Source organism: Sturnus vulgaris, chromosome 8 (genome assembly GCF_052056855.1).
Source record: "Sturnus vulgaris isolate bStuVul1 chromosome 8, bStuVul1.hap1, whole genome shotgun sequence".
Classification (NCBI taxonomy): Eukaryota; Metazoa; Chordata; class Aves; order Passeriformes; family Sturnidae; genus Sturnus; species Sturnus vulgaris.
In genome coordinates this window covers 28,159,406-28,220,353 of record NC_142250.1, presented here as the reverse complement: position 1 = coordinate 28,220,353, position 60,948 = coordinate 28,159,406, and the positions used below count along the sequence as shown (strand labels likewise).

Genomic DNA, 60,948 nt, shown 5'->3' with positions numbered 1-60,948 from the left:
CATCCCCACTTGGAGAGCTGGAAAGGCACATGACAAACATTTGAAATGTTTTGGACTGATCCTTCTCTTTTCCCTGGGCTGGTGCACAGCTCCGGCAGGTGCAGCTTTCCACAACCCTCTATTAAGAGCCACAGCCAAATTCAAAATCTAACCCCAAATTATTATTATTACTGTTATTGTGAGTCAGAGTAGGCTGAAAGAACCATTTCACAACCCTGATTGGATTCAGCTGCAGAGTTCACCATTGGCAAATGATCTCCGTGATCATCGTGCCAATGTTGCAGTGCTTTTAAAATGTCCTGACACGTGCTTTAGTATGAGTATTGCTGGATTCTGGCTGGTTTCCAAGAAATGAATCTTCTCAGCAAATATTCTGCAGGGTGAGCATAATGTGGTCTGTAATACAAATGCAAAACATGGCTGTAGTTTACCCTGAGGGGGACATTGATGTGTGATGAACTAAATGGGCCTTTTTGGCCCAGACTGCCAGGATTGCAGGAGTCCCTTGTGGGCAAGGCTGGAAGATAAGGTGAGAATAACCGGGAAACAGCAATTAGCTTCACCCAAGGAGGTTAATGAGAAAAGAAATTTTTCTGTTATAACAGTCCTGGTCACCAGCCTCTCCCTCCCCTCTCTCCTGTCCCTCCTCAGGGACAGTCTGCAATCCCAGCCCCAACCCATGACCCTTCCCAATGCTAGGATGCTGGTTGTAGGACAGACCTTTTACTCTCTTATGTCAGATTACAATTTTTGCTGTGCTATGTTGTACTCTACACTATATTCCAGGGATCTGCAGTGTGCAAACACCACAGTTGCTGGCCAGGCCTGACTGCAGGGGAGCTGGAATTGCTGAGCCTGGAGAATGGTCTGAGAGAAAAAGGAGCCAGACCCTTTCCAGATGTGCACAGCAGAAGGTCACAGGGCAAGCCGCAATGAGGGAAATCCGCTTAAACCTTTTGCTCCAAGGTGGTCAGCACAAGCAGGAGCCAGGTGGCTGTGCTTCTCCTTTCTTGGAGAAAGGACAAAATACAGGACAGTCCCTACACAACCTGCTCTAGCTTTGAAGCTGGCCTTGTTTTAGCAGAGGGAGACCTCCAAAAACCCACTGCTGCAGGCAAACCCCTCTTGCCTGGACACAGTCACAAAGCAGTTTTTTCTTTTGTTGTAGTCTTTCTTGGCGGTGATCTTCTCATGTCTGCATTTCTGTAACAGCCTCCTGTTTCTGCCCACCTATGAAAAACTGCCAGGGCAGAGCAGGGTCATGGAAGGTACCTCCCTTAGGAAGCATGCATGGCAAATGCCCAGATTTTCATAGAATCATTGAATAGTTTGGGTTGGAAGGGACCTTAAAGAACATCTAGTGTCAACCACGGGTACTGGACCAGATTGCTCAAAATCCCATCCAGCCTGGCCTTGGGTATTTCCAGGGTTGGAGCACTCACAACTTCTCAGGGCAACCTGTTCCAGTGCCTCTCACCACCCTGCAGCACGGAATTCCTTCATAATACGTAACTTCAGTAATTTCAACCTGTGCACCGGTGTGGTGCTGGGGGAGCAGGTGTGAGCCCGCAGCCGCTCCTGTCCTGCCCCGGCTCCTTCTCCGCCCGCCGCGCAGACACCGCGGAGCCGGGCGCGCCCGCGGAGCGGCCTCAATCGCTCCTCCACGCTGGATTTTGTGGCGTTCAAGAGCGGATCGCGGAGGAGAGCGCAGACCGAGGTGTGGGGCAGGCGCTTCGCTCCGCTCCGCTCGGTCCCTCCCCGCCGGCTGCAGCGCACGCCGGTGCCCCGGGCTCCACACCGGGACACGGAACCGGGGGGACAGCGCCGGACGCCGAGCGGGATGGGACGGGATGGGACGGGCCGGGCGGTCCCCGCAGGGCTCAGCCGTGCGGCCACGTCGGGCAACGCGGCGGTAGCCGTGGCGGTCCCGGTGGCTGTGACGGTCCCGGTCCCGGTCCCGGTGGCCGTGTCGGTGCCGGTGCCGCCCTGGCGGCCCCGTGACATCAGCAGTGACGTCATGGGGGCGGCCCTGGCGGCCCACGTGGGCGCTGACGTCGCGGCGGCGGGCGGGCTGGCGGCAGGTGAGGCGCGGCGAGCGGGGCAGCCCTGGGTGGGTGCCCGGAGCTGATGGCAGAGAGCGGGACCTGTGCCCGGGGCCCGACCTGGCCTGGTCTGGACCTGGCTTTCCCTTCCAGCCGGTCCCCGGCGGGTCTCCAGGCCCAGCCCGGGCGCCCAGGCCCTGCAGGGGATCCAGCACTGACAGCCGGGCCCGGCCGGGGTGGCCAGGCCCAGGCGGCTCCGTCAGTCCTGTGGAGGGCTGGGGGAGGCTTTTAGCTCAGGTGGACAGAAACATCTCACTTACGAGGGGATCAGGCGGGAGCTGGGCCTGTTCAGTGTGGAGGAGAGAAGATTGAGAGGGGATTTCATCAATGCATATAAATGGTTTAAAGGCGGGTGCAGGAGCATGGTGCCAGGCCCCTAGAAGTGGTGCCCAGCGACAGCATGAGGGACAATGGCCGCAAACTAAAACACAAGAAGTTCCACCTCAACGTGAGGAAGAGCTTCTTTACACTGAGGGTAGCAGAGCACTGAACAGGCTGCCCAGGGATGCCTTGGTGTCTCCTTCCCTGGAGACATCAAAGCCCACCTGGATGTGTTCCTGTGTCACCTGCTTCAGGTGACCCTGCCTTGGCAAGGGGATTGGACTGGACCAGAGGTCCTTTTCAACCCTAAGAGTTCTGCCTTCTGTCTGGTGAGGTAGAAGTGCTGCGGGTACTGTGAAGAGAGGACAAGCAGTGGGGCTTGTGCCTCAGTGTGTGAGTGCTTGGGCTGCCCTGTGTGCAGCCGGTCCTGGCTTTGAGGTGGTGCCGCTGGCTCCCGACTGTGTGAGCCAATGTGCTTATTTTGAACAAGACTATTTGTAAAAGAGAAGGCGGAGAGGAAATTATCACAAGGACGAGCATATCTGAAGAAAACATGATATAAACACTCAGGGTGGTCTAACACAGCAGCCACAGCTGCAGCCAGACCTCCTGGCCTCGCCTCCCTTCCCCACCGTGGCACTGGCACACACCCTGACACAGTGGCCTGGTGGCCCTGGCCATTGCTGGTGTCGGGGCTTGCAGCAGCCCATCACTCTGCGTGCATGTGGGAGGCGGGAGGATGTGTCTGGTTCCTCTGGCAGCATTTTCGTGGTTGCTCTTTGCTCCATGTGTCTGATGGAGATGCAGTCCAGGCAGGATCTGGTCTGGGCTCTTGGAGAAGTGCCTCCTGCAGTCTGAGTGAGGTGTAGATAATATACGTCTAGACAGTGACAGATTTTGGGATCCAGCTCTGACTCTTTGTCATGCTACAGGGTTACTTTGCATTTTACTCCTGCTCTGCCTTAATTTCCCCATCTGTAATATGGGGAGTGGCCCCTGACAGGGTGACTGAGAAAACAAATTGCCATAAACCAGCACACACTTGCAAGATTTAATCATAAATCTTGACAAGCAAATGCTTGACCCTTGATGTTCCCTGTTCCTTCATGGTTCACCCTCATTGCATCTCTAATATTATCACCAAGAATGTAGTGTTAATGCATTTTCAGCTCATTGCTGGGGATTGAGATGTTTTATGGGAGGGCAAAGTTTGTTACCACTTCAATTTTGCCCTTTGCTTTCTCAGGCACAGTGGAGCTTATGAAGGCTGAGCAAAGAGCTGGATGGTGTTTTGTGTGAGCAGAGACAAGTGGAATCCAGACGTGGGGAACTGCAGAGGCAGGTAACAAGGGAGCCTGATACCTTTCAAAAAGTTAGGACAGGAAATGGGACTAGTTCTTCACTGCTACAGCCACTGCCTTAATTTCTGCTGTGTTTCATTTTAATCACTGAACTGATTAAATAATGATAGAGATAATGATAGAGAAGCTGTTTTAACTTTGTAGAGGCTTGTAATTATGGCCGAGGGAGGAAAGTCACCTGTTAAGGTTTATAGGAATAACCAGAGTAAATAGCTAGGAACTATCTCTGAGAAAACATAGCATCTATTTCTCTGGAAACTGAGGACAATTTTTGTTGTAAAATTTGTGGAGGATATTTTGCAAGCCACTTCTTATAATATGGGGGTTATCCAAAATATAAGTCCTCATTAATATGGGTTTTGTTGCTAATCTACTTTAGTTGTGTTTTTAATATCACAAGCAAATCTTTCAACAGTGAGACGACATTTTAAATGATTTTTTTTTTTTTTGTCCTTGAGAGAATCTCATCTTGCTAAGAAAACCATGGCTTGTCAGCAAGGAACTTTATTAAAAGGCAAAGCCTTGTCATGCCTTACCTATTTATATGAGACTTCCAGACTCCTGGAGACAAACCACGGGCCAAGAAAAGAAACTGTGTCCTTATGAGTTTGTAGAAAGAGATTCTTTTCTGCTGGCTTGTCGCTACGTTATTGCTCTCTCCTCTGTGTTTCATTCTATCTGAACATAAATCAGCGGCAATGTTATAGAATGTTACAGCAGCTTGCTGTGGAGGACAAACAGAAACAATCACAGTATTATAAAATTCAGTGTAGCTTGCAAACATTGTATGAAACAATGAAATTTGTCCTGGTAATAAATCTGAGGTGTAATCCCCAGCAAAGGGATGAGATACGAGTTTGAGGATATGGTGTATGGTGCCTTTTGAGCTTGATTTGCTTATTGTGGTCTGGGTTTTAAAAGACAGTGTACCTGTGGGCAGAGTCAGTCTCACCCAAGTCTGGTGTGCTCTAAACTTTCTATGATGAGACATGTGAATGGTGGTCTTGGGTTTTCTTTACACCTGAATGCATCAGATCCTGGTTCAATTTGTGATTTGGTCACAGTGCTGCTGTGTGACCTTGGTCAAATCAAACTTTGTGAAAGGAAGGCAGCTTTTCTGCCTTCCTGTTTAGGTGGCAGACATCACAGGGCAGGGACTGCGCTTTATTGTGTTTTGCCATAAGACTGTAATGTCATCTGGGACTCCTGGTAGCTATTGAGGTGTAAAAAGAATAAGTGCCTGGATAAGCAAAAAATATTTGGGACTTGCATGCTGTTTGCTTCTCCTGTCTATGACCTGTTTGTAGACATGGCTGTGAAATGAGCTGTGAAATTAACTGGTCAGAATAAAATACTTTATAGCATGGCCATCAAGCAGCACATAACCCACTTTGCCCTGGAAAGTGACAACATTAAAGTTACAAAAGTTCTTAAAAATGTTAAAGGAGTGGGGAGAAAACCAGAAAGGGGATTATCCCGCTTCAGGTACACTTTGGAGATATGAGTAAAGAAAAAGGAGGAGAACTTCTGCAAAGTTTCAGGCTACTTGATTTTCGTAGTTTTTCTGGCCAGTCATCCTCTGCAGCCAGCGTGTGCCTCCCACTGCAGCCATCTCTTGTGCCAGCAGAGCAGCAGGGCCTGACGCAGCGCTGTGCCGGGTGCTCACAGCGGGCACTGGCAACTGAGGGTTTTGGGGGTGCACATTGAGAGGCTGGTGTTCACTGCAGTGCCAAAAATGCAAACATCCATTGCAAAAACACAGCCAGGGAGGGTGACTGGCCTGTGCCCTTGTTTACCCATCTGATCTGCTGTGTGCCATCCAGGCTGTGCCCCACCCCTGCCTGACACCAGCTGAGATCTGCAGAACATTTGCCAAAGGTCTTTAGAGAACATTCCCATAACTGTCCTTCGTTGTCCCCTGGCAATCACTTGTGAGAGCTCAGTGGGCTATTCCCCTCCTGTTACACTTGTGTTCTTGCTAGTTGAACTAGTATGCAGCCCTGAGGTCAATGTGGCTGGTGAATGCATCCCTCTGAATGTCCTTGGGAGCAGATTTCTTTTGTCTGGGTTAATTCAATCACCAGTTCACCATGAAACTCTAGGCTACAGTAAAACTTCTAAAAGTTATATTTATAATCGGTCCATTTCTGAGTTCCTGATGTGCATGTCTTCCTCTCCCAGCAGCCTGTGCTCCTGTGGTGTTTAAGCCACAGCATCCCCGGCCCTAGAGTGAAAAGACTGAAAGTTTCTCTCAGAGCACTTCATAGGTGGAGCTGGTTCTGATCTGTGAGTACTTGGCTCCCATGCCTTGGCTGTCATGGGGAATGTCTGAGTTGCTTTGTTCTTGGTGCTGTCCAGATGCAAGAAGGGGTTGACCAGTGCATTAAGTTTACGTGTATCACCGCAGGGCATGCCATCCTGGTGAGAAAGATCCTTTCCAGGACAGGCCACCTTTGACTCTCTGGCCTTAACTTGATTTCTTGTTCTCAAGGAGCATGAATTAAGGGACAAGACAGGTGAAATTCTGGTCTGAGAGGGATGATGATGGCACAGTTGTCCTCAAGGGGAGTTTCCAGTGGAGACAGCTTCCTCCAGCCTGTGCATGTAGGTGACCTGGGATGGCTGGAGAAACACTGAAGTTTCATGCTTTGTTTAGTTACAGGTAGGAAGATGAGTCCGAAAATTACAACAGAGCTGCTGAAGCAACTGCGGCAGGTGATGAAGAATCCCAGATATGTACAGGAGCCTGTCCAAGCCTACATAGTGCCCTCTGGAGATGCCCACCAGGTATGGATGGATGCATTATGGGAATGGTCATACTTCCCTTACCTGCAAAAAATAAAAGTCAGGTACAACTAAAATCATCCTTCGTTCACTAACTTGAATGGTTCTGGCATGAAAGTCTGGGAAACTGGAGAAATATCATGTTGGAAAAAGTTTCTGGGGTCTTTTCAGGAGACCGAGGTTTTTATGTTCTTGTAAGAAATCAAAGTGGATGTTCCACGAACAGTTTTTCATCAGATTGTCTTCAGGGAGCTCGCACTGAAGAAAAGGAGCTTGCCAGGGCACTTGCTGTGCCCATCCTGGCTGTTGGGAAGAATGGGTTTACTGGGGGAGGAACAGGCCTAATCTGGGCTTTACTTTCCCCAGTAGTACCTCCCAATCAATACATACTCTAAAGCAAGGTAGCAAAGATTTAGTTGCAGAATTTTCTCTTTGCTAGATCCAGTTCTTGGTGGAATTTGTTGCCTTATGCTTGAATCCTTCAGATCCACAGGGAGGGGCCTTAGGAGAGGAAGGAACAGGCCACAGTGATGCTTCCTTTTCCGTGCTGCTCTGCATCATGTTCTGTGCACTAAAGACAGAAGGCAAGTCTGGGCCCAGAGTGGTAACCCGTGGCAGTAACTGTTGTATGCTGCTTCCACTGTTAAGAATTTTGTAATCTGTGACATAAATTTTAAATTGCTGAACTGTCTTTTACCTCCCCTGCTTGCTTATGTTCGCTTTGTTAGGAGACCCAAGAACTGCTGAGGGTTTTTTCCCTCCTCATCCATTTTCAGGAAACAAAAGACCTGAAGCTTTACTGGCTCACACCCAAAGCTCCCTTTTACCCCAGGGTGCACAAGAGCAAAATGCAACTGAATCAGAACCTTTGCCCTTGACTTGGCACTGAGGTGAGCCGGGTCCAGACTTGCCTGTGCCCTGGGACCATATGTGCAGCATCGTGTTTCCTCATAGGGAGATCCAAACTTGGGCAGGTAGGGGGAAGGCGTTTTCTGCAGCTGCTATTGTCTGCTGCATTCCTGCCTCAAGCTGCCTCTGTCCATATATAACTCTGGTTTCATTTCACTAGACATTAAATGCTGTCATGTGAGTTGAAGAATGTGACCCTCAGGACTTCTGGGTTTTTCTGTTGCTTTCTTTTCCTTGACAGAGTGCAGTTAAGCAGAGCACCCCATGTTGCTATTTCCTGCCAGGCTAGTTGGTCAGGTTTCTCTGCAGAGGGAATCTATCTGAATAGAAACGATTACTAAAAACTGCTGATTCTGGTGCCTCCTGAATAGCTGGTGCAGGATTTTTTTTCTTTAAGGGTTGGAAATTGATGCAGTTTTTGCCAATGACAGAAACCTGTTGATCCCAGAACAGCCTTACTGATTCCAAGTAAATTGTGATGACCTGTGATTTGAAACTGTTCCAAGCAAGGGTTTGTTTCCTATGTGCAAACAAGAACTTTACAGCCTTGCAGTTCAGATTTTGCTCTTAGGCAGCTCCCTCCATCACTCAGAGTACTGTGGTTTAATGATATCCAAGTGCTTGGTGGCCTAAGCCATTTCCTCCCTACAGCCCAAACAAGTTATGTATTGCTGTCCTTGCTTCTCTCAGCTATTCCTGAGGCTGTCCTGGCATCCACATCACAAAACTTGTCAACGAATAGGGCTTTGCCTCCTGTGGTGCTGCCACAGGGTTTAGATTGGGGGAAACTTTATTCCCTTCTGGGTTACAAAGGAACCCCTGGATTGGATTGATGCTGATACACCCTGATTTTGCAACTTGCTGACGAATTTGTCTTTGTAACACAGGGAATGTTGATGAGCTCTGATTTCTGTGATGCTTTTAATATTGGTTTTCCTGCAAGGTTAGGCAGCTTAGATTATCATACTGCCAGGAGTCTAGAGTTGTATCCTCTGCTTTCCATGTTTAGTTGTGTAAGGTACTGAAAGACTTGCAGAGCTTCTCAAACACAGCTCTCTCTGACTCAGACTTAACCAAGGCTGCCTTGGATTTGTGGCTCTTGCACTCAGTCCTGGATGTTGGCTGGCTACTTTAATTTTTGAAAACTTTGATGCTGGTGATAAGAAGTCAGAGAAAAATACTCTTTCCTTGGGGACCTGGGTGGTCCAGAAGCTGATGAGAAAGGATGACAGTCCCAGCCAAAAGCGGAATGGGGCCCAAAGAATCCTACTTCTTTTCATGCATGTTCAATAGCTACAGGTGCCCAAGGACATCATGAAGGGATGAAAAGCCGTATTTTTAGGAATGAGGCACCTAAACCCTTTGTGGTTTGGTTAAAAATGTCAGAGCTTTTGGGATGTTGCAGTGGTAAAAGCAGGATCCATTTTTATGTTGATTGTGTGTTTACACTGAATCTGGAGTTTGCCCATATGGGACTATTCAGAGATTGGCAGAGCTGCTTCTTAGTGGGAGGGAATGATGTTTGGATTAGGGCTTGGGTTTGGAGCCAGTCACAGCTTAGCCATGTCTGGCTTCACCCTCCAGGCCTTGACTCAAAACAAATTTGGTCAGATTTGGCTGGTTGTCCACATGAAGGAAGCACCTGCCCAGCTTAGGGCCCTATGTTTGGGTTGGCAGAGGTGCTGTCTTCTGCTCAGGGCTGGCTCCTCTGACACATTGAGCTGAGGAATCAGCTGAGTTATAAAGCAAGAGATGGCTTGTGCACAGGTTTCTCTGATGTGTTCCAGATCTTACCAATGCAGTTGGGTTTTTGGCACTGAATACCTGCCTCCCTCCAGGTACCCTGCAGTGTTTGTTCTTTAATGACACCAGTGTTGTGGTTCTAAGGATAGTCAGATGCACTTTGCATTGCTGATCTTGGTTGATTAGGCTAGAATGAGCTTCAGCATATTTACAGCACATCCATGCAGGCTCTGGGGATAAGCAGCAGTGATTTTTTGGGGGTTCTTCCTGGCTTAAATGAGGGGTTTTTGTGATGTAGCCCCCAGTTTTGTCTGTGTGACTGACAGGTGTGGTGAGAAGCAGATGTGGAAGGACTGAGGGGGGCCAGGTTGAAGGCCATCAGAGCTGCAAGACAAGCCCCAGGGAAATACCTTGCTCTCACTGTGCTGTGGTCTGTGCTTTGTGTGGCACACACAGGTGTTCCCCATGTAATTTTAGCTTGTGTAAAACATGGGCTCATCTTTGCACAGTGGGGGTTGCTGCATGGAATAGAACAGGTGGGTGTGCAAGAATTCAGGCTGACAGATGAATGAACTGTCTTTCCCTCCAGATCCCTGATACTCCCTTTAAAGCCCTTCTGCTTCTGCCTCATTGTAAACTCAAAACACTTCCTGGATTTATCTGTGAATGGGACAGCATGAGGTATGTCCATGCAGTCAAGGTCTTTGCTTATTTGGGTCAGCTTTTACCAGATCTAAAACTCATACATTTATTTTCCTTTTGTATTCTTTTAAAATTGTTTTCATCCATTTCATTGTTCTGTGGTGTTAACCCCTGCTAAGAATGTGAAGTTGCTTGTCTTCACAAGCAAACTAGCCTCCAGTCTCTATGTTGGTCAAGAGAAATGGAAAAGACATCATTGCTCTCATTTGTATTTAAGTATATAATTTGGGATGTACTTAAGTGATATGACCCATGATGGAAAATATCCACTACCTCCTGTTGGCATTGGACCCTGGGAGATGATGTCCCACCTTTGAGCTGGGAAGTGTAGGAGAGGGGAGTCACAGCAGTCAACAGGCTGAATAGTCCCTGGGGAGTGTTGAAATGAGGAATCCTCAGGTTTAGCATCACTCTGCCTTCATATTCTGTCCTGCTGCTCTGAGCAGGCAGTGAGGAAACAGACACTTGATTCTGTTCCTTCAACAACTTCGTCCACTCTGTCTGCTGATGCCTTTGCCATTATTTTAAAGGGGCTCAGTGGTGATTATGTGCTGTGTGGGGCTGAGGGATCCACCCCATCAGCTGGAGCTGTGCTGAGGGCTGTCATCCTTTCCCAAGCTGGATATCCTGACCTCCCTTTTCCCCACATCTGCTGAACATGTTACAGCCCTGTAGGGCTGGACAAGAAAAAGCACAGGAAAGTAACTGGGTCAGAGAGGAGGGCATGGCATGGTCTCCATACCCCCCTCCTTTCTGCCAACTTTCGCTAGTGTTTGGATAAAAGGGAGGATTTCTTTGGAATCTGGATATACCAGGGATCTTTCCTGGCAATTGGGAGCAAAAGCCACTCAACAAGATCCTCTTTTGGGCCATGAGATTTGCTGTCCCAAGGTTCAGTTTCAAAATATTGGTTGGCTTCTCCCAGGAGGGGAGAGACATGGCTGTTGTGGAAGGGGTTTGATCATGGTGTGATTTGGAGCAGAAATAAAGAGTTGGTCCTAGGTGCTGTAATTTGTGCTGCTTGCTCGCTCACTCTTGTGCTTTGAACCCTATGTCTTCTTTAGAACAGTGAAGAGTAACAGATTTGAAGGGAGTGTTTTTTAACAATCAGATGATTCTGTCACAGTAGGGACTAAAACCACCTGAGAATTGGGCTGTGATTTCTTAGCTCAGTTCCTAAGATTTTTCTTTTGCTCCAGCACAGCTGGGGGCAGAGAAACAGGCTTGGATTTCAGACCATTTGTAAGGTACAAATCCAGGGGTTTTGCAGCTAAAACGTCAGTGCTGTCAGCCTGGATTAAGCTGATTTGCTGATTTGCACTAGTTCATTAACAGGCCTACTCAGCAGTTCTGACCTACAAACTTGCCAAAATGGAATCCCATAAAAAAGTCATGTGGGCCATGTGAAGGTTCAGTTGTTCTTTTAATTTTGGCAGTTCCTGTTAATATCAGGTGTCTGTGCATTCTCAGGCTCTTCTACAACATTCTGAAAAGATGTTTCCAGAAACACAGGTTATGACAGATTTAGGATGAGGATAGACTAATAGTCTTTGATTCCCTCTCATCCTTCAAACCATGGTCTGGTGGTTTTTGCTGTAGTCTCATTTTGGATAGGCAAGGAAGAAGTGAAAGGATCAGTATCTATTTATGAAAGGACCCAAGGGTTAAATTTTTTACAGTCTTGCCACCTTGATAATTTTCTTTCAATGTCACTATCGCAGGGAAAGAAAGTCTTAAAGGAATTCTTAAAAGTGCCAGTGAGGAAATTTCAGTGGAGATAGTGAATTTTACAGAATTTATATGCTGATTACCCCAAGATCAAGGGGTGCTTCTGGTTTCCCTTCCCTTCACGTTGCAGCTTCAAAGGCATGATTTGTTTGTTGCCCAAAGGGGAGGCTGAGTGTGAAATAAACGTCTGCAAACTCTGAAGCACTTCAGTGTTTACAGATGTTTGTGGGAGAAAAGTGCTGCAGCTTAAAAAACCCACCAGTTGAACATAAATACCATATAATCACAGTGGAGGAAGCCCAGGAATTTTTAACTCATTTTGTTCTCTCCATGGTGTCCTTTAGGAGAAAAAGCTTATCAAAATATTTGTCATCAGCTGATTGTTTTTTTTCCCCTGCTGCTATAAATAATTGCTGCCTCTTGTTTTCTAGAGCGAGTACATTGCACCCTGTGATTGCAGAAGGGCATTCATCTCTGGATTTGATGGCTCTGCAGGTACCTCACCAGAACTTGGGTTCTTGCATAATTCTCCTCTAAAGAAATAGTTCATTTCATGGCATAGAGGCAGGATGGAAAAGAAAATCTATCCAGCTTGTTTGGACTGTTTTATTCCCATTTCAGCATCTGCAGAATTACGTCTTGGCTACCTACTGGAATTATGTAATATCAGCGAAATAACAAGTTTTCAGAAAATGTTTGACCCCTAAATGAACCTCTCATAAAATAAAATCCTGTTAACTCTTTAATGTGGTGCCTGTAACCTGCGGTCATTTCTTTTGATGTGCAGCCAGTATGAATAGATTTTTACATTGCCCGTTTGGGCTGGGTGAATAGTGGATGGACTTTAGCTGGCCTTTCTGTTTAAACAGAGCCAGGGCCAGAAACTCTGCATTTGGAAACCGAGCACTGTGGAAAAGTTTGCTTATCTTGCCGAGACAGGATGTTTTCTTGGCTGTAGGATAGGTCTGTGTTTCAAGAGACCTAGTTTTTACCCTAGCTGTACCCTAAGCTGTGCAAATTACTCTACTCTGTGGTTGTTGGAAAGTCACTTTAGTCTGCTGAAGGTTTTTTCCCCTCTAATTATATATTAGTTAAATAAATACTGGTACCTATGTTTGGAGGTCTCTTCATCAGTTCCTATGAGCTCTGGGACTTCATTTGGAAGGTGATAAATCCAGGGCTGTGGGCTGCTGTTAATGGCTTACATGAATCCTGTATTAATTTTGCCCCTTCTGCGTGACCTCTCCATAACCTTCCTCTCTAATTTGTGCCCTTGTTATGTACTTGAAAGGTTTGTTCTCAGCCTAATGTGCAGCAAATCAGTGAGGTTTCACACAGGGGCTTACCTTATGTTTCTTGCTTCATCTTTTCAGGCTGAAGCAACTTAAAATGGGGTTTATGTTGGGGGAATTTGATAGAAGACAATGAGTTAATAATTGGAAACTCTGCTCTGCTAATCTGAGCATCAGTTTTTTGTGACAGAGAGTATGGTCAAGATGCAGACTCCAAAGACTTGGATTCAGTTTCAGTTTGTGCCATGGTTTGTTTTGTTTTATACTGTCAAGGGCAAGGCAGCTTGAGTGCCTTGCTGGGATGTCAGCGTCCCTCAGCTGTCTGCTTGCATCCCTCCATCTGGAGTCAGTGGAATGGGACAGACAGTGAAACCAACAGAAGTTTATGTTCATGTTTCCTGTTCAGCCATCTCTGCTAGAGCCGTAACATTTGGGAAAGGGGTGCAGCTGACCATACCCATGTCTGCAGGCCTGGTATCAGCTGTGTTTTGTGGATAGCCAGAGCCCAGGCTTCCTCCCCAAAAGAGGATGGGGTGGAGTTCAGGGATGTACAGTCTATGTTACTGTGACAACAGCCAAGTGTAGACCACAGTCTCTGTTACAGGAGGTTTGGAAAGCCCTACTTACCCAGTTCCACTGGCTGGCTGAGATTTGCTTGAGTTCATCTGAGCCTATTCATTAAGGTGCATCCTTGTGGATACTGTCTCCAATAGGATTTGGAAGGTCACAGTGCAGGGGAAACAGTGAATATCTCCACTGAAACAGGAATAACTTTAGAACAGTGATCAGAGGTGCCTTTTAGAGAATTAGGATGAATTTCAAACACTGTCCCTGCTGTCTATGTCTGCATGGTGGCTGCCTACCCTGAATCACCTTTCTGCCTCCCTGCCTAGGTACTGCCATAATCACGGAGCAGCACGCAGCCATGTGGACTGATGGACGCTACTTCCTGCAAGCTGCACAGCAAATGGATAGCAACTGGACACTCATGAAAATGGGTATGCAGGAGCCTGGGGCACTGCTCCACTGATAATGGAGAACAGTCACTTCACACACTTACAGCCTGAGCTGTAGGGATATCCCATCATGCAGGGAGTTAGGGACATACTGGATACACAGCTTCTGCTTTAGTATCCTGTGACAACTCTTGCCTGTTGGTCTAGACATTCATTAGTAGACATATTTGATGCATTAGCTTGGACTTTTTGCATAGTGCGGGAGTGTTTCAATGTTACTGCTTCTTTGAACTTTTTTCTTTTTTGTAATCCTTGAAGGTCTGAAGGATACACCTACTCAGGAGGATTGGCTAGTGAGTGTCCTCCCAGAAGGCTCAAAGGTGGGAGTGGACCCTTTCATTATTCCAGCAGGTTGGTTTTACTTTATAACTCTGGGTTGGGCAACTGGATTTTGCTTTCTTGCTTCTCTGGGTGAGCTGTTGTGTGATGGGGTGCAGCTAACCATGTTCCAGATGTAGTGATGGTTAAACTGTTACACAAAACAGGTTGGATTTTGGTTTAGCCGTGTATCACAAGAGTTACACAGCAGTGCATTGACTCCAAAGCACAAGGGATGAGAACTGCTTTTTAGGCTTGCAGTGACTTTACCTGAAAAGCAGAATCCTGATCATCTCTTTTTGTCTGTGTTTTGTCTTGTCGTGGGCACTTGAGTACAAAGGTGCTGAATGCCTTGGTCAGCATGTAAGCAAGAGCACCCAGGCACAATTCATGCTGCTACTCCTGCTTGGTGGTTTTGGGATCTCTGCAGCTTTCCCTGTAGGAAGTACAGGGAGAGATATCATATCAGAGTATCCATCTATTCATGCTTCAAAACACGAGGCACAATGCGAAGGCCACTGGAGGCAAGGGGAGATATTTGCTTGTGCAGATGGATTAAGAACCTATCTTATTGGCTGTGTGGAAGAGATCTCATCTTGTCTAGCTTAGCTCTAGCATGGTTCTGCACTGAGGGAGAGGACACCCTTAGGGCAGCTTCTGCTATGGCTTCTTCCAAAGACTTCTGTGTCCCAGCTGGAGCAGTTCTTCTTCAGCTCAAGCACGGGGCTTCAGGACTGTGAGGTTCCGTACCTGCCACTGGATACTGTGGTGTGTTTGTGGAACTGTAACCACAGTAGATTTTGCTGTCTTTCTTAAGGGAATAGGAAGAAGGGGAGGTTGGAGGGAAAGGAGAAGACTCTGATTCTTGAGTTTGACCTTTGTGAACAGAGCTGTTGGTGAACTTATGTGTGTTCTTTAAAGCCACCACTCCTGACTTTCTTCCCTTTGGTAGACCAGTGGAAGAGAATGTCCAAAGCCTTGAGAAGTGCTGGCCATGACCTTGTGCCTGTCAAAGAAAACCTGATTGGTACAATCTGGACAGATTGTCCTCAACGTCCCTGCAAGCCTCTCATCACGCTTGACTTGAGTTACACAGGTGAGAAGCTTAACTCCCAATAGACATGGATTTTTCCTATTGCTCTATATCCTCTTTTTGCTTTTCTCTTACAAAAGAGAGAGAAAAACAGTACTGCAGCACAGTGTGGTCACTGTGAATAGGTCAAGAAAGTGATCAGACCTTAGCTAATGACCCCTCTGTCCTCAAAACTTCAAATAACCATTCTCTGGAAGTTGAGTGGCTTCAAAACAAATCCACGGGCATCTAGAGGGCAGCTCATTTGAGATCGTTCATATCAGTTATTAGAAAGGAGTGAGGAGAACAAGCAGAATACATTGGTCTGTGTTTACATCATCATCCCCAGCAAAGTTTGGGACTGTAGCTGTTCCTATTGTGTTTTGCAGGGGTCAGCTGGAGAGACAAAATTGTAGCCCTCCGTTCAAAGATGGCTGAGAGGAAAGTCATGTGGTTTGTGGTAACGGCCTTGGACGAAGTAGCATGTAAGTCTTTGCATCTCCTTTCTCAGTTCTTTCTACAAAATAAATATTCTTCCTGCCTTGGAAAAGAAGAACCATGCCAGAGTGAGAGACCCATATTACAACATGTTCGTTAGACATCAATTAACTTCTTATCAAGTGCAGTGGTGGTAATGGGTCACAAACAGCAAGCCTGTATTTCTGCACAGTGCCTCATTACAGCAGTGCAGCTCCTGAGTACATTTTTGGCCTAGGAAATGCAGCAAATTACCACTTTTGAAAAACAGCCCAGGCAAAGGGAGAGGAAGGTCACACGTAAAGCCTTGAGGCAGCATGATGGAAAAAAAGAAGACCTGTGAAATTTTCTGGCTGTAAAATATCCTGATGCTGCCTCACCCATTGGAAAGACGGAGACTGTTTTCTGTTGTGGAGTCTGGGTTATAAACAAAGCAGTGCAACATGTGGCTTTGTATACATAAAGCAAGGGTGGGGTACACCGCATTCACAGTAATCTTCCTAATTGTCACAACTCTTAAGTCAGTCTCTACCTCTCCAGTGTTCAGCCAATGCTTTGGTTAAAACAAGTATGTCAGGGCTCAACTTGTTTTTCCAGATCATTTCAACCCAGGGTCTCACTTGAGTCCCCTCTGTGTTTGGGGCCCCAGGATGGCTGGGTCTCCACACCCTGGCTCCCAGCCCAGTGTGTAGGAAGGGAGAATGGCCAGAAACAGCAGTGGTTTCCCCAGGACTGCTGTTCCTTGTACTGTGTGTCCTTTTTGCAGAAATCACCAGTGCACACACTGGTGTAGGGGGAATGTAACACTGGCAGGGTGTGAGTGCTGCTCATCCTGTGGCCCATGTCTGATCTGGAAAGGTAGAAATGGAGGTGGTGTTTTCCTCACTCCAGTACTGCCAGCACAATATTCCTGGCACTGGATGAAGCCAACTTGATGAGGTCCGTGGGCTGTTCTGGATCTGGGACACTGAGCAAAGAGCTTTTTTGTGAAAGAAGTACTTCTGAGAGTGGTGAATATGACTCCTCCCTGGGGAGGCCTGCATGAGCAGAGATTGTGTGTCTCACCTTTTCAGGCGCATCTCCAATTAAATTAATGATAATTTGGTGCTCTGAGGTGGTTTCAGATTAAATGTCTCCAGCAAAGTGAAGCTTGGTTATGAATCAAGTGTTAAGATGAACCAGAGAAGGTCATGAGAGAAGCTCATTTTCAGGTGCCTGGTTGATTACTTACCCTAAAGGGGGAAGGGGAGAAGTTGTTTTAATTTTATCTAATTTAATTCACTGTATTAAACTCCAGACAAGTTTCTGGGGACAGAAAAAGAAAGCCACAAAGGTGATTGTTGCCTTCTTTTACTGCATTGGGAGTTGGCTGAGCGAGGAAGTTTGTACCCATGCAGTAAAAAGTTCTTTGTGGCTCTTTCCTGCATTCAAGTGACCTACTGCTTCCCTGGGGAGAATTAAGCTCTATTTTTACTTTCATGGCAGAATTTGCACAGTTCGATGAATACAGTGCTGGGTTGTAATTTAGGACATCTTGGTTCTTTTCCCAGCTGTCCTGCTGGCTGGCCTTATTGGCTTGAGTAACTCATTTCAGCTAATTGGATACCCTGGAGTTTTTATTTGACCCTAAAATCAGGATTTTAGAGATGCTGAAGATCTCCTTCCCCTCTTGACTTTGTCTGGAATTGTTTGGGATAAAATCTTTGTGAAAAATAGCAAAGGCTGTACAGTCTGAATCTGAGATATTGGAGGGGCCCAAATGAGAGGCCTTTTTTGGGGTATTGTAGTCTTGCCTGCTGGTCTTCCTCTTACCTCAAATGTCAAAAGGATTGGAATGAAATGATAGTTTGTAACGTGGAAGTTTTCTGGCTGTTAAGAAGTGAGCTTTTATTGCATTGCACGGACCAGAAAGGGCAGACCCTACTTTTTGTACACGTGTCCTTGTCTTTCCTTGCCTGTACCTGCTTTTTTCCAAGCCAGTCCTCCTTTAGAACTTAAACACCAGTTAAAATACCCGGGAGTGTTCATACTGTGGTTCTGGTGCCATCTCCTGGCATAAATTTAGGATTGCCAGGAGTGCACCCGTGATGTCTCATTGCTTGCCTGTGTTTTTGTGAGATTATTTTTGGCTTGCTCTAGTGTTACAGAAGATGAACCAGGACTGTGATTCTTGGTGTTCTTATTTTTCAGGGCTTTTCAACCTTCGAGGCTCTGATGTTGAGTACAATCCTGTGTTTTTTGCCTACGCCGTCATAGGAATGAACACAATCAGGTGCTTGTAATCCCTTCCTCTGTTCCTCAAGATGCTGGGGGAGAGCTGTTCTAGCAAAGTATTTGTCTTTTCAAAAATGCCTATGCTTGGATACTTTAGTGTTCTTTCTGAGCTCTTTTGTCTCCAGCATTAGTCATTCTCCTCCCCTGATCAGAGCTAGTGAGGCAGCCAAGAGCTCTGCTGTACTCCTCAGCACCTTGGCTGGCTTGCTGGGTGACCTTGGGCACGATGGCTGAGTCCTCTGTCACCCTGAGATAATGTGTAGGGCCCTTGGAGCTCTGGCTAAAATGTGGGTAAAAGCCAAGGCTGGCCTGGACATTACAAACTTAAGGGGAAAGTCTAATTGCTGAGTCACTTCAAAACTACAGGGACTGTGCAGGAAAGTGTCAGGGCTGGCTTATAACAGAAGGCTTCTTTCCTGTGACTGCTCCATATATTGAGCCTCAGCAAGCACAGTTCTTTTAGAGGCATCTGTAAGCTGCTACCTAGATCCATCTAAGGTAAAACCTGGCTGGGTGAGTGAGTACAAGTTATGTGTGAAGGTTGAGCTGAACTTTTCAACTCAGTGAAAGCGAGAGCAGTGTGATACTTAGAACTACAGTAGCTTTTCTCTTTCCAGATGTTGTCCTTAAAAGTTAGAGTTGTTATTTGCCTCTGTTACTTTCCTGTTTCAAGCACAGTGATGGGATGTAGCCATTTTGACTGTCATAAAAATCGAAATGCTATCAGCTCTTTCCTCTCAGTGGGGTGGCACATCTTAATTTCAAGTTGGAATTTAAACTGTGTGAAAGCTGGTGGTTAAAATGACAAAGGACAAAGTCGAGTGCATAATTCATGATCTCCTTTCTCCCTGAAAGGTTGTCAGAATGGTTTCCTTCCCTCCTTTACTCCAGCCACTGTGAGATGTGTTCTCACCTAATTGATCTCTCTCATTTGTTTCTCAGGCTCTTCATTGATGGTGACCGGATGATGGACCCAGCTGTGAGGGAGCACTTACAACTTGACTCCACTCTGGAACCTGAGTTCAAAATCCAGCTGATGCCCTACGGATCTATCCTGTCAGAGCTGCAGGCTGTTGGTGCAGGCCTCTCACCCAAAGAGAAAGTGTGGCTTAGTGACAAAGCCAGCTATGCTCTGACTGAGGCCATTCCCAAGGTCAGTGGCCCTAGCAAGGGAAAATGCTTTTCTCTACTCTGCTCATCGTGGTTAGGAAAGGTATTTATGAGGGCAGCTGGCCTCAGTTTCCCCTCTGCAAAGCCCAGTGCAGGCTGGAGCTTGTGCAGAAGGGGTCCAGCCATGCTGAGGTATCGAGGGGTTGTTAATCCTGGGGTTGCTCCTGCTGGAGCTGCCCTTCCAACTCGCTAAGCAGATTTATCCAAAGAATTGTCAGCTTAAGATAAAACAAGTACAGTGAGAGAGGGGAGGGAAGTGGCAGCAGGGTGAACTCAGGTCATTCTGCCCACGGGTGGAGCATCAGCCTCATGTGGACGAGCAGCAAGAACTGGAAACTTGCAGAAATTGAAGCAAGAAAGTTAAGCAGGACTTCTGGGAGGGTGCTTTTGGCTTTATCTGAATGTCTGAGGATGGTTGTCCTTAGTTCAGTGGCTTGAGGATATCAGGCAATATGTGATGTCTTTTACTGAAGACAGGAAAGAGGGAAAAGATGACAGAGCTGTTGTAGGAGGGAACCTTGTGAGGACACAGATCACCTGCAGGCACTAGTTGTCCATGCATCTGCTGAGGGACAGTTGTAGCATCAGAATAATTTCTGTGCAGCCATATATGCTATGTCTTGCTATCCTTTTGAACTTGACTGTCTGGGACTCCCACTGTCCACCTAATATTCTAATAGCCATGAAAGATACCTGGGGAAGGACACAGCAACTGCGGACAATAAGCTAGTTTCCATGCCTCTTGTGTACATCTCTTGTTTGCTAGAGATCACAATCTCTGGAATACCATCTAGTTTACAGTGATGTCTAGTAACTAACAGATGCTGTGAGTAAATATACAGGTTGTTGTCCCGTCCAGGGTTAAATCTTCAGGCATCATCAATCTATTTCTAGGCCTCCTAATACAGAATACTGACAGCTGATAGCTGTGTCTATGGAGCATTCAGGATAAATTGTTCTTTTGACTTCAGAGTAGAAAGCCCCTTGCTGTAGCTGTAGTCAGTGGCCTATCCCCAGTTTGATTAAGCTGTTGTAGTTGATTTATGTAGAGTATCTATATGGAGAAGTACAGAAGGTCTGATCTAGGGAAAGGAATATAATGAGTTGGAGTGACATTATTTACCCCGTGAACACTGGAAGTTTTGACTGATACTGAGGCATTGCAGTGCTGCATGCCCTCTGTGTGCAATGGGGAGAGTCCCTGCCTCGAGGAGCTCTGTGCAATAGAAAACAGGCAAGGAGGACTGAAATGTCTTGATTAAAAGCCACTTAGAGAGTCACTGCAAGAGCCAGAGTTTTTCTAGTTCCTCCCTGGCTCTCCACCACTTCAAAGCACTCCAGGCCAGTTGCTCAGCTGGCGTGAAGAGCACCAGTGCTGGAAGTCCATCTACTGTCTGTGTCCATCAGAGCCAAATATTGACACTGGCAAAAATCCATTCCTTTATTAAACCCAGATCTGCAAACCCTTTATAGATTTGTTTACAGCTGCATGTAAATATACTTTTCACAGAAGATTAATAGTACTTACCAGTGTCTATAAAGAGCAAGCTAACCTAAGAATCTGACTATTTATCCTGACTGATAAAAGGACTTTTCTGACTTTCTTGTGTCTTCTTCTGTAATTTAGATTCTGCTTTATGTAGTATAATTGTTTTGCTGTTTTTAAGAATTTTGAAATTGTAAGCCTGTAGTATTTATGTGAATTTAGTCTTTGCAGAGGATCTCCTGGGCCTTTCCTTGAATTTGAGTGATATTTATTTGTATACTGATGCATTTAAAGTAGGAAACAATGTGTTACTTGGGCTGTGCTTCTGTAGGTGCTCGTCCTACCTCCTGATATATAATAGGTAGAGCAGAGAACTGGGCAAAAGACTTGGTTCTTCTTCCTTCTTCTGATGCCAAGTGTGATGAGATTTTGGGCAAGTCAAGCTGGTGAATTTCTGAACATGTGCTGAAACCAGCCAAGCATTCCTGCTAATCTAAGGACAGCTGGTGTTTGAGGAAGTGTGCAGTAGTAAGGGATCAGTTACTAGTTCTTAATGCAGGGTCACCCCATCCAAGCACAGGAAAGCTTTGTCTCAAACCACTGCTGTAAGCTCCTTTCAGAACTGGCAACATGTAAAGCTGAGCTTTACAAAGGCCTTTCATGTTTCCTTGGGCCTTGATGTGTTTTTCAGAGCTGCTGACCATGGTGGTGCTCAGTGCTTGATACCTGTGCTGGGTGCCCTTTGCTCCCTGCTACTTGAGGGTGACTGTCAGGTGACAAGTCAAGGTGGCTTTTAGTTCTACCATCGCTTCAGGGATTAGTGTTTCTCCTTGGCTTCTTCAGTGTCCATCGGCAACAGGAATCTATGGCTCAGACATTGATACAGATATACGGTATTTAGGATATCCAGGTCTTCTCCCTGCTTCATGACAAGCTGTTGTTTAGTTCTTTGGATTTCCCTATGGCTGTTCTTCCTTTGGTCAGGGACTGTTTCTCCTCTCTATTTCCCAGTACACTTAGCTGACCGTTGGCAAGCAGCATCTCACAGTGCTGAAGGTTGAGAGAGGCTGCCAAAGTACAAATTGTGGCCAGGCTGAGTTATTAAATCTGTAGGATTATGTAGTCTGACTAATCCACAAGTAATCCCTGTCCTTCTGCTGCAGGCTTACCGATACCTCACCCCATATACCCCCATCTGCATTGCGAAAGCTGTGAAGAACGCAGCGGAAACAGAAGGCATGAGAAGAGCACATGTAAGTGAAGCCTTGAGTGTCTCCTTGCACATGGCAACAAATTTACTTTACCTTTAGGGAAACAAATAACATTTTCTTTTCAGTTTTAATGTTTTGGATAAAAAGCAAATAAGAATTTGGACGGCAGGATAAAAAAGGTCTTCTGTCAGACATCTACTGCTGTTGAAGCAGGTTTTTTGCTTGTTTTGCATTCCCTTGAAGAGCAACATTTGCAATAGTGTGAGGAAACAGCCTTGCTCTGTGGGAAGACTGTGCAGAACTTGAGAAGTGTTGTTTGCAGTGTGGGCCCTTAAAGGGATGTTCTTTCCCCTTTGCTTGTTCTGTTGTCTTTGTCAGTGGAGTCTTCAAACTGTTATCACTTGAATAAACACAGCCTAAAGGACACAGAGAAATTCTTCAACACATGGTGCAAAACGCAGGCCAAGATGTTCAGAAGCAGCCAGTGTCCTCAAAGCACTCTCTTAGTCTCATCATCATGACACTGGAAATGAATCTGATTTCCTAGGAATCTTCATATTTTCAAGCAAAGAATCTGTCTGTGAAACAGGTTCATGGTGGGGCTGAACTTTTCTCTTGTTTACCTCCTCTTAGTTTTCAAGCAGCAGTTTTCACAATAAGAGAAATGTGCTGGTTGAAGCAGTGCTGGCAGTTTTGGGCTGGTCTCATATTTTCTGCAGCTTCTTGGGAACCAGTACTTCCTATTTCAATGCTTTTCTCTCCTTATTAGTTAAAGGGAAGTAAAAATAGTTGTACTTAGAAGAGGCACTTTGTCACCTGCCACCTGAGGACAAAACTGTGCCTTATTCTTGTACACATCTCCTACTTCTTGCCCTTACATGCTGCAAGCATGTAGAAAAAAAAAAAAGAATAAAACTGGTCGTCATAAGATGAGAGAGCCAGAAGCTGTGTGACAGAGACTGTGTGGTGGCCATGTGCCCAAAGGACACGTTCCCCTGTCACATCACCAGATGTGTTGTGTGGTTGCCTTCTGCGATCTGAGATGCAAGATCTTGGCTGTTAAAGCAAAACAGTCTGGAAAGTGATGTGTGGGGTAAAGCTAGACTTCCCACAGTAAGATACATCCCAGCAGTAATTTTTAACATTCATTTAACTCTTCATTTCCAGTGTTTTATTAATTAAATTAAATTAATTAATTAAATAGGGTGCAAAACCTGAAAATACCTCTTGGATCGTCTCTTAGCTTGTGTTTCTGAAACTTACAGGTTGAATTCTTTTGCATCAAAACCTGTTTATATTGAGGCTTGATAAATCTTTATCCTTCTCAATTTCCTTTTCTTGTGCCTATTTTAACACAGATTAAAGATGCTGTTGCCCTATGTGAGCTCTTTAACTGGCTGGAAAAGGAGGTATTGTATAAAATTTTTAAATTGGAGGTTCTATTCCTGTGTAAAATTCTTCATTGGCATAAACTTTTTGTTTGTCTTTCTAGTGCCAATAGTAAAAGTGGGGAAACAGTTGGGAGTTATCTGGTGGTTTGGGTTGTTTTGTGAGGATTTCAAACATGCTTTTATCCAAGGCTGAATTAATTTTTTTGAAAACATTTTCCCATTCATTTTACACAGACCAAAGCTTAAACAAGTGAGAAATGTCCTGAGCAGACTTAGTGTAGTGTTAATGCTGTCTTGTGCTAGTTTGGTAGTAAAAATCATGAAATAATATTCAACTTTGTACAATACTGTGGAATTATTAATCAGCGATGCCACTATGAACAAATTTGGCATTTATGACTGGGAGGTGCAGTGAAAAGGGGATAAAAACAAATTATTTGTGTAGTCACTGGGTTAGAAGTACACAGTGGATGTGCAGAGTGCCAGGTATTACACAGCCACTTACTAAGCTGTGCCACTGCATGTCTGAGTCTATTGACTTTATTTATGGAGAAGGCTTGATGACTTCCAGAAGGTGCCTTTTTACATGTCTGAGTACCTCAAGAAGTCATCCACAGGGATTATGAAACCTAGTTCTTGCCCTGCTTTGCCTGTTTTCCAGTCCAGGGGAAGTTGTGTCACAGGTTTGAATTTATCAAATGCTAAAGTAAAATTTAACACACTTTTTTTGTCCTGCAACTGCTTCCATTCCTGATTTAGAAGCATAAAATTTCTAACGGCATGGGCTATTAAAGAGAACTGTTTAAGATTACTGTCACCTGACTGTAAAGAGATGTTGCCTCGTGAGATGTTGCCTCTGCACATCTCAGTGAAGTTAGTACTGCACTAACTGCTCCCTAGTCAGGGTTCAGCAATCCTGCTGTGACTGTCTCCACTTCCTTCTTCTCAAATGCCCTGCACAATATTGCTGGGTTTGTGTTTGTCATTACTGAGGAACGAGGACAGAAAATCTGGAAAGAAACCACTTCCAGGGTTTCAAAAGACACAGACAAGACCCAGTGTTTAAGCATACAGCGTTTCCTTTGCTTGTTGCTGTACTAATTCAGCCTATGTCCTTGTCCACCAGGTTCCAAAGGGAACAGTAACAGAAATATTTGCTGCGGACAAAGCAGAGGAGTTCCGCAGGTAAAAAGTAAATCTACTCTGAGGACGTTTTCTGGGTGGCATTTTTTATCCATTGTTTTTATTTTATTCTTTAGAAATGCATCTCACTCGCAGATATATTTTACCTGAGGACAAACCTTTACTAATGGATTTCTTTGAAAACTTCAAAGAGTTGGGAAGAATTGGGTCTCTTGGGAGATACAAGTCCCAGCCCACTGGATCCTGTCCACTTTCCTTTTGAGATAGCAATGAGGAGTACTGCAGGTTAGGACACTTAAATACAAGACAGTTGTTTCCTTACCACAGAGAAATGTATGTAAAAGTTAGATTTCTTCCTCTTCTGATAGAGAACAAACACCATTTATTTTGAGAGTTACTCCCCTGTGTACATCAGCAGGACCTCTAAAATGCTTTTGAGTAAATAAGTAAAAAAGTAGAAATTGTTCAGCACTTCTCTTCCTGGGTGATTTGGGTAGTTGATTTTCTTCTTCTAAGGAAAGGGTAGATCTGGAAAACAGGTTTCCACATGGTTGGGAGAAGAGGGCTTCAAATTATACGTTTCTTCTACCCAAATTTGCTTGTCCAGGTGGCTGTCAGGGCCAAGGGGAAGGCTGAGGTGATGTGAAATTGAGGATGGGGCACTCCAGGTGCCCTAGGTGCTTGGTGTGCTCCTCTCACTTGTGCTGTAGTGATCACAATCTTTTCTTTCAGTCAGCAGAAAGACTTTGTTGAATTGAGTTTTGCTACCATATCAAGCACAGGTCCAAACGGAGCCATCATTCACTACAAGTAAGAGAAACTCAGCTTCTCCTTTCAACCTTCAGCAAACATAGTTGGAATGAGCTGTCTTGCCTCTTCCTGGAGCCACAACAGAATACTCCAGGGAGATGTTGCTTGCTATCTTTCTTTACTCCACACTTACTAAGTAAAGATTTCTCCCTGCTGGCAGCATACATGTATTATCATGCTGATCTGCTCAGGGCCATAGAAAAGGGTTATTTTGGGGCTGGAAGTCTGGGAAGGAGTATGAAGTGCCACAACTGTTCTGAAATACATCCAGAAACAGACATTGAGGGTTTTGCTGGAAGCAGCAAACTTCTGTTCTGTAATTCTATTTGCTGTATACAAATCCTCTCCTCAGTATGATCTCTGGCTTAATGTGGGGGATTTCCATCACTGCCACAAGAAATCAGAGCTGACACATCCAAGCTTGCACTTACATGGTTTCTGGACTGCAGATGTGAGCTGGACACCTTAAAACTGTCGAACAAAAAACCTTTTTGTTTAACTGAACAGGCCAGTTCCTGAGACCAACAGAACACTGTCAGTGAATGAGATCTACCTCCTGGACTCAGGAGCACAGTACAAGTGAGTGGATGAATGGTGCTGAACTGCCATGTTTGTTTTTCCCCATGACCCCTGGCGAGGAAGGCAGTGTGGAGTTTTGAGTAGACAGCAGATCAGGGCTGCTGACAGGCCTTGCTGGGATCAGGGACAAGATGTCAAAGTACAGTTCCCATCTGAGTCCCATCCATCCCCAGTGTGATGGGAACTGTGCTTTAGCTGGTGGTTTTGGTATTAAGTTGCAGGAACAGGGAGCAGGCCTGACTGCCCTGGCTTAGCCTTGTGCTGCCTACTCAGCAGCTGCACAGCTGGGTGAGGCACCTGCTCTGCCAGGATCTGCCCTCTGGGCAGATTCGACTGATACTGAGGCAAGAACAAGGTGGGGTGAAGAAGCAGGACGGCACTTCCTTGTGGTGCTCTCTGCCTTTTCAGAGACTGAGTCAGGGTTCCTCATCCCAGTGGCCATTTGGGTCTTGGATGTGTTTTTGTGAAAGCATCATGTCTGAAAACTCAATGCTGTTTTGACTGTGCCATTCAGTGGCCTCAGTTCCTTTACTGTGGAACTCTTGACTCCATGGAAAATGAAAGAAGTGATGTTTTTAACCAGTGTAAATAGATGAGAAGTGGCTTGTTCAGGAAGACCAAGCCTGGCTACTCCTTTGAGATGAGCTTTGTCTTTTTGTTGTGTCAGTCAGGAAGAGCTTTGAAAAAGAACCATACAGACATCCTTTGATAAGATTTTTACAAGGAGATCTTTTTTCCTCCCCTCTGATGGCCTAATTAACGATTTCCTTAGTGCCACTATGAAAAGCAGTCCTTTGGATACAATGTAAGCTGGACATCAATAGCACTTAGCACAGCATTGTGACAGGGATGCTTTGCTTGTCCCTGCTGAGAAGTTAAACCGTGAGTTCTTTGTGACCATGGCCTGTGTGTGCTGGGGAAGAGCATAGGGACAGGAGTGAGCGTTTCAAAGGGAACTCGTTATTTCAAGAGCCATTGTGTTTTTGACAGCAGGCTCAAAATGCTGTTTGCAGAAGGAACTTAGACACAGTTTCTGACATGTTGGATTAACCCTATCCAAATGCAGGATGATTTGTAGAAATCTTGGGCAAGACATCCTGAGGATGAAAGGGATACTGTCCCCCTTTAAACTTCCCTTTTCTGAGCTGGTAGCTGTCATTTTTGCAAAAGTGTGTGTTTTAAAGCTGTTAATGAATCACCTTCCATACAAATAGGCTATATTTGACCTGTTCTCAGTGGACAGGTACCTGTTTCTAAACCTCAAATTAGCATCGTTTTTATGAGCAGTTTAGATTCTAATTTGGGAAGAGCTTTGGGATGCTTATGGTTGAAAGATAAAGTTTGAATTGTAAATCATTATTGCTGCATCTGGGGCACCGTGTTCAGGAATTTTTGAGATTAGGAGTGGTTACATCATCAGTCTTGTGTAGCACAGAGCAGATGACTTTATCCATTTATGAGCTTGGTTGGTTTGTTGCAGTGTGACAGGGTTTCCTGTGCATTCTCACTTTGGTCTTTCTTTTTCCCCCATCCCTTTGGTTCCTGCATCTTTGTTTGTCCCTGAAGAGATGGTACAACAGATGTGACTAGGACAATGCATTTTGGCACACCATCAGCCTATGAAAAGGTAAGTTAGGATCATAGTGTGGTTTGTGATCTAACTCTTATTGTTAAGAGATGCTTAAATTAGTAATGTGCTCTATTGCTATGCAGTCAGAGCTCGCTATTGAGTTACTATTTATTTACCAGTATGTGGCAGCATTTGGATAAGGACTCAAAAGGAGACTGTCAAACTACAGACTTCCAAAATATAAACTGTTTTAGAGAATTGAAACCTTTCTATGTTAAAATGCACAGCTCTCATCTGCAAAATGACGTTTCCTCTAAGAAATAAGAAAATCGGCAGACTGTGGATAAATATTACTGGTTTGTCCAATAAGGGAGCCAGGGGGGTCTAATTTAGTGCAAAACTCAGTGTCTGATGCAAGGCTCCAGTCAGTGCCTAGTTGTACAATATAAAAAATCAGTCTCAGACTTATCTGAAAAGGTCTGTGTTGGAAATTTAGCAATGTAATTTTGTTTATTTTAAATTGCTTCTTTATCTTTCTATTAGTCTTAACTAAAACTAATTTCATTATTATTGCTGACTTAGTGACAAAAATATGCTGTAGGGTATGCCCAGGAAGTAGAAGTGCAGCCACAAAAGAAAATCAGTCATGTAGATCAGGTGAATGCTTCTGCTAAACCTGCAGTCTGAGTTTGTTATAGCCTCTGTGTAATTACTGGAGAGGGATCTTCAGAGTGATTTAAACTCCTCCTGCTCATGGTTTGCTTTGGCATTACCAGCCACAGGAGAGCATGACCAAGTTTTTCCATGGCTTCTGCAGTTTGCTGCAAGATGCATCCTTCCTTTCCCTTCTTGGGGAATACAAAGCTTTTCCTTTCCCTCTTTACTTATGGTGTACAATTCTTTGACAGGAATGCTTCACATATGTCCTGAAGGGACATATAGCTGTGAGTGCTGCCATCTTCCCAAATGGAACCAAAGGTGGGTTGGTGAGCTGCAGTGTTTTCATCTCTGAAGAACCATTAAGTGGTCAGAGAACAACGTTATGATTGACAGTTCTAGGCTGATCAGGCAGATGTTGATGTAACTATCTGTTTCCATCACAACAGTTTAGATTCTGGATTACTGATGCCTTCTCTCTCAGCATCAACCAGTGCTGAAAATTCTGAGTGGGAGAAGTCTGAAGGATATTGGAAGTGCTGTGACTCTAGGGTGATACTGACTTTCATCAGTTAGTGGTGCTCTAACACATGTGCTTGGAGGTTGTCTTTATTCTTTACTAATGGCCCTATCAAAGTGAGAGGTCACTTTACAGCTTCAGAAGGACTGTCTAATTCTCTTCCAATTACTGTGGAATCTCTTGTATCAGTGGGAAAATACATGGGAAAATGACACACAAAGGAGCTGTTTTTATTTTGTGCAGGAGAAGTTGTGACATATCATCCACCTCTGGTGAATTTTTTACAGTTATTTTCTCCCTGGTCACACGTTATACAAAACCAGCTCTTTTTTAGATTTCCTCAGTTTGCATTCTTGGGTAGGCAAGTTAAAAGCAACTGCACAGTGCTAATTGAAATTAAAGGGTGTCTGAACTTGGATACATGGGCTTGGTGTTCACATGCAGGCAACATAAATTCTGTGCCCTCTGACTGAAACTGTGTGAGATGAGTGGACTTCCAGGCAAGAAGCCTGGCTGCTTAGTCCACCAAATACAATTGGCAAGTCTCCTATTTTCAGTTCAATAAGTGCAGCTCCTTTTAAGACAGGTACTGAATTCTCCGTGGGACTTTTAACCATTTGATTCTTTCCTGAAGATGTCAGTAGAACAAACAGCAGTGCAATGTTTCTGTTACAACCATCTCTTGAAGGCCTATGTAATGGAAGAGAGAAGGGCTCTTTATCTGAGAAAGGGATTAAATGTCAGAATTGCCATATCTGCCCTGTAACTTCTAGCCATCCAATGACTTACTTTCTTTGTGGGTGATGAGGCTTTTTGAGGGAGAGGTGGTAGTTTTTTTTTGTTGGGGTGTATTTTTTTGTATGTTTTCCAGGTTTGAATCTTCAGTGTGATTATCAGTGTCTCTGAGGGAGCCTGACTTGATAGAATTCTTTCTCCTTTTCTGTCTACAGGTCACCTTCTAGACTCCTTTGCCCGCTCTGCCTTGTGGGACTGTGGCTTGGATTACCTGCATGGGACAGGACATGGAGTTGGCTCTTTCCTGAATGTACATGAGGGTCCTTGTGGCATTAGCTACAAAACCTTTGCAGACGAGCCCTTGGAGGCTGGCATGATTGTCTCTGATGGTATTTAGCACTGGTGATTCTCTCTGGTCACTGGGGAGGGACCAAGCTCTTTAGGATGCAGAGGGAATAAATGTGACAGTGATGTAAAGGAAAGGCTGGATCAAAAGCTCTGGGCCTGCCTTCTCAGCTTGTTGTTTTAGTTGTCATTAAGCTTTCTAGGTAAAGACCCTCACTTTAGCTTTTCACCTTGCATGAAGCACCTTTGCAGTGGGTGCTGCAGGCCTGCTTCCTGCTCTCTACTCAGAAGAGCTGTGCTGACCAGCTGGCTCTGGCATACTGTGGAAGAACTGGCTGCAGTACAAGGTGGACACCAAGCTTTCAGGAGCTAATCCTGTCTTTTCTATGGGCTGTTTGAGGCAGCTGTTAAATCTTTGCATGCCTTTTTCTTCAGTAGTAAATTAACAGCCTCCTGGGGTTTGCTGAGAGACTTTCATTCCTTCAGGGCTGCAAAGTCCTCTAAGGAAGTCAGGGGAACAGTTTCTAAAAAAGTATTTTGAGGAAGGAGTTACCCACCTGCCTTTCCTGAAGAGATTAATATTTTCAGAGTTTCTGGTATTGGAACACAAATGTGCTCTCCAATTCCAAGGCGATTCTGAAGCTTGAGGGCTGTCTGTCTTGTTTCTTCTCTCTTTGAGAACTTCTGCTGTCACCTTGCTCGGGGCTTCTGTGCAGAATTAGTAGTGTCAGAAATTTGTTTGCCTCTATGGCTGCCTGATGTCAAGATTGCTTAGTGACTTCAGTGGACTGAAGACATAGAGGGGAAGTTTGGCCATAGGGAATAAGTACTTGCAGAGTTCAGCAATGTGGCTTAGTTAATTACTGTCTGTTTCTGCAGAGCCTGGCTATTACGAGGATGGGTCCTTTGGGATCCGAATAGAAAATGTTGTCCTCGTGATCCCTGCTGAAACCAAGGTGAATGACCTGCTCAAGATGCACCTTTCTCCATGGTTTGCTGTTTATAAAACTTAAAGTAGTAGAACTTGAGGTGGGATCATGCTGCAGACAGTTAAATCCTACTCAAGATTCCTGGTCCCCAAAACCCCTTATTGATGAACACTGGCTCTAAGTCTCCCTTGTTAATAGGAGCACAGAAGACAGTTTTGCGTCTGCAGATTTTCCATGGGTTGGAATGTGTGTGTGAGAGTTGTTCTGAATTGTTTTCTGTCTGTCAGTTCAGCTCCTTGGAGTCATTGCTGTCGAACTGGTTGATCTCAAGTTGGGATTTTCCTCTCTGGTAGGGAGCCCTCAGTCGCAGTAGAAACAAAACTACAGACGGGTTTTGACGTTACAGTTGCTAATCTGGCTGGGTTAGGCTTTTAGAAATGCTGGTCTGAAAATGATCATACAGTCATCAACCTGAAGTCCTGTACAATTCTGACCTTTAGAAAGGCACCACTGAAAGAAGTAAATAAGGTTTATATTGAGATTCTTTGCTTGAGCTATAAGATAAATGTTACTGTAAGTTGCTACCCTCTCATCTGAAAGTTACCTTGGTTATCCTGTAGTGATGACATAACCAAGGAGTAAGTGTGATCTGGGTGGAGTTATTTCTAGAATTGTACAATCCATTTGTCTTTCTGCTGCAGTACAATTTCAAAAACAGAGGGAGCCTGACCTTTGAACCCTTAACCCTGGTTCCAATCCAGACGAAAATGATTGATGTTAATTTGCTGACAGAAAAGGAGGTAAGTAAAACAGGTTTGCATTGCCTTTGCAGTAGAACCAGCTTATTCTTTCTTGTTTGCAAGAACCACTGGCCTTTGTTCCATTTCATAGATCCACAGACCAATCCTGAGGACTCTGACTTATTTTTAAGCTTGACCCACTTTGAAGTGAGGGGGTGGACTAAACAAGCTTTTCAGGCATCCTTCCTATCTACGTGATATGATGAAGACAGTGAGGATCCCACCAATTATGTTGTTTTGCTGGTTCCCTTGATATGATCCTTGCTGCTATCATCACTTTTCCTACTCCTGCCTTGATTTGCTTCTGGCAAATGTCTGTCTTACCATGCTGTCTCCCCAAGGATTATAGTGATTGTCCCGTCTTGTTGTCTGCATCTGCTTGTGACCAGTCCCATTCAGGCACACCCCATTGCTCAGTGCATATGAACTCTGAGCAGACTTGTCTGATACCTGCTCAGCAGCATTTATTTCCTGAACAATTTAATACCGTAAGCTTTCTGTTTTCCCACTTCTCCATAGCATATTTCATCCTGTTTATCTTCCATTCTCATTTTACCTCAGCACATCCTCCTTTTTGGAGTGATAACCCTGTTTTGCATTTCCATTTGCTGAATAGGGTTGTGAAGGGTACCAAGATCTGCCCTAGGGTTGCATGTTCACATCAATAGGGCAGCTTGTGCCTCAGGAGTGCATTGTCCAGTTACAATTTTGCAAAGCTATTTATTAAACTTTGCCAAGGTAGCTATTCAAACTTGCTGGAGGCAGTGATTTGCAGAGACTTTACTTGTCAGCTGAATTGACCCTTGGCTCCTCTGAAAACCCAGCATGAATTGCTTCAGTTCTTATCCTCATCAAATTTACAAGTCACTTCCATATAATAGAGATCTGTCTGCTCAGGACAGGATTTCAGCCCAGCCTAACAGCTCAGACCCAAAGAGCACAAGGGCCTACGAATGTTTTTGGCTGTACATAACTTGTAAGGTCACGAACTCTCTTCTGTGTTTATGCTGAGTGTCCAACCCCTCCCTTTCTGCAGTGTAACTGGGTGAACGAGTACCATCAGAAGTGCAGGGAAGTGGTTGGAGCAGAGCTGGAGAGGCAAGGCCGGCACGAAGCTCTTCGGTGGCTCCTCCGGGAGACGGAGCCTCTGGCCCGAGTTCAGTAGCAGCAGCAGCACAGTCTGTGGTGTGGAGAACACCATGACAGCTCCGTGTTTGATCACCTGCGTCTTCCTGGACCTTGGCACCACTGGGAGGATGTTCTTCAATGAGCATTTGGAAATCAGGAAGGGATTTCATGTAGTGTTTCTTGCCCCACAACACGTGTGGGTAATGCGGGGCTGAGAAGGGTTACTGTCTGAGTAAGTGTTTTGGGGGGAGGGGTTGAGCACAGAAAACAAACAAAATAAATAAGCACGTTGCCTTTGAAACAGGGGTCTTATTTCAATAATGGTTCTAAGAGGCAATACTGGAATATTTTATACTGTCTGGTTTTTCACTGTGAAAACTCAGTATTTTTGCATACTTGGGTTCCAGTTGCTAAGATGTTACCCACACAGCAGGACTGATTACTGAATAAAAGATTACAATCCGCTGTCTGCTCCATCTGTCTTCTCTTGCAGTCAGTGTTCTGTTGGGTTTGGCAGCTTAAAGGAGGACAGGAACCCCATCTTTCCATTCTTATGTATACATCTAACTCAGACAGGGAACAAATATACTTAGGACTGCCTGGTGCCAGGCGCTGGGCAGAGGTTATGGAGAGAGCTGGCAGGAGCAGTCAGATCTGATTTGTGACAGGTCCTGGAAGGATATGGAGACGCTCGGCCGAGGTTTGTGTGTGCAGAGCGCCCGGGCCAGTACTTCTGTCTATTGTTATGTCTCACTGAGTGCTTGTATAGCCCACGGCAGTGCAGGATGCGTGGGCAGTATCATGGAATTGCAGCTCTTCCTGGACACAAAGCAATTAGTAAGTTAAAATAAATAAATATGCCCACAATGGACAAAGGGCGAACTGCGCGGCGGGGTCGGCGGGCCCGGCCGGGCGGGCCGCAGGGACACCTGGTGGCCGAGCGCGGTACTGCAGGCTGAGCGCTTGATCCGAACTCCGCTTCAGCGTCCGGTATTAAAGGAGCAATCGCGTAACAGCACATCAAATTCCTGATAGTTCAAAGAATTTTTCTGAGCAAATGGAAATGTTTGTGTACAAACAATAGTTTTCTTTCCCTCCCCCCTCCGAATTTCTAAGGGAAATCTCTGTTAAATAGCATGAAATTATTATTTCTCTCAAGTCCTGGAAATCAGATGTAGTATCATGCAGTCAAATGAAAAAGGACTGGGATGAGGAACAAAGGTCCTGGCCTCCTAGCTGTTTTTTCTAAGGAGGTGATAAAACAGAAGTGCAATAAGTGCTTTAAAAGGTCATTTTCACCCCCCAGCCATTGCAGACAGGTACATGTATTTAAATATTCAAGTGGTTTCTCACCACCCGCTGGAAGCATCAGCTTTCAGCTCAGCTGTGTCTGCAGAAACCCAGCTCACACCTCTACCACTCCCAAATGCCTCATGAGGATGTGCTGTCACTTACAACAGAACGGGCAAAACCTTTCTGCTGAAGGAGCCTGGTGCCCCTGTGGGTACAGGATCAAAGGACGATGGAGGGATCTCTAGACAGGCTGTGCTGTGACAAGGCAGGTCTTTCCCAGGAAAATCCATGTGTGTGTGTGTTCAGTGATGCTGAGCTCGGGGCACAGCTCTGCAGCCACCCCGGCGCTGTGCAGTGCTCTGCAGGGCAGTGCTGGCAGCTCCAGCAGTCTGTGCTGCTCACTGCAGGCCTCTGGGGGGGCTGCACTGCTCACCCAGGTGTTCCCAAGATGATTCAGCATCCTGGATCTCCTGGCAAACACCCAGCAGGTGTTTCCCACAGGAAGGCAGAAGAGGAGGATTTCTGTCAGAGAAACACAGAAGCCAGGGATGCTTTTGTGCCTGTAGCCTAAAGCCAATGTGGCTGGCTTGGACACTGCTGTGAAGGGGGAGCACAACACCAAAATCAATTTTCTAGGTTTGAATAGCCTTACTGGACCTTTTCCTCACCTCGATATCCCCCTCACAGGCAGATGCTGCCCTGGGACCATTCCTACACAGATCACAGAAATTCGTGGCTCATTCCCATCCCAAAGTCTCCTCCACTGCACAGGCACAGAGGTGGGGCAACCCATGCTTGTCTCCTCTAGGCACCAGTCCTGGGTGTCTCAGCAGATCCCTCCCTCCATTCACTCCCCAGCTCATCCTCCCAGGCCACACAACCCTGTGGGCTTTCACTGCAGGGAATCTGACCAGCTCTTGGTCACAGCTTGGAGATCTTTGTCCCTTCCTCGGGTTTAGCACCTCAGCAGGGGGACATGGTGTTTGGCAGGGCAGGGCTGCTGGCACACATTCCTGACTAAGGCGTTTATCTCTCGCCCTGTTAACTCTGTGAAAACAACTATCTTTTGTATCCTGTCCTGCCTGAACTTTAGGTTTCCAATATAAATTAAACTTGAATTATCTTTTTTTCCTTTTTTCAGGTTTTGATTTATTCCATTAGTGTCTGCTTTCCTTGGGTGGTATCTCCCTTCCCTTCTCCTGTTGGAAGGAAAAAATTAAGGGAGAGGAGCAAGGAAAAAAATTGAATGGAAACCAATGTCAGGTTTAGGTTTTATTTTAGTATGAACCTTCCACAGAAATAGCAACAAAATTATGTTCTTCAAGTGAAAAAAATCATTTAATTCTGAAAAAAAGAAAACTCCATAGAGGCTTTTGTTGTTGTAGGAAAGCAGGAAGGAAGGAAGGAAGGGGCATTTTCAGTAACAACATACTTAATAGTTTCTTTTCAAACCATTTTGTTTTGCATTACTTTTAACCCAGTGGGCATCTTGTAGCTTTAGATCATGCTGCAAAGCACATTTCTGTGCTGTGAGATAGCATCTCTCACAGGGCTGCTTGTGGGTTCAGCCCATGAGCTTGGTGGCTGTACCTCACCACCACCATTGACCCTGTTTCTACCCTTGGGACACGACTTCAGCAGATGCAAAGCACACTCAAGGTCCATGTGCTTTATGTCACCAGAACACTTCCCTCTCTGTCCCCTTCCCAGCTGTTTGTTAATGTTTCTGCTAGAAATCTCCAAGTACACTATTGCTGTGTTCAGGGGCTCTGGAATTCTGTGTTCCCTTGGACTAAAAATGTTACAGCAGGAGACAGACTTTATTTACCAGTGAAGGAAAAGCCACCTCAGCTTCACAGCTCCATCATGAATCATAGTGCATGTACTGGCAATGTGCCTGTTGGTGTACAAGGCTTTTGAGGCAAATAAACCATTTCTCCTTGCGCAGAGGGATTAATATTCATTCATCACCAGGAACATGTGCTCCTTCCCTCCATAGGCCAGGTGACTGCTTGGCTTCCCCAGTCACCCCTTCTTCCTCAATCTGTGTGTATTACCTTTAGTGTGCTTGGTAGCAGTAAAATTCAGTTGTTTTTTAACTTCAATGGCTCGTAACTCACCCATAATGGAAACCCCACTATTGTTTGCATGACTAGTGAACTGGTCACTTCCCACAACAGCTGTTGGAGCAAGTTTTGATTTACCCCCAGCATTAGAAAGAAGAAAACTTCTGAGAATATGGTTGCTGAGGGCCTCCTCAGCAAATCCCTCAAACCAGGATGATGTGCAGGCTGCACCCAGGGAAAAAGGTGCCCAGAAACACTGAGGGGCTGGGGTGTGTTGTGGGCCATTGGTGCTTGCTCCTGTGCTTCCTTCAGCAGGTGACAGTGAGAGCCAGGTGCTGGGAGCAGCTGAATATCAGAGCTCTCCTGGAGATCCAGAGATGCTCTTTCCTTTGCCACTTCTTTTCCTCAGGAGTCTCTTTTGGGTGGTGTGAGGCAGAGGACAGCATGGAGCATTTTGGAAGGTATTCATGGTATGCTGAATCAGGCTCCTTGGTCATTCAGGCAATGGATAAAACCCTCACCTGCTTGTTGTCACCTGATGCCTGCAGAGGATTTGTCTTTGCCCAACACCATCTCCTTTTGGCACTCAGTGGGGCCACTTGGCTGCTAGTGCTAAGGATTGTTGACATTTATTTTTGTTGACTTGTAGCAATTCACACCTTGTTCCTGGAGTCCTCTGGCTTGTTTTTGGAGAAGAAACTGCAGGCCTGGACATCTGGCAATGGTGTCTGGAGATCAGGAGTTAAATAACTTGCATGGTGTCACTGCCCTCAGCTTGTTTTACATGATTAGGACAAAACTCCCCATGGCTTTGGATGTAATAAGAGAAAAAAATGAAACAAGAGCCTCTGGAGGGTAGAAATATGAACTATGTTAGTGCTTAATTAAGTTGCCTATTAACAGTTGTGTAGTGGCCTGGAAGAATTTTAATGTACCAATTAAAGCAAGGAGCTATCTCCTCGGCTTTCCACCACCTCTGGGGACTCTGTCAAGAGCAGGGAGCTTGCAGATCAAGTGTTGTTTATTTTGTTGCTTCCAGCTTGTTAAAAATCATTCTAAATTTGGGAAGTGGCGGATGCCCACCGATGTGTTTGCTTCCGTGAGGCAGCAGAGTGATGTCTGTCTGATGGGGATTCACAGGGTAAAGAAACAGGGCTGAAATGCTGTCTGACCCCATAAACCCCTTCCTGTTTCTTAGGAAAAACTCTCTGAGTTGCTGCAAGAGGAGAAGGAGGGGGCTGGCAGCCTTGGGGCAGCTCCATGCTTACAGTGGGGTGTGCTGGTTTGGCACATCCAGCCTGGACATCTGGGTGTGCCAAGTTACCCAGCCTGTTCCCTGGCTGTCCCAAGTTATCCTGCCTGTCCCCTGGCTGTTCCATCACTGTGTCACACCAAATTTCAGGAGTTTCCCCCTGATTTAAGCCACAGGGATGGGAGCTCCCTCTCCAGTCTTGTGTGAATTGGTCAGAGAGTGTGGTTGCTCTGAAGCCTGAGATGGCTCTGATTTACAGCCAGAAGGTACTTAAAGACATTTTAGTGCCAGCAGACATCAGCCTAAGACATTTCAACAGACACAGAGAAATGTGTTTTTTTAAAATTTAATTTAAATTGCTTGTATTTTACCGGCCTGAGGGCTTGTGAAGGTTGCAGGGGAATTAGTTCATCAGGGCTGCCCACTGCCATGGGCTGCTGGAGAGCAGTGCTGCCCTGCTGCCACCAGACACCATGTGCACAGCAACCTCCATGCTCAGATGGCATTTGAATTTTAAAAAATCAATTTCCATACATTTTTCACGTTCCTGCCAATGGATGGCTCGTTCTGGTGCTGGTGTCAGGGCAGGGTTTTGCCCACAGAGCCTGAAGGGGGATGCATGCTTGGCTGGAGCCTTTTCTTGCAGCACTCAGAGCCTGTGACTGCCAGGCACAAATCTGCATTGGGCTGATCCTGTTTAGGAACCAGGCTGGGGCCAGCGTGTTGTAAACACCTCCAAAAGCAGAACATGACCCCGCTGAAGGGTGCCTACTGTGTGCCTTTGATATCCCCCTGTCACTCCAGCCAGGCTTCCCTGGCTGAGCATCTCAGGAGCTGGAGGAAGTCCCCACTCACTGCAAGTTGTCCCTCTGTGCATCCTCTCCCCTGCACAAACGGTGCTCTCCCCTCTGTGGGAACAGACAGTGTCCTCTGCTTCCATCTGCTGCTGGAACACATCTTCCAATAAACACTACCACGTTCCTCTTGAGGTCTGAATACAAAATGAGCTGGGGAGTTTCAGACAAAGGTAGCATTAGTTTGGAGCACCGTGGTCTTCCAGGAGGGGATTTAAGGAGCTTAGAATGGTTGTGAGAATATCTGTGCCTCAAATCCAAACAGCCAGCTCGGTAAGTGCAAAGTTGAGGAATGTGTCCTCTTCTCCTTGTATTCTATTAATATTTAGGGCTGGGCTTCAATTATTCATTCCTTCAGGGTGTGCTTTTATCATCTCAGTGCTACAGCATTAGCTTGTGCACTGTCTCTGGGCACTCAGAAAATACCTTTTCATAATATTTGTGAAATTTCATATCTGAGAGGCCTTTTGCAAGCAAAACGTATGCCATGCCATTAGTCAGAAAAAGCAAATCTTCCACATCCCCACCCAGGGCTTTTTAGAGCCCACACAGAGCTCAGCCTCAGTAGATACACAGGAGATAGCCTTGGCTGGGGATGGGCTAATCCAGCACTTGTTGGTTAGAGATTATTTCTTTATTTTGGTACAAAACCAAGGATATAAGTAATGATATTAGATTGACCCAGACCAGTTCCATACACACCCATGACCCTTGGCACAGACAGCTTGTTTGTCTGAGCTGAGGACACATTAAAGTGTGCTGTGATTAAATAATCCAAATTGTTGACATCTGTGCTGTAAATACCTGACTTGTTAACAGCCCATCTTCCTGCTGGGGCACAAAGCCTGACAGTCAGTTTGCTCAAATGAGGATAATCAGACCACAGGTTTCTGAGTGCAGCTTGATCAGGGCAGGGTCTGGGAAGAATTCTGCCTTATTTGCAAAGTATTTGGGCAAGGATATTTTTATTTCATTAAGTAAAGCCAACCATGAAATTAGCATTCCCTTTCTCCCTTCAGGAGGCTGAGTGCCTATGGGAACTCAACACTGTAGCAATTTCAGGGTTGGTCAAAACAAGGGATAAAGAAAAAAATCTTTCTTTTTTTCTGCCTTTTGAAAATATTTTGTAGGTCTATTCTGTTCTGGGATGAGATGATAAGATAATGAAAAAATTTGCTTACAAAAAACATGGAAAAAATATTGAGCTGAAATAGTCACATCCATCAGATTTTTAAATTTTTATTATTATAAAGATGTTTTGTAAATACTGGCTATTCTAACTAAACTGAAAAGATTGGATTAGTTTTCAAAGCAATGGAAAAAATACTAGTTAGATGTTTTCCATTTAGAATTTGTTGGAACAAGGTAGTCTGACATTTTTTGAAACAGTGTTAAAATTCTTTTTGACATAAACCTGATGAAAGCTGGCCCTAAACTCCTGTGCGGGCTGAATTTTGAAGAACTTGAACTTTTCAGATAAGGAACACAAAAGCATTAAAAAAAAAAATCCCCTGAGGTAAAACATTTTGCTGAAAAACTGCTGGAGTGAATGCACTACTTCTGAGGAAGAGGAGTATGAGCTGAGACATCCAAGCGTGGGTTCATCCTACTGGGGCTGTGACCTTGTGTTTGCACCAGGTGTAGCTGACCAGGTGAGCAGCTGGCTGCACCATGCAGGTGTTTGGGATCCCTGCTGGTGCTGAGAGCTGCTGTGGAATCTGTGGGCAGCCAGCACAGACCTGTGAGCAAACTGCATCCCACCTGTGCTGCAGTGCTCTGTCTGACCTCTTGGTTATCCCCTAGGTGATGGCAAGGCACTTTGAAAGGGCTCCCCACCTGGGGCAGGGGCAGCAGGTGCTGTTACTGTCTTCGGTTTTTGCACAGGGAGTAAGATCAAAGGTTTCTGCTAGGCAGAAATAACACACATAACCCCGGGCATTGGTGCTTGTGCATTTCCCTTGCTGAAGGCCGTGGGTGCCTGCACACCTCGCAGTGCAGGGGGTGGGATGGAGATGTCTCATACAGTTTGCTTTGCTTTGCTGCAAAGTGGAGGTGATGGGAGGCAGGTGTCTGGGCCATTGCTTACAAAATAGCCCCTCTTCACCAAGTGCACTCTTTAAAGAAAATTGCACTGGTTTTATTATTACTACAGGAATAAAGTTGTTTGTTTCCATACCACCATGAGGGGTGAACTTGTGTTTGCCCCACAATAAGCAGAAAGACAGCAACACAAACCTGTTCCTGGGCAGGAAGCAACAGGTGAGACTGTGGCTATTTTGAGGCATCTAGCCCCTTATGTAGCCAGGCTGAAATACAACATCTGCAAAATCTCCTCTGAAAGCATTGTGGTAACACGAGTAGCCTGATGGAGAGATACCCAGCTCCCTCGCCTTTGCTCACCTTTGCAAACCCATTTTATATTAAAGGTTCTGCATAGCTACAAGGAAGCTCAGTGAGACTCAATTTTTCTTTGTGAAATATCAGTAGAGACAGCTTTTTTGCATGCTCTCTCCTGCTCCTGCAGCAATGGCTATAATTTCTTATCAGCCCTGGATTCTGCAAGCAGCCCCAGCCGAGCACCAGCGAGGTGCCAGCATAAAAGAGGGAGCAGCCTGGGCCCCGACACCAGGGTGGAGAGCAGGAATGGTAACTGGCACTAAAAGCTGACAACCATAAAATAATGTTGCTTTTAAGTATCAGTTCTCAGTAGAAATAAACCTTGAATCCCACCAGGCATAGCAGTAAAATTGCATGGATCTCTCTTTAATCACCAGCTGAGCACCCTGAGCTCTCTGCTGCTGTCTCGGGGAGGATGGCACAGTGCCTGTCTGCCTCATTTAACTAAAAGTGGAGATAATGTGAACTCAACACTCTAGGGAGGGTGTTGGCACTGTCCAAATGTGGGCAGTCCCCAGGGAATAGCTTGTCCAGGAGCATTCCCACTTGTATCAAAGTGTCCTGCTATGTCCTGCCTCTCTTGTTCTGGGATGGAAGACAAGCTCCAGGGCAGGGCTCACACATCCTCTCCTCCCTGTGCTCTTCCTCCTGAGCTGTGCAAACCATCTTATGAACGACTGGGACACCCATCTTTTCCTTGAGCCTGAAGATATGAAATTAATCATGCAACATGTGTGTGATCACAGGCTGTTGTGCAAGATTTGGATAAATGTGAAAGCTCTTGAAAAAGTAGGAGGATTTCCTACAAGAGAAAAGTACAAATACTAGGACAGAGGAGGCTGTCTAGAAAGTGTTCCAGCTCCATTTATCCAGTTCTCTGTGTGCAGAGGGACATCACTTGATCAAAGCTCAGATATTCTTTGTAGGGTGAAACATCAGGGACACAGACCTGAAGCAGGAGAAAAGACTTCCCAACGTGGGGTTGAAAAAATTTAAAAATTCAGAAAAATTCTAGCTGCTGAATCAAGAGACATGCAATGGCACCAGATAAGCAGCAGAGTCACAACCTACCCAGCAATGATCCTGAGTAGAGCAGGTTCCCTTTACCTTTAAAGAACAAAGCAAGGGAGTGTTCTGCTGCTACAGCCAAGCACTTAAAAGTGCATTTCATAAACATAGAATTTTTAATACAAGCCATCCCACCATTAATAACAGTCTGCCAGCATTACAAATTGCACAGCAAATACAGGGTTTTGCCAGTTTTGAAACATCAGCTAATTTAGTTTTAATCTGCTGTAGAGCTAGAAATAGTCCCTGTAAGGATGACACTGTTTTGCATTCAATGTGTTTCTTGAAATGAGAAAACCAGCAAGCATTAATTTAAAGTGATTAATTCAGTAACATGCAAATGTGAAGGCTGTGTGGAAGCAACAGATCATGTGCTGCAGAACCAGAGTTTGGTTCCTTGGCTCTCCTGGGTTCACCACCCCAGAGCAAACCTCCTGCACACAGGGAGAGAGAACAGAGCCTGAAGGAAAAGTGCTGATACCAAGGGGGGATCCAGGATGGGGTTTGGGTTGGCACCTGGGTGGCAGAAACACATCCAGGAAAGTGCTGGGCAGTGAGCTGGACATAAGCCTGGCCAGGTGGGACCCTGTGGTCCAGAGACTTCATGCACAAGGGGCCTGAAACAAATCCTACCCAAACAGAGTGTGGGGGATCTCCTTGCAGGAGGAAGGCAGAATGACCTAGCCCTGCTGTTGGTATTGAATATTGAGCATGGCTCCCAGCTACCTGTGACATTTTCATGGGATTTGACAGTGCCAAAGTGCTCTTAAAGGAGAGGAGACAGCCCAAGGAGAGGAGCCTTTCCATAGACCTCATAATTTGCTGGAGAATGGTCAAGGGACTATGTGAGCTCTGCCCTGGGGAACGGGGCAGCAGTAGATTCAAGCCCAGCACAAGCTGGTCTCAGTTACTGCTTGTTCCTCAGGCTCAGGATGACTTTTGGGAAGGTGGCAGCCAGAAGTCTCCTCCATCCCATCTGCCCCTCCACCCTGGCTGCAATAAGGAAACCACTGTAGTGATTTGCCCTCCAGTTCTGAGGAACAAACCTTGGCTTGGTCTGTAACACACACATTCCAGCTGGCAAAGACAAACTGGGTCATTAAGAAAATAAAAACAGAGAACGTATAGAGAAACATGAAAAAAATGACCCTGGGATGCATTCACATTTTATGCATTTGCTGGGATAAAACCTTGAGTCTATAATATTAAATCAGAATGTCAAAGAGATAGCTTATGCTAATTTAATTAAAGGCAGCATCCTGGCACACATGAGTAAGGAACTGAATTAATATTGTGCACCACCCACTAATTTTGCCTGCTATGGGTGTGCTAAGGCAGGGATGTCCTGATGTGCTCTTGGCTTTGTTTTTTCTGGACAGGATGAGTATATCCCTGCATGCACACAGTCTACTGAAATTAGGCATAGTCGAATTTAACACTTTTAAGTCCCAAAGCTCACAAAATCTCTGATAATTGCACCTTTTGGCACATGGGCACTAATTTATTCACCTGTGCTAGAGAAGTGGGAGACCTTGCCTGCCCTTGCTTCCTGTAAGAGGAAAAAGGAGAGGGGTTTCTCAAGGAAGACTGAAGTTGAGTACTGTGAACTCACACCCCCTGTCACTTTCCCTAAGTATGAAACAGGACTGAACCCTTCTGGGAAAGAAATGAGCTTGTTAATGGAGTTTGAGACATCATAAAGGTACCATAAGCTTTCAGCTTCACACTTCACATGTCTATATCCTAATTTTTCTTCAGGCATATTCTCTTCCTTCATGTGTGTGGGAAAATCATCCTTCAAGAGTCACAGTAGGGTGTGGTTTTGGAAAGTTTGACCTTTACCTAGGTGCCAAAGTAGAGCTTCATTAGCTGGTTCGAAGAGCCAGGGGATGGTGAGTTCTGTCTGCCATTTGGGTGGAGAGACAAATCCAGCCACTGCTCTCCTCCCTTCCTGCCAGTTAGAAATTACAGGCGTGGATGTCCCTGTTATTTATACAACAGGGACATATCTTAAATATATCTTATTTTATATCTTAAATCTGCAAAGCAGGAACAAATACCTCACATATGCTGGACCTTATCAAAAGCTAGGTGACTCTTTAGGTAATAGTGTCTGGGTACAACTCAAACCTCATCCAAGATAATGGGAGAGTTTTGGTGGGCCTCAAAGGGATATGGATCAAATGGATCCTTGTCCCAGGGTTGGATGCATTGCAGAAAAGAGCTTATGGTTTCTTTGTGTAATACACTGCAATGTGCTGAACTTGCAGAACGTGTTGAAGTCCCTCAAAGTTTCTTGGTAGCACCAAAGCTTCCAGACAGCTTCTGAACTGCCAGGTCCTCACTGCTTCTTCTTTGGTATGGTACAGCTTTTGAAACAAACCTATTTTTCTTTTCCAGCTGGGTTGTGAAAAAGGACAACAGACAATTAAAACATTGTTGTGTAAAACCTGGTATCAATCCGTAATACTGATTTCACATCTGGATCTTCAAATATTCTTGCAAGGAGCTTATTGAATGCTTTTGCCCCCTGCAAATCAGGCAAAGAGCTTGAATCCATTGCAGGTGGAGCTACTTGGGGCTGAATCTGTAAGCTGACTTGAGCCCATCAGATTCAGAGGCAGTGTGTTTGTCAGTTCCCTTTAGAGGGGCACAGGCATTCCTCCAAAGTGCTTGGTGGTTAAGGGTGCCAAGAAAGTGGAGTTTCATTACTAACTATGAGAACTGTGGAGGAAAGTGCAGCTCTGAGGGTATGAGGATTGCCTTACTGGGGAATAAGACTGCCATTATAAGCTGGGCTGGGAGCAGTTTTGATGAGAAGAAAGTAAAATAGGAATAAATTGCAGTATAAAGTTTCCTCTTACTGCTCTTTTTCCAGGCAGAGGAAGCACTAAGCATGACTGCACTGTAAGACTGCAGTAATACCTTCTGCTGATAAGTAATAGGAAGAGCAAAGCATTCTCAGGATGGCACCTGTAACTCCTCTCTGTTAGGCTAAAAATGGCTTAGGGGAGTGTAAGTGCCTTTGCAAAGGAAACTGCTTGTGTGCAGAGATGTCTGTGTTCTGCAGCAGCCTTGGTCACGAGACCAGTTCTGCCCATTAGCTGTGAACGTACTGAGAAGAGTTATTGTGGAGCAAAGCGTCCAGTCCCACATGAGGGCCAAGACTGAGCTCTTAGATAGTCCAGGTGTCACTGAGAATGAGGGGTCATTGCCACCATCAGGGATATTAAGATGGGACCTTTCTGAAGGGTGTCACTGCTGGAACACAACAGCTCCATTTCTGTGGTCTGTAGAAGAGATGCTTCAGAGTTTTCTGAGCTGCCATCCTCTGCAGTAAGAACACCTTACTGCTGCCTTACAGAGCTGGCAGAAAGCTGGCACACTGCCCCTAGAAAAGGTGCAGCTGCAAACATCTGTATTCAGCAAACATGAGGACTTTTATTCTTCCATTAAAGCTGAGCTGCTCAGGTGATAAACACCTGTTATGAGAGATGGGAAGAGCTAATATGGCAAACCAGGAATGAAATCTGAAATACTTGGGACTTGGATTTGCACTTAGTTCTGCTTCCCACTAAAGAGTGTGAACGAAGCAACTTAATAACTTACTTCTCTAAGGAGTATGTAATGTCAGACCCCCAGAGGAGTTGGAAGGACTCCTCTCACCCCTCGAAATTTCCTGCTGGCTACCAGGTATTCTTTTATCATCACACTTTAAAGTGAAAACACTCTACATTATTCTCTATGAACTGTATTGCAGAACACGACTTGGGAATGACCTGAAAAGGAAGGTCTGACAGATTGCTTTTTCTAAAGGCTCTTCAGGGAAAAAAGCAGACATGACCCTCTGCTAAATTATACCTGTGTAAAAGGAGTGTATTGCCACTGCTATTGACAGCTTTGCACCTGGGGGTGTGAAAGAAGGATTGGGAGCAGCATCAAATTGTTTTCCACTTAGCAGCATTGCTGTGGTCTCCACTAAGCCCAGGGGAGTTTAGAAAAACCTTCTTGGTTCTGACCTCCTTCCCCCAGGTTTGACAGGTCATTAGAGATGGTGAATCATTTATATCTTCAATATAGTGATTGGAGGCACTTAGAATGTAAATAGTGTTCTAAATAAGATTTCTTTATTTTGGACTACATCAGTGGGAATCTGCTGTAGATGATTTGTGAGAAAAGTATTTGAAGACAATTTGTTGGGTGTGAGCAGCTGAACTCATGAGAATTGCTCTTGGTCCATCCTCTGCCCACTGCACTGAGATCATTCATCCTTTTCCAATTCTGCCTTTTCTTCCTGTGTGGGAATTTGGGGTTTGTGTTTGTGTCCCTGTTGAAGGTAGGGCTTATAGATTCATTTCCCTAAGGCTGGGGAGGAATAATGCTTTCCATTCATGAAAGTTCAGATTATTTGGCAGCCTGAAAACCTGAGTGCAGGCAGTCAGTGTCTTGTTTTGTGTTTGGGTTGTGATCTGTTGATCTCTGCTCTGAGGTGGAGGAAGGGATGCTGTGGGGCCACCTGCACTACTGTAGGAGCAAGTAATCCTATAATCCTCTGGCCCTGGACATGGGGACAGTCTGCACTGTCCTAGTACTTTTGCCTGCCCCAGTGGGCTGAGCACCACCATGGGATCAGATCCCACACAGCCACTGATGAAAACCCCATCATAAAGTCATAGAATCATGAAAGTGTTTAGGTTGGAGAAAACCTCTAAGACCATCGTGTCCAATCATTAACCTGTCACTGCCAAGACCACCACCAAACCATGTCCCTAATCACCACAACTACACTCCTTTCAAACACCTCCAGGGATGATGACTCCACCACTTCCCTGGGCTCCTATTCCAATGCCTGACCACCCTTTCGGTAGAGAATTTTTTCCCAATATCCAGTCTAAAACGTGCCTGGTGCAACCTGAGGCTGTTTCATCCTGCCACTTGTTACCTGGGAGAAGAGGCTGACCTTCATCTGCCTACGCCCTCCTTTCAGGAGAATCGACAAAGTCTCCCCTGAGCGTCCTTTTCTGCAGGATAAGCACCCCCAGCTCCCTCAACTGCTCCTCATACGATGTGTGCTCTACACCCTTCACCAGCTTCACTGTCTTTCTCTAGCATCAATGCTTTTCTAGTAAAAAAACTTTAGAAAACTCTGTCCAGTGTTGCTGGGCTGGACCGGGGCTGCAAGCGCATCCCAGGCTGGGTGCAGGATACCCGGGGATGCAAACACATCCCGGGCTGGGTGCGGGATACCCGGGGATGCAAACACATCCCAGGCTGGGTGCGGGGTACCCGGGGGTGCAAACACATCCCGAGCTGGGTGCGGGATACCCGGGGGTGCAAACACATCCCGAGCTGGGTGCGGGATACCCGGGGGTGCAAACACATCCCGGGCTGGGTGCGGAGTACCCGGGGATGCAAACACATCCCGGGCTGGGTGCAGGATACCCGGGGATGCAAACACATCCCAGGCTGGGTGCGGGGTACCCGGGGATGCAAACACATCCCGGGCTGGGTGCGGGGTGCCCGGGGGTGCAAACACATCCCAGGCTGGGTGCGGGGTGCCCGGGGATGCAAACACATCCCGGGCTGGGTGCGGGATACCCGGGGGGGCAAACACATCCCGGGCTGGGTGCGGGATACCCGGGGCTGTTCAGAACCCAGCACATCCCGGGCCGGCCGGGCAGCTGCGGGCAGGGAAGGCGCAGGGGCATCCCCCGCTCTGCTCCGGTGGCCGCCGCCGCTTGCCATCGGCAGAGGGACCCCTCGGACCGGGCACGGGGAGCTGCCGGCCGGGCACGCATCACCCGCGCCCTGCGGGAGAGAGCCAGTGTGGGAAAGACTTGTGGATGAAGGAAAAACAGATGAGGCGGAAAGGAAACAGCTAATAATAAAGTTTTCCCCGTCACCTGCTTTATTTTCCAGCAGTTTTTGTTGACAAAGTGCTTGAAATTATGGAGGTAGTCTTGATAAAACGAAGGTCTATTGCTACCAAGCTTGCTCTCTAAGTCTTATTCACGATTTTGTGGGCCCTAGGACACAAGTCGGGAGTGATGATGGGTTTAGGTGGATGCAGGCTGCAGATCTCTGCCTGGAGAACAACATTTGCCTCTTCTATGCTGGTGCCTCAGTGAATGCCACACCTGTCTCCATCCTCTCCCTTGAAAAAAAAAGGGAAGAAATGTCCCATCGATGTCCTGGAAGTAATAAATACAATCATAGAATCATTAAGTCTGGAAAAGATAGTTAAGATTATCGAGTCCAACCATTATCCTAAATTAGGACTAGGAAAAAAGCAGAGCAAAGGGCATCTGCTGCGTTCTAAGAAACTGCTGGGCTTCACTATGCTAAAAGCTGCAATTATTAATGTAACAGATAATGGGGTTGATTTGAAACCTTTAGTGAAGTCAGCTGTAGCACTCTTTTCACCCCATCAAGGCTAAAATATGAATTATGCACTTGCAGAGAACAGTTTTTCTTAGAGGGAGTGCAGCTCCTGGTTTTGAAGGAGAACACAAACTCCCCAGGTTCATCTCTCTCTGAGAGAGCCTTTGGAGAGGAGTTTGTGTGCTCTGGCTGCTCCAAGAGCTCCCTGGGCACTCCTATTCTGCTTCTGAAAATGCTTCAGAAAGTTCTTGTCTTTCTACTGTCCTTCAGAAACTGCCAGGTGGAGGGGGAAGAATTTTAAGTGCATTGATCAAGATCTTTTCAGGAAGCCAAACACTTTTTTCAGCTTGTCACTCTTCCTTTTTTTGCGAAGGATTTCCTTTCTTTCATAATTACCAGCTGCAGTGTTGTGGGTGTGCCTAGGAGATGCCAAATACAGGTAGACAGACTTGGAGCCTGAAGCTTTATACCCAGCTGAAGTGGAAGGACAGGTCCCTGCCCTGGCTGCTTGAGTCATCTGTATTCATCTGTGCTCCAATAATCCTTCCTGCACAGCCAGCCATATGCCTTCCCTACAGCTGCGTGACTAATCCTTAAGTAATCGTTTATTTGGGGAATGTCACCTCTGGGTGTGCAATTTATTGGTCCATAACAGTACATTTTGAAGGGAGCAGGTTGAAATAATCTAATTAGCATTTCCTGAAGGGGGATAGGACCCCTTCCTCTTTTCTCCTTGTCCCCAGCAGAGAACAAGGAGTACATGGTGTGCATGTGAAGAGATGGGAATCTGAGTTTCAAGGAGATGAGGGGTGTCTGGAGGCTGATTGCAGTGTGAAGGACAGACTTGGGAGGAAACACAGGGAAGCACAATGTGGGAAAAGCTGCTTTGCCTGGCTGCTGGAGCTGTCAGCTGTACAGCAGTGGAGTCCCAGAGTGCTTTTTGAAGAAGTGGTGGGAGCCATAACACTGTGCCTTGCTGTGGGATTCTCTGTGGCTGGAGAACACCTGGGCTTCTCTGTCTGAGGCCACATCATGGCCCCACTGTGAGCTGAGCTGGATGAAGCACAAACGTTTCTAGTACTCCCAGCAACCCCTATGGAGTGGAGAACTTGCCTTCTCAAAGGCTGGATCCTGAACATAATGCTCCAGCTTTCATGTACTGTTTAACATCAGTTGAAAGAACGTTTTCAGTCCAAATTCCTCCTGTTTTTTTTGCTTCATGTCTATTTTTATCTTCTTATAAGACAACTTAGGAACTTATCAGCTTGAAGAGGAGGGTGCTGGCAGTCCCTGGGGCTGGTTCCTTGCTCTGGCCTGAATCCCAAGACATAATTTGAGCTGTTGATAGAACCCAGTGAAAATCCAGCCCTTTGCAGGACTGGTTGCTATGACATTTTTTAGATCACAGTATCAGGAACTATTGGTGCAAGAGTAACCTAGGTTCTGTTTTGTGTCTGATTGAAACCTTTTTGACAGGATCTCTATGTGTTTGACATGAATATAGATGATTTGGGCTTCACATACCCAAAAAATCTCTATTTACCCAGTGGTGGTGAAGTATAACTCCTGTGGGACAGCTTTGGGGTTCTTACGTCTTTTAAGGGATAAGTTAAAAATAAAGCTATTATTTATTCATCTGTTGCTTCCTTTGGCAATAATATTCATAGCTTATATTTTGCCATAGTGGGGAAGAATTTCTAGGTGAGGATTTGATCTGAAAAGTCAGAGGAAATGCTTCTACAAAAACTGATTCCCACAAAATGAAGAGTGGGCTGGTTTTTCCTCTAAGATAAGATAAAGAGATCAAAATTGGCACTTCCAGACAAGGCTGAAGGAATGTTTCTGTCCTGCTCACTAAAACCTGGAGATGGTCAATGGGTCATTGGTCAGGTGTCCCAGGGGCATTATATGTAAGGAAACTTTGCTGACTTTCAGTCAACCTCCTTAACACTGCCGCAGTGAAGGGAAAAATAACTGGTTCAAATGAGGACCAAAATCTGGATGTCTGGTTCCAGGAGGACTTTTAAGGCAATGCAAATGTTTCTTAAGGCTATTTTTTGCGTTCTAGTTCAAACTGCTGTCTAATCCTGTGTAGCATCTGGTGCTTCAGAGGAAGAAAGGGAAGAATGAAATGAAACCTCCCTGTAGACCCAGAGCATTCAAGTAAATTGCGGTTTTTCTCGTCTTAAAACAAGATTAGCAATCATTAAAAGGACAACTAGCAGCAGAAGAGTGTGGGGCTGTGGTCATTTCCATGAAGTTATCAATACGTCCCTAGGCATGAAATCTTCAGTGCCTCCCATTAAAATAAACAGCTCAGTGGGGTCACCATGAGGTCACTGACATTACGTGCACTGGTTACTTTTCCCAGCTGATGCTATTACCTATTTTGACTTTGCCCTTTGGCTTGCCTTTGGCACTTGAACTGTATTAACCACTGGCGATATGAATCAGCGAGCAGGACTGACAGACTCACAGCCACTCGGGCGAGCTGGAGATGTGCCAAGCAAATAATCAAAGCTCCTAATGAGGCTGCATAATGCTGGGGGCTGCAGGGAACTTTCTTGCATTGTGGTTATGTCACAGTTATTTGAGAAGAAGAGGAAAAACAATGTTCGTTACAGCAGAGAGAAAATTCAACTAGAATATTTTAAGTCAAGTGATGAGCAGCTATGGTGCTGTTAAATTTTCTTGCCACATGGCTTATGATGTTTATTATTTATGATAGTACTGTTGGAGCTGCAGTGGTATGAAGAGAAGAGCAGAGAGATTTTTAGAAGAAGTAAAATATTTCAGTTGTAAAAAAGCCATTGCCTCTATCTAAACCCACTTTTTTCATTGTTTTCACGTAGGTGTTCACATCTGCAGAGTGATTGTGCAAATTGCAAGCAGATTGTCTGCTTTTTTTGGCTAGAATGATTCCTCAATATAGAATTGAAAGCTAGAGGCTTATCTCCTCCAGGAATTTCCATGTGTTAAAACATCAATTATCAGCTGGAACTTGTCGCCTATTGACTACCGGATGCACTGAGAAAAATGCTGCTTCTGCATTCCACATTTACCAGGAGAGTGGAAAGAAAGGAGATGCAGAGCTCACATGCAGCACTGGGAACGAATTGTAGCAATCCTCAGTAACCTTCAGCACTGGAACCTGCTGTCCATTTTGTGGAGGGACAACATGGTCAGGTCCTGCTATAACAAACTGCCCCTGAGCACATCTTTCCTCATCTGGCCAGCCAGCTAATTCCTGCCTGTCATCAGTTTTGTGCAATCTTGCTGTAAGTCATGGCCAGGGAAGAAGGAGAGAGTAGGAAGCTTGTCCTTTTCTGCCCTGTGCTGTAACATGTATTTTCAGCCTCTTGGTCTCTCTTTCCACCCAGAAGTAAAGTGGAGAGGGAAAATCCTGATTTGGTAGAGGTAACTGGAAGAGTTTGGCAGGTAAAAGCCTGTGGAATAGCAGGCACACTTCACCAGTTCTCTGCAGGAACTTCTCATCCCATTTTGTGTATTTCTGAGAATCCTTTCCTCTTTCCCCATCTTTCTAAATGCTGAGTTTGGAATTTTTCAGCCCTCCTTAAAAATCCCCCAAACAATCAGATGTGCTATATGGTCCCTTCTCTCAGCCTCTTTAATTTTGCAGAATTCTGATTCAGTCACAAGGACCATGGTCTGTCCTCACCCACCCTGCTGGGAGCCTGCCAGAGCTGTGACTTCTAAATCCACCTTGGTGCCTCCATGTAGTGGGAGGGATGGAGGACAGAGCACATGGACATCCTTGGCCCTCCTAGCCCTGGTCTCAGAGGACCTAGATACCATTTTGCCTGGCTGATCCAGGGCAGGTTGACTTTGGGGACAGCTTGCAGAGCCCAGACAAGTGAGGCAGGGCTACCAATCACTTTAAAATTCTCAGGCACCTTATCCAGAAGTCAATTAATTATGCCCCAGCCTCAAAATCATTAGTCAGCAGTGGCCATTTTTTTTTCAATTATGGGGTTTAAGGGATTACTGTGAATCATTACCCTGAGGTATTAATAGCTGCATTGCTTCTGAAATGATTCAGGTAAGGAGGTGGTGCAGCAGCTGCACCCAGGGCAGCAGGGAGCTGGGAGCACGACCCTTCCTTTTAGTCTCTAGAGCAGAACTGGAAGGAAAACATGCCCTTGTGTTAAAAATTCAACTCATTCCACAAGCTTTTCACTTTGTCTCTCGAGGGGTCAATTAAAGCTTCACGGTCTTTCCTGCCACACTGGCAAAAAAAGATCTTCATCTCCCCTTCCTTTGATTAACTGTGTTGTTATAAACAGACGATGCAGCACAAGCAAGAGAAACTAATATGCCTTCCCCCCAGCCAAGGTCCCTGTAAATGAATCCATTAATTTGAACCAGGGCACCCCTGTGCTTGAAAAGGTGCAAAGCTGGCACACAGCTAAATTCCTGCTGAAGTCTGGGTGGGGCAGGGGGAAAGTGGTCTCAGATGGGAAGCCACCCCTGCACACACAGACTTCACACATGAGCTTGCTGAAGTGGTTTGCTGCAGATCCTACCCCCAGTTTGGCTTCCTAGTTCCACAAAAAAGATGCTCAGAATGGGCTTTTAAATTTTTATGAAGTGCTTGCTTTATTATCTTAATAAATCCTTGTTTGGTTTGCAGAATGCATCCCCATTGAAGTTAAGAGTTTATATGAAAATTAAAACGGCACTGTATCTTCTTAATTAGACAAATGTATAGATAAAAAGAAACAAATGTCAGCTGGCAGTGGAATTTAGCTTTGCTGGGAGGGCTATTTTATATTTCTCTCTCAAGATGCTTGCAGAGGTTAATGCTGGTCCTGTGGGCATTCAAAGGGACAGCAAAACTGCCCCTTATCAGTAGGCAAAACACAGGCATGGTCTATTCTGTGTTGTGACTCTCATCTGTGCTGAATTATTTACTTCCAAAAATAAGTTACATAATTGTTATCACATAAAAATTAAGCATATTTAATTTTCACAGGTGAACAGCCAAGGCTGAGCCTTGTGAAACCTTTGCTCTGGCACATTATTTAAGGTGCACTAACTTACAGGCTTAATTGGCGAAAAATGCTGGGAGAATATTGATCAATTAATTTTTTTATTCAGATTGTTTTTGGCTTTCAGAAGCAAGACATTTAAGAGGGAGGTCATAATTACTTCTTATATCTCCTAAAGGGTCCAGCTGTAAATCAAGGAGAATCTTCCAATGTTTTCTACAAGAGAGCTTTTTTATTTTTTTAAAAGAGACAGGAAACTGAATTGTGGGAATAGTTTCCTTCTAGCTCAGAGCTGGCTGCAGGGTGGATCTCAGGCTGCATTTGCTCTCTTAGTTACAAATGCCAGAAGAATATCTTGTTCTTAGAATGGAATATAGTGGGAGAAGTTACTGGGTTATAATGTAAATTCTTGTAGTTACTGGCTCTGATGTCCAGGGTTTTAGTAATGAGTTTTATTCCATGTAATAGGTTGGGATAAGTGCCATTTTGCAGCAGGTCTAGTGCAGCAGAGATGGGCCTGGCTACACCACTCCTCATCTGTTTTGGGATGAGGTAGATGGAGTCATCAGTCTGGAGATGTCCTACCTAATGGTTCTGAGACACTTGGTGTTACAAGGAGAGCACTGGCTTCATAACCCTGCCCTGGAGCATGAAGAGACATGGCAAAGCTGACACTGCAGTGGCTGAAACAGTGGTAGAAAGCAGAGAACAAAAATGCAATACAGAGTTTAAAGATATCTTAAAGCAGATCAGATACTTTCTGTTTACTGTACAGTTTAAAACGCTATTGGCAGTGAACTCTACTTAAAAGGTTTTTGTCTTGATGTCTCATCCTTCTTCTAAAACTTTCTAAATTAGGGAATTCGTCCTGCTTCTAAAGGGAATATAACAGACTTGAAGAGACTTTCATACCTATAGAATGAAACCCAGACCATAAAAAAAATCCTTAATCGGAGCAGAGTTTTTTGCCTAGCAGAAGTCGCAGGGAGGAAATTTAATGTAGTGCTGGTACTGACAGGTTGAGAGGAGACCTGCGAATGTCACTGTGCCATGGGGTGCATTGGTAAATCATCAGCCTCGTGGGAGCTGGGGCCAATTCCACAAGCACCGTGAGTCTGTGTGGGGGAGCCACTGATCTGCCAGGCCAGGGTGTCCCTTGCTTTGGTGACGAGTTCTGTCACTGCTGAGGGGTGAGCAGGGGCTGTGGCTGCTGTGCAGGACATGCTGCTGGGCTGGGATGAGCACTGGAGAGCCCTGAGCTGTGCAGGATGTGCTGCTGGGCTGGGATGTGCATTGTGGAGCTCTGAGCTGTGCAGGATGTGCTGCTGGGCTGGGATGTGCATTGTGGAGCTTTGAGTTCCAGGAGCTTTTCGCAGGAGAACAGCCCACCTCAAGTTTTGAAGTGTTGAGCTGTGACCCCTTGAGCTGGGGCTGAGCAGGAGCTGAATGTATTTGCTGTCTGGGTTATCTGACCTTCATCTCCCCTGGGAAAGGCAGGATAGAAGCAGAAAAGCTTCCTAGGGAGAACAGCCTTTTGGGGGAGATATCCTCACCCAGGCACACAGCAGCAGCCATCATTAGTTTTGTTGCAAGTGTATCTTCCAAATGGGGAGATCAATTCTGAATATTTTATGGCTTTAATTACACCACCCTGCATGTGATGCAGAGAATGGGTTATTAGGCTGCTGGATGCTAATTTCCTTCTAGGATAAGGTGGTTTTTTTTCTCATGCTTTTCCTGCTTTAGATAGCAAAATATTGTATGCAAGGAGGCAAAAATTCAGGGCTGCATTGAACTAGCAGTTAGGCTTAAAACAAGAGCTGACAGAGCAAAAGGTCTCCACTCTTTTCCAATATGACTCAATAGCTGAGTTATCAGCAGCATATGGATTTCAAAGGGCAGGGAAGGAATTATTTATCACAAAGTCATTCACATCTGCTGCCAGAGAGATTCTTCTGCAGTTCAATCAAAAGGTCCCTGCATTTTCATCTAACACCCTGGACACACAGGTGGTGCTCAGGTGGGGATAATCCAGGCCATGGATATTGCCTGGCCCTTCCATACCTGGTTCAAAGAAAGAGACCAAGCCTGCAGGGTGCCCCTCACTCTTAGCAAGTGCAGTCCAAGCCTGGGTGTTGGAGCTACACGTAGGGCTGAGTTTCTACCAGTGAAACAACAGCAGTGATGTAGCAGCTTTGTCAGACAGGGTCTGGGGTCTCTTCATGCTAACTCAGCTCAGCCCCAGGTGAGTCAGGTCAGTCTATGCAGGGTCTGCAAGCCCTTGAAAAGCCAGGTCCAAGGAAACAATCCAGACACTGTGAGATCAAATAGGAGCTGTGATGAAGTTTGTCTTTTCCCATCTGAGCCATTTGTCTGCGTCTCCAATGGTATCTTTTATCAGCTCTTTCAAAGCCATTTATTTTGATAGTCTCCATGATGACATGATATAGCAGAGGCTGTTTGCTTCAGCAAGTAATGACTTCAGATATTTTGTTCTGCATATGGGTGCAAAAGGCCATTGCCCTCAGGTTGGGTAGGTTGGCCTATCATCCCATCAAATCTATAAATTAAATAATATAAATTAAACAATATAAACAATAGAAATTAAATCTATAAATTAAATTCTCAAATCTAGAAATTAAACAGGACTGAATCATAGAATCAGCAATTGTTTAGATTGAGGAAGACCTCTAAGGTTGTCATGTCCAACCATTAACCCAGCACTGCCAGGTCCACAACTAGCTTGTCTCTAAGTGCCACATCTACACGTCTTTTAAATACCTCAGGTGTGCTGGCTCTACCATTTCCCTTGGCAGCCTTTCCAGTGCCTGACAACCCTTTTGGTGAAGAATATTTTCTTAATATCCAATCTAAACCTACCCTGATAATCTTAAGATCTTGTCCTATTGCTTGTTACCTGGGAGAAGGGGCCTCACTAGACCTGACTACAGCCTCCTTTTCCTGAGAGTTACAAGTTCTCCTCTGAGTTTCTTTTCTGCAGGCTAAACAACCCCAACTCCCTCAGCTGCTCCTCATAGGACATGTGCTCCAGACCCTTCCCCAGCTCTGTTGTCCTTCTCTGGACACTCTCCAGCATCTCAATGTCTTTCTTGTTGTGAGTGGCCCAAAACCTGAGCCCAGTATTTGAGGTGTGCCCTCACTTGATGCTGAGCATAGAGGGCCAATCACTGCTCCTGCTGGACACACCATTTCTGACACAGACCAGGTGCTATTGGTTTTCTTGGCCATCTGGGCACACCTGGCCCCTGTTCAGCTGCTGCTGACCAGCACCTCCAGGTCCTTTTCCCCTGGGCAGATTTCCAGCCTGTCGTGCTGTGTGGGGTGCAGGGCTCAGGTGCAGGACCCTTCATTTCAATTGAACCTCATACCGTTGCCCTGGTCCCATCAATCCACCCTAGATCCCTCTAGGCTGACTTCATCTTAGCTTCTCCAAATGGAGTGGATCTGGTGATTGCAGGAACTGTGTAATCTCTCCTGAGACTGAATTCCTGGTCCTGAACAGCCTGAGAGGGGCTACACAGGCACATTTGTTCTGAAATTTCCAGCTGTTAAAACAGACCCCCACAACTCTGGGCAAGCATGGGCTAGCTAAGGGATCCACCAGGGCTCCTAGGACATGGTGCCTGCTCCTGGTCCATGTGTGAGTGCTTGAGCTGCTTTCCTCTCCACAGCAGGTTATGCTGCAGTCCTGCTCTTTTTAAAAGGCTCTTGTGCTGCCCTGGCAGAGGCTGATGCTTTCAGGATTGAAGGAACTGGTTATGGCTGGAAAATAGCTCTCCTCAGTTCCATCATTTATCAATGACACCTTGCACTTATCTTCTTTGGGACTGGATTTATAGTCTGATAAAAGTAAATGGCAGTCTCTTTGTTGACTTAAGAGGATTTTTGGGTTCACAGTTAAGATTTGATCCACTAAAAGTATACTGCCTTTACAAGTCAAGGAAAAATAACCCATATTAGACTAAATTTTACTTTCCTAAATAGTCTGCATTCTTGTTTTTTGGCACTATTTCACATAACTGTTAGGATGTCTATTTTGTAATTGTGCAGAACAGATAGTTCTTTTCTTCTCCAAATAACTTTCAAATACATCTCAGTTGTGTTTTTTGCTCTTCATCCAGCACAGCTGAAGGCTTAATGCACGTCGACCTTTAGCAGATCTGCCTTTTTAAGACCTGCTTGACTTCCTTCGTGATTATTCTTCGTGGGGCAAGGAAATGACACTCTTCTTATATCACCTCCCATAGCAGGGATTTCTGTAAAGTGTGGGGATTCTTTCCCTTTCCATTAAACCTCCGTGCCCTCATGGACCCCTGTGGACACTGAGGGGGGGTCTGTGTGTAAATCAGGTGTTTCTTATTCACATCTTTAAAATCCTCAGTCTTTTCCTTCTTTCGAATGGTATTTTTTCAGGAGTTCTTTACAATCTTGTGTGAATTAGCTGTGCATTTGGAAGCTGAGTTTAAAAGCTTTTAGAGAGTAAATCTAACAATTTGCAGTCTGAGGTTCTCATCTTGGTTACAGTGTTTAGGGAGGAGGAATTCCAGAGTGTTAGCAGAAACCTGGGAAGTTTTCTGAGAAGGAACCTGAACCAGTCTCTTCCCCTCATCCTTCATCTTACCTCCAAAGGGCTTGCTACTGTGGTGCCCATGCGAAAGCCATGATTATTATTTCTTACAGACAGGGAATCAAGATAACAGGCTGTTTTAGCAGCATTCCTCATTCCCAGAATCATGTAGTTTCTCTATTTTTGTCAGAAAGAAGATTGTCTCTCCCTGTAAGTCTTCCCCTCTCTCCATCTCCTGTTGTGGTGCAGCCAGGGGAGAAGAACAGCTGCATTTGCATCAATACAGATCATCTTCTCATACCTTGAAGATTTTCCCTTCCCAACAGAAGAGATGATCTCCATCTATGCTTATCTTTAATCTCATTCCATTGCTTATGATTCCTTTTTTGATTTCATTAAGTGTCCCTTATGCTTATCTTGGAGGAATTTAGAAGAGCATGTAAAGATCCATGTGATGAGGAGGTGATGAGAAAGTGTGCTCTCAGAGGCACATATCAGGTAGGGAAGAAATAATGATTGCAAGATATGTGAATACTATTGCTATGGGGGTCAGAGTTAAGGTTAATTAAATGTCTTCATTGTGCATTGTCTTCCCCTTAAGGTGTCTGAGAGCCTTCTAAGAGAACCATTAACTCTGAGCAGCCAAGGCTTTTAATGAATATTTTTATTGATTTTGCTTGCAACAGGTTTGAACTTAACTTACCTCTATGTATTCCTCATGTATTTTGCCTTGAAACTATATTTAAATTTTCCCAATTCAGTATTACTAACTGGTATATTTTAAATCAGATATGGCATGTAAATATTCTTACTTTTTTAAGAGAAAGCCATCAAAGTGCATATAGTCCTCTTTTTTTCAGTCTTTCTACAAACATGATATGAATAAAATATTCTGGAAATTACATGCAGATAACTAATGTGGCTTCTACTGAAATAGGCAATTAAACCATCTCCATATGAATTGCTTGGTGATATGCAAAAGTATATGTTTTAGCATTTCCTGCATTATACAGGATTTAAGATTAAAAAGAACATTGCATCTAGATAAAGATCTGAAAATTGTTGGGTCTCTTGTTTATAACCTCCATGTTGCTGTGAGAGATTTAGGCAGATATTAAGTATGAGCATTTGTGATTCATTTCTTCTGTATGTATGAGCATTTCCTTTCAAAATGCCTGCTTCTCATTTTGCATGAAAACTACTGTTTCGCTGCCATGGAAATGAGAAATTGTGAGAATTAATGGGATGATGAATCTCCATTGCTTGAAGACTTTCAATCAAGGCTGGCTGTCTTGAAGAGTTATTGTTCTCAGTGTAGGAGGAACTAGAGGAGGTAGTGACCTCTGTCTTTCTTTAAAGCTCTTTTCTGGCCCTAAAATGATGTCTCTGATGTGAATTTCTTTTTTTATACTCAGTCTAGCCAGATCCCCTGGAGGTCTCAGCTCCTGCTGACAGTGCTGTGTGTGTGCTTAGGAATGCTCTTGACCTGACACTGGTTTGGTTAGAGCTCCCTTAGGACAATGCTATGGGTCTCTTCTATGATACTTTGGTCTCTCACTTACTGCAAATCTTCAAGTAGCTGCATTCTGTGTTTAGACTGTGGGACACACGAGGTGTCCAGAGTCCTTATCACTGATTCTCCAACCTGAGGATCCAACTGGAGCATCCATGCTGCTCTGCTTGCCCATTCAAAAGACAAATGGGCTGGGGACAAGGAGAAGGAAGTGGAATTTTAAACTTGCTAGAGGTCTTGTGTGTCTTACCACTGTGTGTTACTCATCTAGAAAACTTCTCAGGTCTCTTCTGTATTTACAAAAGGAAATGTTCAGCTCTGCTCCTGTTCAAACAATCTATCAGCTTTGTGTTATAAAATACAACAGTACAGATCTGAGACCATTAGTTAAAGGCATAAAGAATCACGCTCAAAGTTGTAAACATAAATTTCTGTGAATTATTTTTTTATTGAAGTATGTTCAAGAGATTTGCATATAGATTAAACCCTAAATATACCAAATGTCAGTCTGTTTACATCCTGATGCCTTGGTGTTGCTGCTGTGAATGGATTGCATTTGGAGCTGGAGGAGTCTCCTCATTGCCTCTCTAACTAAAATACTGCAGCAGTGAGGGTTACAAGGGATCCTTACAGGTCACAGATATGCTTGAGAGATCTTTGACTTTTTGGGACTTTGGGATGAACATGTCAGAATTTTAATGTATGTTGCCTGGAAAGCTAATGAGGCTCCATCTGGAGACTTATAAGTGATTACAGGCTCAATTATTTCTCCTACCTGAACAGGTCAGTCCTTTGTTCATACTCCTATAAAAACAGCAGCAGCAACTCAGTGACTTTTCCTCATCAGAAGGAGATCTTTTTTGCTGAAAGCAGTTATTGCAGTCATTCCATGGACTTGTACCCCATGCAGGCAAGTGTCTCTTTGGTTTTTTTCCCCCTCTAAATTTCATTTCCTGGGTATTTTAAATGCCTCTTCCCTCAAGGTGATCTTGTAGTGGTTAGAGGTTCATCAGGATGGATGTACAGATGATATCGATGTCCTTGCCTTCACAGATGGGGCAGTCTAATCTAATAGCTGAGGCACCTGAGGGGTCAGAGCAGTGGGATAATGTAGAGCAATCACTTCTAACTAAAATGTGATAGCACAGAAGGAGAAAATAAAGCCTTATGGGGCAAAAGAAGGTAAAAAGTGCAGATGGGTTGTTTGTACGATGATATAACAGCAGGAATATGCCCACAAAACCTTGGTGACAGAGCCCGGCTGTCAAGGAAAAGGATTTGAAATCTGCCTTGTAGACTCACTATTTCTTGCTGCAATCCCCTTCTTTCATCTTTCTGTCTTCATCTGGAAAGAAAGAAATGATGTTATAATGTGACAAACAAAGGTTGTGCTCAGCACCTGATCTGTATGAGGTCAGTGCTGTTTGGATCCCTGGGTCACAGGAGTGAGGTTGAGCAGAGGTGATCATGGCACCCTGACTACCTGGAGCAGCTCACTGCAGGATCTGTGAACCAGAGGGAATAGAGGAAGTTTCTAAAAAAACCTAATAACTAATTTGTGAATTTCAATTGATGTGTTTAGTCCTCCATCAGTTTGAGGGCTTGTTTCTTATGGGCACTTTTATTTGCAGAGTACCAGTTGTAACATTTTTCTTCCTGTCCCTGTTGCTTTATTCCCATGACCAGTAGCCAGCCTGTTCTGGTGACCAGGGTCCAGTTCAATTGGGATGGAATATCATCCCTTCTGCAGGGAATTGGGCTGGGCCTATGTCAACCTTTCTGCTGGATGCTACCAAGATCACCAAACCATGGCAGGCTGATAGGGTGATAGGCTGCAGTTAACAGCTTAAGCCATGCAGAAAAAAATAGATCTGTGTCAGTGAGGGAGCAGGATCTGCACCATGATGAGATAACAAATGCAGCCAGATGATGATGGTGGTGATGATGAGGGTAT

The 60,948-nt window shown here is 45.2% G+C and overlaps 1 protein-coding gene across 11 annotated transcripts; it reads left to right on the top strand.

Moving 5' to 3' along the window:
* Positions 1 to 2,038: 2,038 nt before the first annotated feature.
* XPNPEP1 (X-prolyl aminopeptidase 1) lies at positions 2,039 to 33,038 on the top strand. Of its 11 annotated transcripts, none has more exons than XM_088169314.1 (22): positions 2,039 to 2,081; positions 3,670 to 3,765; positions 5,969 to 6,070; positions 6,441 to 6,571; positions 12,082 to 12,149; positions 13,840 to 13,940; positions 14,217 to 14,309; positions 15,229 to 15,372; positions 15,738 to 15,833; positions 18,016 to 18,097; positions 19,042 to 19,252; positions 21,919 to 22,008; positions 23,325 to 23,375; positions 24,484 to 24,542; positions 25,233 to 25,310; positions 25,818 to 25,889; positions 27,456 to 27,516; positions 28,368 to 28,437; positions 29,587 to 29,760; positions 30,596 to 30,672; positions 31,347 to 31,445; positions 32,482 to 33,038. In XM_088169314.1, the coding sequence occupies exons 4-22, from the start codon at positions 6,455 to 6,457 to the stop codon at positions 32,608 to 32,610; spliced, it is 1,872 nt and encodes a 623-aa protein (XP_088025440.1). In that variant the 5' UTR covers positions 2,039 to 2,081; positions 3,670 to 3,765; positions 5,969 to 6,070; positions 6,441 to 6,454; the 3' UTR covers positions 32,611 to 33,038. The 11 variants fall into 11 exon arrangements, with proteins under 11 accessions (XP_088025440.1, XP_088025439.1, XP_088025437.1 ...); XM_088169313.1 differs by having other exon boundaries at positions 2,041 to 2,081; positions 5,966 to 6,070; positions 12,082 to 12,145; positions 13,836 to 13,940; XM_088169311.1 differs by having other exon boundaries at positions 2,041 to 2,081; positions 5,966 to 6,070.
* The last annotated feature ends 27,910 nt before the right edge of the window (positions 33,039 to 60,948 follow it).

Excerpts from the sequence above, each read along its gene's own strand:
- XPNPEP1 (XM_088169314.1), top strand. The coding sequence starts at position 6,455 with ATGAGTCCGAAAATTACAACAGAGCTGCTGAAGCAACTGCGGCAGGTG. Across the intron at positions 27,517-28,367 it reads CACCATCAGCCTATGAAAAG|GAATGCTTCACATATGTCCT; the intron begins GTAAGTTAGGAT and ends ATTCTTTGACAG. Across the intron at positions 29,761-30,595 it reads TGGCATGATTGTCTCTGATG|AGCCTGGCTATTACGAGGAT; the intron begins GTATTTAGCACT and ends CTGTTTCTGCAG.